This window comes from Mustelus asterias, chromosome 10 (assembly GCF_964213995.1).
Source record: "Mustelus asterias chromosome 10, sMusAst1.hap1.1, whole genome shotgun sequence".
Classification (NCBI taxonomy): domain Eukaryota; kingdom Metazoa; phylum Chordata; class Chondrichthyes; order Carcharhiniformes; family Triakidae; genus Mustelus; species Mustelus asterias.
This window is the reverse complement of record NC_135810.1, coordinates 17,976,625-18,048,713: the sequence shown is the minus strand read 5'-3', so window position 1 is coordinate 18,048,713 and position 72,089 is coordinate 17,976,625.

The following is a 72,089-nucleotide window of genomic DNA, read 5'->3' as shown; positions in this document are numbered from 1 at the left end:
CCTTGTCAAATATACTAAGGAATAAGATTTTTTTTAACATTCCGCACACTGGAAACTTTAACTCAAGATCATTTAACTTACGGTGCTTCATTCAAAACAAAAAAACGACTTGAAACTCTAGAAATTCTTGGTAGTCTCACTTGTTGTTTGGACTAGTCCTTTTTAATGAGGAAGTCAATACAATATTGAACACAAGCAAAGTCTTTAATCCACCTATGCCTGTACAGGGAAAAAAAAATCCGGGTGAGATTCTCTGGCCTCCCTGCCACGTGTTTCCTGCCGGCGGGAGGTGGCGCGTTGTCTGTAGCGGTAGGATTCTCTGGTCCCACTGCTGTCAATGGGAATTCTCATTGATGTCATCCCATGCAGGCGGGAAACCCACGGGTGGGGGTGCACTGACTGCGAGACTGGAGAATCCAGCCAGCATGAACAGCTGGAGAATTCCCGCCTCTTTATGTTTATATACAAGGCCATTCAGGAAACCTCATTGTTAGTTCAGGACTAAGCATAAGCAAGCCTCAGTCTAGCTTCTGCTGGTTCCAGTGGATATAGGTTGGTTAGAATAGCCAGAGCTTTTCCCCCTGTTTTTTCCCCCAGTGAGAAATAACCAGTTCAACCTTGTTAAATAGTATAGCTAAAGAAAAATATATGATATTGGGCAGGATTTGCCCGCCCTTCCTGCTGGCCTGATTTTCCAGTCCCGCCGACAGCGACCCCCTGCCATGGGCTGCCTGGTGGTGGAGGTTGCGAACAATGGGAAACCCGGTTGACAATGGTAGGGCCAGAAGATCCTGCCGCTAGCCAATGGCAGGCCACCTCTGCCGCTGCGAAATATGGGTGGTGGTGGGCTGGAAAATCCTGCCCATTGAATTCTTATAATATTTATCAGAGCAGGCTGATCACCAATATAACATAGGGCAAAAATGGCAAATATCTGTTTTGTTTTAATTCCTCTAAGTAGAGAAGTTATTAGTTAATCATACTTTTATCCATCACAGGCTTCAAAACCATACAGATTCCTGCAATTTAATTACTCAAAATAAATTATTCTGTTTTTCATTAAAAATTGAATTTGATGTCCATATGGAGAAGTTAGGCAAAAGGAGCAGTATTTACTATTTTAAATTGAACTGTTAGTTTTTGGTGTACTCGTACCATGTATCACATATGCGGGTTTTGGTTTTAAATCTGTGCCAAGGAATTGATTGTACATTTTGTGTAGACTTTCCTCTCTGTGCAGCTGATGTATACCAATCTGGTGCAGCTTATCTCAGAGGCCGATTTCCCTGAATGATTCAAACAATCCAAAGCAATGTTTGCAAAAAAATAATTTTTATCTTTCCTCTGAAATCTTCCATCTGCCTTTAGCACCCTTCCGGTCAAGAGAAACCCCAGAGCTAACGGGGGAAGGGGGGGTGAGTGAACTTAAGGGAGGAAGTGGGTAAGAAGGAATAAGGGGTTTTGACCTTTTTTGGGCCAACCCGTGATCGGCAAGGAGCAGCCCCAGTAGAGAGTGACCCTGCACCCCATCCCCTTCCTTCCCAAACTTTGAGCATTCAATTTTTAAAAATGGGTGCCCACATCAAACATTTTATGGCATGGGTGGCATATTATCAGGACTCGCTAAGAAGCCATGTTGTGGAGATGCCGGCGTTGGACTGGGGTGGGCACAGTAAGAAGTCTCACAACACCAGGTTAAAGCCCAACAGGTTTATTTGGAATCACGAGCTTTCAGAGCGCTGCTCCTTCATCAGGTGAGTGGAGAGGTAGGTTTCACAAACACGGCAGAAAAAACAAAAACACAATTGCAAGATAATGGTTGGAATGCGAGTCTTTTCAGGTACAGACAGTGTGAGTGGAGCGAGGGATAATCACAAGTTAAAGAGGTATGAATTGTCTCAATCCTGCTAACTGTCCTGGCTTGAGGCAATTCACACCTCTTTATCCTGTGATTATCCCTCTCTCCACTCGCACTGTCTGTTCCTGTAAAGAATTGATTACCTGAAAAGACTCGCATTCCAACCATTATCTTGCAATTGTGCCTTTGTCTATATATGCCGAGTTTGTGAGACCTATCTCTCCACTCACCTGATGAAGGAGCAGCGCTTGGAAAGCTCGTGATTCCAAATAAACCTGTTGGACCTTAACTTGATAAGATGCCTAATTGATTCTTGATTCTTGATTTAAATATGGTGGACAGTCTGCTAATTTTAATACCCACCTACCCTCGCCACATCTCGCCCCACACCGCCCCCCCACCCCCCGCACTCCGCCCCCCCCCCCCCCCCCTCCGCCCCACCCCCATTATTAAGGGAATGAACTTAGGACGAGAAGAAGGTGGGACGTCCATCCTATTTTGTGTGCCATCTTCATGGGAAACATGCCCACCAGTGGAAAGTAAAAGTCCGCCATTGGTCTCCAATCCATTCCACTTCCTCCTTGTGCTCCTGAGTTCCTACATCCTCTATTTATTTCTAAAATCTAGCACTATTTGTCCTTACTCTTTGAAACATTTCAAGAGTGTTTGAGCCTCCTATTCTTTAACCCAGTTTATTATTGACTACCAGGACCACAAGGCAAGGTGGAGATGGTGGCTAAAGAGAGGAGGGTGGACTGCGAAGATCTTAAGGTAGAATTAAGATGCTGAGATATTGAGAAAAAGCGTAACAATGGAAGTTTGTGTTAAGTAAAGGAAACGGAAGTTGGGGCATGGGTACAAGAAGCTGACATAACCAATCTGAAATGCAGTTTTATCAGACAAATGTCCCTGGTGCTCCATAAGGTTATAAACATTACTGGTAAACCTGGGAAATATAGGGACTTGCAAATGTCATGTCAAAATCAAACACTCCTCGGTAAAGTGTGGCACAACTTAATTGTTATGCAAAATTCTCATTCGGTTTTCCCATCGATAAGCATCAATCACAATGTCTGAAAATAATCCCTTTTGATGGCGATATGACATTTCAATTTCACACGTTCAATGTAACCTGCACAAAATCAATTTAACTTTCTGATTTGTGAAATGGACAGCCAAAACCTTTGAACTAAGTTACTAACTTCTCACCTTATCCAAAATATTCAGCTTTTGCATTCTTCCAATCAATCTGGAGATGATCCTGCACTTCCCCACACTGTATTCTATCTGCCAGACCATTGCCCATTCAACTTGTTCAGATGCCTTTGCAGCCTTGAGTCCTCCTCAGAGTTTACTTTACAACTACCTTTGTTCTGTTAGCAAATGTGGATGTATTAAACGCATTCCTTTTTATCCAAATAATTAGTAGAGATTGTAAATCAGGACTTGCATTCCACAAGTTACACTCCGCCGTCTCAAAATTGACCCATCTATTCCTGCTTTCTTTTCTGTCCATTAACAAATTCCCAGTCCATTCTAATATGTTACCCACCTTTCTCTTGAACTCTTATTTCCTATCGCAACCTCATATATGACACTTTGCTGAGGCCTCCTGAAAATCCAAATATACTATATTAATTGGCTCCTCATCTACCATGTTAGTGACACTTTCAAAAATCTCTTAATGGATTTGTCAAACGGGATTTTCCAGTCAGAAAAGTGAGTTGACTAACTATGTTGCAATTTTTCAATGCCTTTGCTACGAGTTCCACAGAAATTCATTAAAGAAAATAGCTAAATTTACCGAACTACTCCTAAACCAGTATTCTACTTTAACACAAATAAGAACATAAATTAAAGGTAAATTAACCAACCAATGATATTGCATTCTAAAAGATGAAACTCACTTAAAAAAAATGATGCACAAAACTATGTGTCATGAAATTATAAGCACTTGTAAATTCCCTGCAGAAATATGGCAATATGTGCATTCCCATAGACTTTGCAACTTCTCTGGCACGTAGGATCTCTCACTTTTTCCACTCAATGGACTTGGCCATTGAGTCACCTGCATCAGCACATCCACTCCATCCAAGTTCCTCCGAGAGCCATCAGCCAAATGACAGACTCCGGGAGCACCTAGTTTAGCTAGGTTCACAACAATCCTGATGACACAGATTCTTCAGACACTCCTTTATCCTATCCTTTAACGAACACCATTAAATGGTCTGGCTGGCTCTGGCAAAAGCAAAGCAGTTAACAGTACAATTGTCCAATTCACAATTCCTTCCTTAACCTTGCCTTCAGCATTTTTGTAACACACATAGAGTAATTTATAGTAATTACAAATTTTCCATACTGTTACTACTTCTGGGTCAAAGGTGATCACTCATTATTACCATGGGTAGAATTTGAAGGATAGCAAGCAGTAGGCACTTGTCATTCCAACAGTTGGCACATAATGCGTTACCACCAACTCTCAGAAGTCCAGTCATTTAACTGGGCTTACTTGAGGCTTGATGGGCAGGACTTCCATCCACCCTTGAAAGGAAGACTCATGCGTGAGAGCTGTCAGACAATTTGATTGGCCAACAGCTCTGCAACAAGACCAGGCACAACATTGCAGAGGCCAGAGGTGGTACTGCATTGCTGTTCCTGACACTAAGTCCCAACACCATTGGAAAGTTAAGTCACGGGGCTCGAGAGTAGGGAACACCGTTGGGGTTGGGGGGTGGGGGGGGGGGGGGGTTGGGGGGGGGTGCGGGGTGGGGGGGGCTGCGCGCGTTGGTGGTAGCAATCGCTATGCCAGGTGGGCAAGGAGGCTTGGAGCTCAAAGGTCCCAGAAGGGACAGCACCCCAGCTCTGAAGATAAAGAGGCCCTGTTATTTGATCTGACATTTTTCGACTAGCACTTCAGACACCAGCACTACACATACCTTGTAAGTTACTATAGAGTTGGGAACAGTACCTGGTGAGTAATCACATTCACCAAAAGGTAAGGCCACAGACGACTTCTGCTAAATGGTACTCAGAAGAGGACATTAATGGAGTGACATAGAGGAAAACACTGATCAGGCTGCACAATCACATGGTGGGTGCTTTTGCTGTTATGCTAGACAGCTTTCTGTCATTTTCAATGATCATAGAAGGTGTCATGGCTTCAGTGAGGCCCATAAGGTTGGCCTCTTGGAGTATGAGCTCCCTGATTGAGGCCCCAAGGCGTTCCATCAACAGGTCCAGGCAGCGGGTGATCGAGGAGGTCGTCCACCCTGACTGTCTGCCCCTCTACTGCGGCTACATTCGTGGCCAGGTGTCCCTGGAAAGGGAGCATGTGGTGTCCAAGGGCACAGTTGATGCCTTCCATGCCCGTTGGGCACCGCAGGGGCTGGGGGGTATTATTGACCTCTCTAATCACATTTTAATTTGGTGTTTTAAGTTTCCTTTCTGCTTTGTTTTCTGTTTCGGGCAGTTTTCCTCCTTTTAGGGAGCTACCCTTTTTGAGTTGTCCCTAAGTTAATTTGATTTTGTTTATTTGGTTGGGACACTAAAAGAGGTCCCTGATTGAGGCCATAACTGCCTGCCCAATCAGGGAGCCTCATCTGTATATAAATATGAGATAGTCAGGTCTTCTGGCATTCTGGATTCTAACTTTGTATCTGAAGCACTGTTCGGAGTGGAATTGAGTTTCTAAATAAAGGGAATCTGGTGAAGGGACACCAGCCTCTGTAGAGTTATTTCAGAGGAGTCTTGCTCCTACTGGGCAGAGGGCATCATGCAGAGTTTCCCCCATCCCCTGTCTCTGCTCCACCTGCCTGTTGCGTCCATACCCTGCTCCACAACAACTGCAGTCCGAGTACCGAGTGCCAGCTTTGTGAGTACAGGTCACCAAATCCTCTGCCCTCCCTTTGAGGATGCAGCACCGCTGCCTGCCAAATTGAGGAACTCATCCCAACATCTCCAGAAACGCTCCATGAGTACTTTCAGAGATTTTGCAATAGCAGATGGTAATCGAAATGACCTTACCTGCAAGTTGGCTCTTTAAATAAGGTGAGTGCTGGCTGCCTCTGGCCACTGAATACAAGTTCTTTGATGGTTCTTGGTAGTCTAAGTCTATAAATATTATACCAAGTTAGCTGGTACCTTTATCCAACTGCTTAACAGAATGAGTTGGGAGTCTCCCTGTGCCTGTGTCCCTCCCAATGTGTTACACATAGTACATTATAAACAGTTGAAGGCACTCTGAGGTCCATTTAATGCGCCTTTGGCTTCTGTCGCACCATCTCCCTCAGCTTTAAAAAATCAGAATTCAACCCTCCAAATGTCTGCTGAACTCTTCTATCTGACCTCAGCCATCATCTCTAATTCCATCTGTTAGCCTGGAATTGTTCCATTTGTTTTTGAACTGATCCGTAATTTAAACAAATACTCTCCCATTGCCAGGCCACATTCAACAGTGTTTTTTTAAAGATTTATTTCAGCAAGTTTACTTCAGTTAATATTAACTGCATTTTAGTCCGTATCCTCTCCAAGAGAGCATTACTTATGTTGTAGACCTTTGTCTTCAACTCTGTCAATCAGGTCACCATGGAAATCAGTGAAGGGGAAGTTAAGTGGCCTTTCCAAGTCCTCGTGAAACCATAGTGACTTTCTCTGATCAAACTCCTTTCCTGCTCCTGATAATCTATGTCTTTGCAAGCTTTCAGTGCCCCATATCCTTCGGGTTGTAATAACTTTCACCCATTTCTCTCTCTCTCTCTCTGTCTGCTATTTTGCTGTCATTAGATTTCTCTTCATTTCCATCAGCCAAATCTTTTTTTTTCAACAAGTGTCATCAGCATATAATTATCCGTATAATTGTTACGACCCCATCAATTAAATCTTCGAATGAAGTGGGCACAATCACCAAGGTGCTTTCCCACCTCTGAAGTCATCTCATATCATTGGCTCATTAGCCAGCACAAACTCGATGGTAATAGCCCATCATTTGCTGTCAAAATAACAGTGAGGTTAATGGCGCTCGCCTTTATTTATGCGGAAATGTCACAGCAACTTCAGGCAGATGTGGAAATAAACTCGAATGCCCAAAAGCTGCTCTTCAAGTTGTACCACTCTTGCCAAAATGGTGCGTTGTTGTCCACCATATCATGAAAGTCGAATGAATGGTGTGAAGTTGCGTAAATTAAACTTTCCACAGATGTTTAAATCATGTCAATAACAGTCTACATGTCGGTTTAGCAATATGTCGTGGAATCCATAGAATTCCTACAGTGCAGAAGGAGGCCATTCAGCATATCTCGTCTACAACAACTCTCTTACAGAGTATTTTACCAAGGCACTCTTCCCTGCCCTATCCCTGGCCATACATTTACCATGGCTAATACATCTAACCTGTACATCTTGGGCCACTAAGGGGCAATATTATTATATGATAGATATTCATAATTGGCAGTTAATTTCTTTGAGGCTGGAAACTATTAGAAATGTGGAGTCACATTCCTTCAGGTTTTATTTTACACTGGAAGTTTTAAAAATGTAAAATTTTAACTTCTTAACTTTCCCTATCCTGTTTTTACAGTCTCATCCTCCAATCTTTCTTTCTCCCTCTTTATTTCTGTATTTGATTTTAACAGTGAGATTATCCAATCGACTTGACACTCCCTTTGTTGTCCCTGCACTGTTGCTTTCACAGCTTGTGGTGATGGAACTTCACCATTACTTTTTCAGGACGCAGGTGCTCTGCTCCCTTCACTATGGTATTATCGACTTGCACTCTCAGCATCTTGCCATGCACAAAATGTAAAAACACACACATACAACAATGGGCTGGATTCTCCAACCTCGCCCGCAGCTGGGATTCTCCAGTCCCGCTGCAGTAAACGGAGATTTGGCTAAACGCCAAATTCTCTGTTCTCACTGTCAGCGGTGGCAGGTGTGAATGGCTGGAGAATCCGACCTGATAAGTGAAATAACTCCTCAGAGGCCTGTGTCCCTTCACCAAATTCCCTTTGCTTACAAACTCAATTCCACTACTAAGAGTTCTTCAGGTACAAAGTCAGAATCTGGACTGTCAGTAGCCCTGACACTCCTCAATATTACACAGGTGAGACTCCCTGATTGGGCAGTCAATCATTACCTTAATCAGGGAGCTCTTACTCCAAGAGGCCAACCTCATAGCCTCGTTAAGTCTAACTCCTGGCGGACTGCGCTAAATACCTTGTAACAGTGTATGATGGCTTATTATTGCCTCAGTTCTAGTTCTCATGTAATGAATTAGGAAGCAATCATCCTTGAGGCCTCATAATTCTTGTGCCTATTCCTCATTTGTCATTTCATCGGCCAATTTACAGAGTTGCAGATTCATCTTTCTCTCTTTGCTCAGTGGTCTATGACACAGACCTAGGGGAAGCAGTGGCATTGTGGTATTGTCACTGGACTAATAATCCAGAAACCCAGGGTACTGCTCTGGGGATCTTGGTTTGATTCCCCCACCTTGACAGATGCTGGACATTTGAATTCAATAAAAATAGATAGAGGTCTACAAAATTATGAGAGGGATAGACAGAGTAGATAGGCAGAGGCTTTGTCCAAGAATGGAAGTGTCAATTACAAGAGGGCACAGGTTCAAGGTGAGAGCGGGAAAGTTTAAGGGAGATGTGCGAGGGAGTATTTTTTACATAGAAAGCGGTGGGTGCCTGGAACGCGCTGCCATAGGAGGTGGTGGAAGCAGGCATATTAACAACATTTAAGAGGCATCTGGATGGGTACGTGAATAGGGAGGGAATAAAGGGATACGGACCGAGAAAGAGCAGAAAGTTTTTTGTTTAGTTTAGTTGGGGCGTCATGATCGGCACAGGCTTGGAGAGCCAAAGGGCCTGTTCCGGTGCTGTATTTTTTCTTTGTTCTTTGTTGTTTAAAGAGTCTAATGATGACCATGAAACCATTATTGATTGTTGTAAAAACCCATCTGATTCACTAATGTTCTTTTGGGTAAGAAACCTGGTCTGGCCTTCATGTGACTCCAGTCCCACAACAAGATGGATGATTCTTAAATTAGAGATGGATAATAAATGCCAGAAATAGATGCACACTTCTCAAGAGTGAATAAAAATGTCTGATCTGTTATTAGAAGGGGATTATTTTTCTATTATTATCTCCATTTGCAACATCCCTTCTCCACACTACTTTTATTTCTTTCCGAATAAATAATGGTTACTCTATTCCTCCTGAGCCCATTATTCCTGAACAATGTACATTGTCCATTGAGGACTAGCAGCTCTGAGTTTCCAGTTATGTCATTCATTGATGCTCATGTTGGTTTATTCCTAATAATTCTAACATTTATATCAAAGCACTTAGTAAAATCCCCAGACACTTCAGTGTAATTTTTTATCTGGTTCCGTTCTTTTGTAGTTTGTCCAACTGATTCGTGAATTACTACTTCGTGTCTAAAATGAATCCGCGTTTGAACTCATGCCGTTACTTTCTAGGCTGCGCATTTTGTCTGGTGGACTGGCGAGTTTAAAAAGATCCTAAGTGCTTCTTGCTTCTCTGCCTTGCTCACCGGAATTTCCTCCTTGTTGCATCATCGAGGTCATGAATGTAGCCCAATCCATCACACAAACCAGCCTCCCATCCATTGGATCTGTCTACACTTCCCACTGCCTCGGCAAAGCAGCCAGCATAATTGAGGACCCCACGCACCCTGGATATTCTCTCTTCCACCTTCTTCCGTCGGGAAAAAGATACAAAAGTCTGAGCTCAAGTACCAACCGACACAAGAACAGCTTCTTCCCTGCTACCATCAGACTTTTGAATAGACCTACCTTGCATTAAGTTGATCTTTCTCTACGCCCTAGCTACGACTGTAACACTACATTCTGCACTCTCTCCTTCCTTCTCTATGAACGGTCTGCTTTGTCTGTATAGTGCGTAAGAAACAATACTTTTCACTGTCTGCTAATACATGTGACAATAATAAATCAAATAAAATCTCAATCTTCTCACCAACTCGTTGAATAGACAATAAAGTTCTCTTAAAGCCCACTCTTTCGCTGTTGCAGTCAGCATCACTCTCAATGATCGATAACAGACCTGAAACACATTGCTGTTTGATTTTATATTGCTTTGCCTCACATTCACAGACCTTTTTTTCATTATATAATTCATTCCTATATGAATAGCAAATCAAAATCTCCATGAAGCACTCCCCTAATGTCAAATCTGCTGACTATCTCAGTTAACCTAGCCCCTGGCAAATACAGCATAATAGCATTGAAGATTGTAAAAAGTCTTTATTTCCAACGTGTTCGCTATCAGAAAGCCTAACTATGAAGTTCCCTGCAAATAAGATGGTTCATTCACCTTCTGGGACAGCTTGTTCAGCTATATCTACTCCACATCTGACTCTTGAGTGATACGAATAAAGACAGACAAGAGCTTGTACCTCCTCGAGCTCCTCCACCATTCAATAAGGTTACGGCTGATCTTCCTTCAACTCCATTCTACGCCCTATCTCCATATAACTTGATTCCTTTGGCTGATAATGGAGTTTGGTTTCTTTGATGCCTAGCACGTTCTTCACCTCCTTCGTGTTGGCTATATTGTGCTGAATGCAATATTCCTTGGGTGGATTCCTCGTCACCTGCACTTGGAGGGAACATCCATCTCAGCATATAATTGGTTAATGATGCAAACAATACTATAAGCATCTTTGAGGATAAGAATACATGAAAGGGTAGCAATCTACAGAAAAAAAAACTCCCATTCTGTCAAACACATTACCTTAGGACTGGATTATTTTCCTGCTATTGATGTAGTATGAAGCCACATTAATGTCTGTTCATCTGACTCTGCAGCCGATTTGCTGCAATTTTCCATCAAGCTCTCATTATATATTTAGGGTGGGTTTGGAGTAGTTGTATTGCATTTCAAAGCTTTATGACCAAAGAGATAATGGAAGGGAAATATAGAGCTTCAGGATTTTAAACACTGCAGCCATTTAAATCAGTGCATGTGCAGAACAGCGGAACACAAAATATCTGACATTGCAGGCAACTCATCATTGTGAATATCTGTAAGGATCTGAAGCTCAACATTTGTACAGGGACAAGGAGTGGGAAACTTCAAAAGAAGGGGTACGTATGGAGAGAAATAACAGAGGCAATTGGTATAACACCAAAAATTGTCACACAGTGTTAGAAGAGGTTCAGTGGGCTAACATGGGGTAACTAATGGTAAGTGAAAGTCGATACACATCTTTATGTCACTCGCATAGCACTCCTACTGCTCTTTGTAACAGCTAATTACCAATTTGCACATTCCAGTTACTTACCTGACAGTTCCAAGGGAGTTCCCCTCTCCCCTGCGAATCTACCTGGGTGAAACCCAAAAGTGGACAGGGTGAAGTTGGGATCCAGTCTCTCCTCGGCATTTAAGATTCTGCCCATAGATCTTACTTCAACTCAGTGTTGGCTTTTACTGCCTCCTCTCTGATCCCCTTCTCCCATCCCTGCCAGGTGAGTCACCGACTGCCCCTGTGTGTCATCTGGTGCGACAGTGGTGATTTGTAGATCTAATTTTGTAAATGGAAGGAAATTACTCCCCTCCCTTCAAATGGGCCGTTGACCTTTGTAACTCTAGGTTTCTGAGTCCCACAAACATTTGCTTCGGGGTTCACCACCTCTTTAAGTTTCCTGCCTTTCCTAGCGTTGCAGTGATGGATAAACTTCATTTTCCTTTCACGCACTTGTGGCTCCCTCTGGGCTGCAGAAATCACACCACCAGCTCGATCTACAAATGATTCCTGACCCACATAAAGGAACCATGTTCAGTGTGAATCAAAGAAGTGCCATGACTCTAATGTGATGGTGGCAGACGCAATTGAAATGTTCAAGATGGAATTTAGATGTGGATTTGAAGAGGAAATGTTTGTAATATTGTGAGGAAAAATAGAGCAGTGCGAATATTTAGCATAGGTATGATGGGCGAGTGAAATAGTTGTGGGACTTCATCTTTTTAACCCAAATTCCAAAAGTAGATTACCTCTATTTTGAAATGAAGAACAATACTAGATTTGATCACCACTGCAAACCCTGTCTCGGCTATACCACAAGATTCACCTCAAGAATCTTCCTGTTGAGTACGTGTGAATAGAAGCAAAATTTGATTCAAGTTGTCTAATTTCTAGATGCCTGGGTGGCACAGTGGTTAGCACTGCTGCTTCACAGCGCCAGGGACCCGGATTCAATTCCTGTCTTGGGTCACCGTCTGCACGTTCTCCCCGTGTCTGCGTGGGTTTCCTCCGGGTGCTTCGGTTTCCTCCCACAGTCCAAAGATGTGCTGGTTAGGTGCATTGGCCATGCTAAATTCTCCCTCAGCACCAGAGCACCAGAGTGTGGCCGCTAGGGGATTTTCACAGTAACTTCATTGCAGTGTTAATGTAAGCCTACTTGTGACAATAAAAAATAAATAAATGAAAATTGATGGAAAAACACAGGCGCTGGAATTCCTACCGGAGTGAGCGAGGGGTAGACAATGGAAATGTCCGTTAACCTCGGGTGGGAATTTCTGGCCTCGCTTGGAGCGAGGCTGTGAAATCCTGCCCAGAGTATTTCTTCATTACAGTGAATTAGATAAAAGGCCTGATTTCGAATCTCGCGGCAGTAGTGGAAGGGGGGGCATTTTCTAGCATGCTACACAGCTTCGAGAGCAAGTACCCCATCAGATCTGATTTTCACTCCAGCAGGGGCAAGTGTGGGATAGGGTCGGATCCCTTCTGCCGGATACAGATACCACTGCTAAGTGATCACGGGGAAATAAGGCATAGGAGCATGAGTAGGCTATATGGCCAGTCCAGCCTGATCTGCCATTCATCATGATCATTGCTCACCTTGGGATTCAACCCCACTTTCCTATCCACACTCCATACCTTTTGATTCACCGAGCGACCAATAATCTATCCAACCCAGTCTTACACATATTCAAAAATAGAACATTCACAACCTTTGCTTTCGCTTTGTGGTTTATCGCCTCTTTAAATTCCCTTGCTGCCTTTTCTAATGATGCAGCGATGGATGAACTTAATTTTCCTCTTAGGCACTTGCGGCTCCTCCCAGGTGACTCAATCTACAAATGATTCCTGACCCATGTAAAGGAGCCGTGTTCAGTGTAGAATCAAAGGAGTGCCATGACTCCAGTGTGGTGGTGGCAGATTGCAATCGAAATGTTTAAGAAGGAATTTGGGTGTGGGCTTGGAAAGGAAATATTTGTAATATTATGGTGGAAGAGAAGAGAAGTGTGAATAGTTGGCACAGGTATGATGGGCTACTATAATAATTCACTAAGTCATAGGATTTCATCTTTTTAACCCAAATTCCAAAAGTAGATGACATCTGTGGGCAGCACGGTGGCACAGTGATTATCACTTCTGCCTCACAGCGCCAGAGACCAGGTTCGATTCCCAGCTTGGGTCACTGTGTGCAGTTTGCACATTCTCCCTGTGTCTGCGTGGGTTTCCTCCGGGTGCTCCGGATTCCTCCCTCACTCCAAAGATGTGCAGGTTAGGTTGATTGGCCATGCTAAATTGCCCCTTAGTGTCAGGGGGTTAGTAGGGTAAATAAGTAGGGTTATGGGTATAGGACTTGGGTGGGATTGTGGTCGGTGCAGATTCAATGGCCCGAGTGGCCTCCTTCTGTCATTGTAGGGATTCTATGATTCTATGATGCTAAAATAAGACTAATTCTAGATTTGATTACCACTGCAAGTCCTGCCTCAGCTGTGCCACAATATTTATTTCAAGAATCTTTCTGTTGAGTGTGTATGAATAGAAGCAAAATTTGCTTCAAGTTGTCTAATTTTTAGATGCATTGATGTACTGAAAAATACAGAGTATTTCTTCATTACATAGGGCTGGATTTTCATTCTCAAGGCAGGTAGGGCAAGTGGGGACATTTCCCAGCATGCTACATTGCTTTGAGAGCCCCCATCTGACCTGATTTTCACTCCAGCAGGGGCAAGTGTGGGATGGGGCCAGACCGCCTCTGCCGGATACAATTTGGAGAAAATCACAGGGGCTGCCAACTAATCACAAGAAAATAAGGAATAGGAGCAGGGGTAGACTATATGGCCAGTCATCTTAGGTTCCAACCCCACTTTCCGATCCACTCTCCATACATTTTGATTATCTGAGAGACTGATAATCTATCCAACCCAATCATGTTCAACAATAGTGCATTCACAGCCCTCTGGGGTAGAGAATTCCAAATATTCACAACCCTTTGAGTGAAGCAACTTTTCCTCATCTCAGTCTAAACTGATTACCCCCCTCCCAACTCCCAACCTTATCCCGATATTACCCCAATATTTTTAATTGCCCAACCATCAGAAAAGGTAAAAGCGGTCTGCCTGGAATTCATCCCAGTTAGATTTTCCTTAGATTTCAGTCCTACTAGCCCTCTCCCCCTCATACCCCATTGTCCCCCTTGCCCCACCCATTCCTCATGTCAGCTCCATGCTTCCATGCCAATGCATGCCAAGCTATGCTCCCCAGCAAACCCAGAGCCTCTTATAGACCTCATGCCAACACCATGCCCACATCCACCACTTTTGCCCTTACACTCTCCATGCCAACTTACTCAGTGTCCACTATGGACAAACCTCAGAAATCATGCTGAGGTGAAATAAAATAAAGGTTAACTGTCTATTACAACAGTCAATATAAATAAAATCATTCCCATTCATGAAATCCTATTCAAAACTTTAAATCCCCTCAAGTGCTTAATCACCTCTCAAAACAAACAAATTCTGATTCACAACCCACATAAATATCAGCTAATCATTTAATAACCTTTTTAACCTGTCAGCTATCAACTTTGGATCCAATACTGATTGGATGGGAAATGCAGCCAAGTGTTCATGATGACACAATGAAATCCTTTGGGTTAATGTTAACACACAGCTATTGTAACGACAAGAACAGATTATTTTCCACCTCCGACACGGGGGGGGGGATTTTACGGCCTCGCTCAAGTGAGACCGGAAAATCCCGCCCGAGGTCAACAGACATTTCCGAAATCCGCCCCTCGCCCATTCCATTTCCGTGGCGGGTGGTATTCTGGTGAGGCAGGCTTTTTATATGCATTCCTAAAGGTCTGGACATTTAATTATCTTCACAGCTTGTGTTTTTTTAACCTCTTACTGACAGAGGATGGGTGTTTTTGTTTTAATGGTTAACAGGCTTGTGATGCAAGTAACTTCACAACTTGACAATTCGGCAGACCTTATCCATCCTCCACAAGCATTCTCATCTACTCTAAAAGAAAATGATCACTGCGGGTTAAGGCCTTTGCTCCAGCAAAATGGGATCTGATAACTTGGCACCAAGTTCAAATAACCCTGCTGAGTTCAGGTTTCCTTATGTGTGAGTCACACTCCTTGCCTCCTTTCCCCTATTTAGCAGAAATGGGCTTTGTTAAAAATAGAGGTGCAATTTCCAAATCCACTCACGCCCACCAATTTAAAAAATCTGCGGCGTCTCTGCAATTCCACGGAAATGTCTAAAAAAAAACCTCAATTTACCTTGTAAACAAATCGACTCTCTCAAATGATGCAACTGAGATACCAGTGACATACAAAATTAATTACAACAGCTGGAAGGACTGAGGTGTGCAACTATAATTTTTCCTTCAAAATAAGTTATCTTCCATTTATTCATTTTGAAGTATTGGAATATTCTGTTGGTCCCAGGGAGTAAGTAAGTCTTCCAGATATGATTGCGATGGCTAACCTTTGAGTCTCTAAATGATTCAGATATCCAGTATTTGACACGTTCACTAGACATGATGCTCTGCTTACATTTCTCAACTTACAGTGACTAATCAAAAAGAAAAAAGAGGCATACATGAGGTCCAGGCAGCTAAAAACAGATGGAGCACTGGAGGAATACAGAGGAAGTAGAAAAGAACTCAAACAGGAACTTAGAAGGGCAAAAAGGGGTCATGAAATGTCCTTGGCAGACAGGATTAAGGAGACTCCTAAGGCATTTTATACATACGTTAGGAACAAGAGGGTTGTTAGGGAAAGAATCGGACCTCTCAGGGACAAAGGAGGGGAATTATGCTTAGAACCAAAGTAAGTAGGTGAGATCCTAAACGAATACTTTGCATCAGTATTCACAAAGGAGACGGACATGTTGACTGGTAGTGTCTCAGAGAGATGTGTTGACCCGTTAGAAAAAATCTCAATTACAAGGGAGGAAGTGTTAGGTTTTTTAGGAAACATTAAGACAGGCAAATCCCCAGGGCCAGATGGCATCTATCCTAGACTCCTCAGGGAGGCGAGAGATGCAATTGCTGGGCCTCTAACAGAAATCTTTGTCTCTTCACTGGACACAGGTGAGGTCCCAGAGGATTGGAGGATAGCAAATGTGGTCCCATTATTTAAGAAGGGTAGCAAGGATAACCCGGGTAATTATAGGCCGGTGAGCTTGACGTCCGTGGTAGGGAAGTTGTTGGAGAAGATTCTTAGAGATAGGATATATGCGCGTTTAGAACTGAATAATTTCATTAGCGATAGACAGCATGGTTTTGTGTGAGGGAGGTCATGCCTCACAAATTTGGTTGAGTTTTTGGAGGAGGTGACAAAAACGATTGACGAGGGAAGGGTTGTGGATGTCGTCTATATGGATTTTAGTAAAGCGTTTGACAAGGTCCCTCATGGCAGGCTGGTGCAAAAGGTTAAATCTCATGGGATAAAAGGTGAGCGAGCTTGATGGGTGGAGAACTGGCTTAGCCATAGAAGACAGAGGGTAGCAGTGGAGGGGTCTTTTTCCGGTTGGAAGTCTGTGACTAGTGGTGTTCCACAGGGCTCTGTACTGGGACCTCTGCTGTTTGTGATATATATAAATGATTTGGAGGAAGATGTAGCTGGTGTGATCAGTAAGTTTGTGGACGACATGAAGATTGCTGGAGTTGCGGATACTGATGAACATTGTCAGAGAATACAGGAGGATATAGATAGGCTGGAACATTGGGCGGAGAAATGGCAGATGGAATTTAATCCAGATAAATGCGAAGTGATGCATTTTGGTAGATCTAATGTAAGGGGGAGCTATACAATAAATGGCAGAACCATCAGAAGTATAGACACACAGAGGGACCTGGGTGTACAAGTGTGGTGAACCATAGATGGTTACCACTATGGGTACTTGTATATGTGTTACTCTCGTTGCTGTTGGGGTTAGGGTTGTTGGGTGTTCCACCTGTTATTACTGTTTATGTGGTACACTCCGTTCGGCTCCGCCCAGGACTCCGCCTTCTTACAGGAGTATAAAGGTCACTGCTACTTGATAGTAGTCTTTAGTCTGGGATAATATTGTTGAGTAGTGTGCTCCTATTTGTAGTGAATAAAAGCCTTTATTCCCGGGTACGTTCTAGCCTCCCGTGTGAATCAATCGCGCATCAACAAGTCCACAGATCCTTAAAGGTGGCAGCACAGGTGGAGAGGGTGGTGAAGAAGGCATATGGCATGCTTGCCTTTATTGGATGGGGCATAGAATATAAAAGTTGGCATATGATGTTGCAGCTGTATAGAACGATGGTTAGGCCACATTTGGAATACTGCGTCCAGTTCTGGTCGCCACACTACCAGAAGGACGTGGGGGCTTTGGAGAGAGTACAGAAAAGGTTTACCAGGATGTTGCTTGGTATGGAGGGTCTCAGCTATGAGGAGAGATTGGGTAAACTGGGGTTGTTCTCCCTGAAAAGATGGAGGATGAGGGGTGACCTAATAGAGGTGTATAACATTATGAAGGGCATAGGTAGAGTGAACAGTGGGAAACTTTTTCCCAGGTCGGAGGTGACGAACACAAGGGGTCACGGGTTCAAGGTGAGGGGGGCAAGGTTCAACACAGATGTCAGGGGGACGTATTTTACACAGGGGGTGGTGGGGAATGCACTGCCAAGCAAGGTGATTGAGGCAGACACGCTGGGATCGTTTAAGACTTATCTAGATAACCACACGAACAGACTGGGAATAGAGGGATACAAAAGAATGGTCTAGTGGGCACATGAGCAGCGCAGGCTTGGAGGGCTGAACGGCCTGTTCCTGTGCTGTATTGTTCTTTGTTCGTTCTTTGTTCTAATGGTGACCATTGAATACTAATTATTTGTGCAATTATATTGGTTGCAGGAGGTATAGGATAGACATGATGGGAAACAATTAAATAGAAAATGAGTTTCAAAAGTGAAGAATATTTCATAGTCCATGAGTGATGCAAGGTAATAGAATAGAATCCCTACAGTGCAGAAGGAGGCCTTTCGGCCCATCGAGCCTGCACCCACAACAATTTCACCCAGGTCCTATTGTCGTAACCCCACATATTTACCCTGCTGGTCCCCCTGACACTCGGAGCAATTTAGCATGGCCAACCAACCTAACCTGCACATCTTTGGACTGAGGGAAGAAACCGGAGCACCCGGAGGAAACCCACGCAGATACGGGGAGAACATGCAAATTCCACACAAACAGTGACCGGAATTGAACCTGAATCCTTGGTGCTGTGAGGCAGCAGTGTTAACCACTGTGCACCATGCCGCCCAATTGTGACAGATTATTCTATTTCGATTACTAAAGTAGAATTAAAGTTTTGAAATTGGTGTAATTTTAAGTTATATATTGATGTTATTTGACTGAGGACTGCCACAGGTATGGAGCGGTGGTAAGAGACCAGAATTAATTTACTTTGCATAAATCATGATGAGGTACAAATGTTTACTCTTTACCATGTTTTCAATAATGGAATAAAATACTAAACCCAAATGAGGTAAGCAGTGAGCATCTCTTGAATTTATCCATCCATTTGGCATTTTGTTAGCGTAAGTTACCTGCCATTTGACTCTTCCCTCGGGAAAGCAGCCAGCATAATCAAGGACCCCACACACCCCATACATACTCTCTCCCACCTTCTTTCACTGGGAAAAAGATATGGAAGTCCGAGATCACATACCAACTGACTATTCTTTTGCTCTCTCCTCCACCTCCACCTTCATAGTATAAATCTCTGCTGATTCTCTTTGCTCTCAGCTCTGACTAAGGGTCACCTAGGCTCAGAACATTGGCTCTATTCTCTCCCCACAGATGCTGTCAGACCTGCTGAGGTTTTCCAGCATTTTCTGTTTTTGCAACAGCTTCTTCCCTGCTGCCATCAGACTCTTGAATGGACTTATCCCTTTTATTATATAGATAGATTTTTGATCAGAAAGAGAATCAAGGGGTACAGGGAAAGGGCAGAAAAGTGGACATGAATGTCAGATTGGCCATGATCCTATTGAATGGTGGAGCAGGCTCGAGGAACTGAACGGCCTGTTCCTGTTTCTATTGAATATGCTATAGCTTGTTACCTTACTTTGAGGATCTCACTGGGTCATTCAACACTATAGCAGAGCAGGAACTCAGCAAGATTTCTGGGAAAACTGGCTGTCCACAAATTCTCCTCAGTCACATCCGCTCCTTCTCATGATAACATGGCTCCAATTCTGACAGTTCCAAAGTGAAGAATGGAGTGAAACAGGGCTGTGTCCTACAGCCCCCATTCTGTTTGACCTCCTCTTCTCCATGCCTACATTTACCTTCCCTGCAGCTGTGGAAGGAGTCTATGTTGGATTGGACGTCAGTGATGGTCAGTAACTGATCTCTTTTCTGTTGCAGGGCTCCCAGCACCAGCTGCAGCCTCAATGGACCTCTCCTTCAACAGGGGTAAACTAGTCTTAGGCAGCGCAGGCTGAGAATACAAGTTATGATCGATGTGCCACCTTCTGGGGGCGAACAGGACTCCAGGATGGTAGTCTGCCTACCTGGTGCTGGGGTCACGGATGTCTCCGAGCGGATAGGAGGCATATTAAAAGGGGAAGATAAAGAAACGGATGTCATTATACACATTGGTGGAAATGACGTAGATAGGAAGAGTAGGGGGATCCTAAGAGAGCAATTCAGGGAGTTGGGAAATAGGTTAAAAAGTAGGGTCACTAGGGTGGCCATCTCTGGGCTGCTCCCAATGCCTCGTGCCAGTGAGGCTAAGAATAGGGAGTTGGTACAAATGAATGCCTGGCTAAAGGACTGGTCCAGAAGGGAGGGCTTCATTTTCATAGATCAATGGGAGGTTTTCAGGAGAGGATGGCACCTGTACAAGAGGGAGGTGTCACAACTAAGTTGGAAGGGCACAAATATCCTGGCTGGGAGCTTTGCTAGTGCAGTTCGGGGGGGTTTAAACTAGTATGGCAGGGGGGTGGGGATCAAACTATTAGGTCCATAAGTGTGGAGGCTGGGGACGAGCTTGGGGCTGGGACAAGGCTGGCAAAGAAGAAGAGCACTCTGGGGGAGGACGACCTCACTGAGCCTGGAGGTCTGGAGTGCTTATACTTCAATGCAAGGAGCGTCGCAGGTAAGACAGACGAACTTGGGGCCTTAATGCGCACAAGGAATTTGGATGTGGTTGCGGTGACAGAGACTTGGTTGAAAGAGGGACAGGACTGGCAGCTGAATATTCCAGGGTACAAGTGTTTTAGGCGAGACAGAGGAGGGGCCAAAAGAGGTGGGGGAGTAGCGGTATTAGTTGGAGAGCATATTACAGCGGTGCAGAGGGAGGACAATTCAGAGGGGTCGTGTAACGAGTCACTCTGGGTGGAGCTTAGAAACAGGAAAGGTGCAGTCACTATGTTGGGGGTGTACTACAGCCCAAGGGAAGTGGAAGAATGGATATGTCAGGAGATACTGGAGAGGTGCATGAAAAATAGGGTTGTTATAGTGGGAGACTTCAATTTCCCTGGTATAGACTGGAAATCGCTGAGGGCAGGGACTCTGGATGGGGAGGAATTTGTAAAATGTGTACAGGAGGGTTCGTTGGAACAATATGTAGACAGCCCGACTAGAGAGGGGGCTATACTGGACCTGGTACTGGGGAATGAGCCCGGTCAGGTCTTCAAAGTTTTGGTAGGGGAACATGTGGCAAATAGTGACCACAATTCTGTTAGCTTTAGGATAGTGATGGAAAAGGATGAGTGGTGTCCCAAGGGTAAGGTGTTGGATTGGGGGAAGGCTAACTTTATTGGGATCAGGCAGAAATTGGCAGCTCTTGATTGGGAGAGGCTGTTTGAGGGTAAATCCACATCTGGTATGTGGCAGTCTTTTAAGGAACGGTTGTTAGGGCTACAGGACAAGCATGTGCCTGTAAAAAAGAAGGCTAGGAAGGGTAGGATTAGAGAACCGTGGATAACCAGGGAAATTGAGGGACTGGTCAAAAAGAAAAGAGAGGCGTATGTTAGGTCGAGGCAGCTAAAAACGGAGGGAGCTCTGGAGGAGTACATAGAAAGTAGGAAAGTACTCAAACGGGGAATTAGAAGAGCAAAAAGGGGTCACGAAATGTTCTTGGCAGACAGGATTAAGGAGAATCCCAAGGCATTTTATTCATACGTTAGGAACAAAAGGGTTGTTAGGGAAAAAATCGGACCTCTCAGGGACAAAAGTGGGGACTTATGCTTGGAGCACAAAGAAGTAGGGGAGATCCTAAATGAATACTTTGCGTCGGTATTCACAAAGGAGAGGGATGTGTTGACTGGGAGTGTCTCTGAGGGGAGTGTTGAACCGTTGGAGAAAATCTCCATTACAAAGGAGGAAGTGTTAGGTTTGTTAGAGAATATAAAGACTGACAAATCCCCAGGGCCTGATGGAATCTATCGAAGGCTGCTCAGGGAGACGAGAGGTGAAATCGTTGGGCCTCTGACACAAATCTTTGTCTCGTCACTGGACGCAGGTGAGGTCCCAGAGGATTGGAGGATAGCCAATGTGGTCCCGTTATTTAAGAAGGGTAGGAAGGATAACCCGGGTAATTATAGGCCGGTGAGCTTGACGTCCGTGGTGGGGAAGTTGTTGGAGAAGATTCTTAGAGATAGGATGTATGCACATTTAGAAAGGAATAAACTCATTAACGATAGTCAGCATGGTTTTGTGAGAGGGAGGTCATGCCTCACTAACCTGGTGGTGTGTTTTGAAGAAGTGACCAAAATGGTTGACGAAGGAAGGGCCGTGGATGTTGTCTATATGGACTTTAGTAAAGCGTTTGACAAAGTCCCTCATGGTAGGCTAGTGAAAAAGGTTGGATCTCATGGGATAAAGAGGGAGGTGGCTAGATGGGTGGAGAACTGGCTTGGTCATAGAAGACAGAGGGTGGTAGTGGAAGGGTCTTTTTCCGGCTGGAGGCCTGTGACTAGTGGTGTACCGCAGGGCTCTGTATTGGGACCTCTGCTGTTTGTGATTTATATAAATGATCTGGAAGAAGGAGTAACTGGGGTGACCAGTAAGTTTGCGGACGACACAAAACTGGCAGGACTTGCAGATAGTGAGGAACATTGTCAGAGGCTACAGAAGGATATAGATAGGCTGGAAATTTGGGCAAGGAAATGGCAGATGGAGTTCAATCCTGATAAATGCGAAGTGATGCATTTTGGTGGGAATAATGTAGGGAGGAGCGACACGATAAATGGAAGAACCATAAAGGGTGTAGAGACGCAGAGGGACCTGGGTGTGCAAGTCCACAGATCTTTGAAGGTGACGTCACAGGTGGAGAAGGTGGTGAAGAAGGCATATGGCATGCTTGCCTTTATAGGACGGGGCATAGAGTATAAAAGTTGGGGCCTGATGTTGCAGATGTATAGAACGTTGGTTCGGCCGCATTTGGAATACTGCGTCCAGTTCTGGTCGCCACACTACCAGAAGGACGTGGAGGCTTTGGAGAGAGTACAGAGGAGGTTTACCAGGATGTTGCCTGGTATGGAGGGGCTTGGTTATGAGGAGAGATTGGGGAAACTGGGGTTGTTCTCCTTGGAAAGACGGAGGATGAGGGGAGACTTAATAGAGGTGTATAAAATTATGAAAGGCATAGATAGGGTGAACGGTGGGAAGCTTTTCCCCGGGTCGGTGGTGACGTTCACGAGGGGTCATAGGTTCAAGGTGAAGGGGGGGAGGTTTAACACAGATATCAGAAGGACATATTTTACACAGAGGGTCGTGGGGGCCTGGAATGTGTTGCCGGGCAAGGTGGTGGAGGCGGACACACTGGGAACGTTTAAGACTTATCTAGACAGCTATATGAACGGAGTAGGAATGGAGGGATACAAAAGAGTGGTTTAGTTTGGACCAGGGAGCGGCGCGGGCTAATTGTTCTTTGTTTCTCGTTTCAAGGCTTCATTCTATGATCAACTTGCTGGTGCCAGTACAGAGCGAGACTGCGGATAGTTGGGAACCTGTCTCGGGGGCAGGGAATTCATATGGTGTTCGTGGAAGTGGAAACGAATAGGGTTGGGAAGCATTTTCCGATCAGGGCCAGTGTGATCTCCTGGACTCGTTTCGATCGCCTCAGGGGGTCGGAGAGGAATTTCCCAGATTTTTTTTCCCCATATTGGCCCTGGGGTTTTCACTCTGGGTTTTCACCTCTCCCTGGAGATCACATGGTCTGGAATGGGGGGTGGGGGTGAGCTAATAGGTTGTGATGAACAAAGCATCGTAGCTGTGAGGGACAGCTCGGTGGATAGGATATTAGTATGTAGATAGGCTGGAAAATTGGGCGGGGATCCTGGATTCAGGATTCAATCCTGGACCGGGGAGCGGCATGGGCTTGGAGGGCCGAAGGGCCTGTTCCTGTGCTGTATTGTTCTTTGTTCTTTGTTCTGATGAGTGCAGACCATGACCAATGTGGGTGGTAGTTGTTGCCCACAGAGATCATAGTGAGAAGTCATCATGAAGATTGTGTGCCTCCTAAAAGGGCAAGGGTTAATCAAGCATCGTGATCCCCATGCCCATTTTCAGCAGAAAACCAATTTGTCTCCTGAGATAAAAGCAAAATACTGCAGATGCTGGAATCTGAAACAAAATCAGAAAATGCTGGAAAATCTCAGAAGGTCTGACAGCATCTGTGGACAGAGAATAGAGCCAATGTTTCGAGTTTAGATGACCCTTTGTCAGAGCTAAGAGCACAGAAAATCAGAAGAGATTTACATTATGAGGGTGGGGGGGGGGAGCTGTAATTGGACAAAGGAAATATAAATGATGATGAAGAAGGCTGAGAAAGGTGCTAAGAGATCAGAATATGTGAATGGCAGAACAAAGGAACAGAGTTGCCTCCTGAGATGTTTAGATTCCGTAATTGGAATAGCCCACAAGGAATAAACAGTTCAGACCAGTATTCTTATTTCCCTGTTTTACTGTTTTCCTTTCCCCTTCTGGGAGTATTATTGCTGGAGTGCCATAAGACAGAAACGTAATGTGAGTCTTCTGAAAACCAAAACAGTAAATGTTCCATATTTAAATGTCTAATGTACTTGCACTAAATGTGCTATTAGGGCGGCACGGTGGCACAGTGGTCAGCACAGCTGCTTCACAGCGCCAGCGATGCGGGTTCGATTCTTGGCTTGGGCCACTGTCTGTGTGGAGTCTGCACTTTCTCCCTGTGTCTGTGTGGGTTTCCTCCGGGTGCTCTGGTTTCCTCCCACAGTCTGAAAGACGTGCTGGTTAGGTGCATTGGCCATGCTAAATTCTGCCTCAGTGTACCCGAACAGGCGCCGGAGTGTGGCAACTAGGGGATTTTCACAGTAACTTCATTGCAGTGTTAATGTAAGCCTACTTGTGACACTAATAAATAAACTTTAAACTTAACCAATTTAAAGTATAAAGTCACGCACATTCCTTAAAATGTAGAACACTGCGTAAGTTATTCAACAACTTAAAACTTAAAATTTGACTTTCAATTAAAAAAAAGAATCACAGTTCACTAAAGTTGACACTTATTATAAAGCATCTTCATTAGTATTCCACCAAGTCCCTATTGTTTTGGAACAGTTTGCAATGGGTGACCTTTCTTATTTTTAACTTACTGTAAGCAACTTGGCTGTTCTGGCAGTCGTTCAAACTGAGTTCAAAAATCCGTTCATCTGATAATTTATAACAGAGTCTTCTTTCCTTTAAAGGACAACAGCAAACTCAGATTTCTGTCTTTCAGAAACTTTTAGTATTCAATCCAGTGAACTGCTGGTTAACTTCCAGCTTCTAATTAATTCTCGTCTAAAATTATTTCGCTATTTTTCACAGAGTACGGCTCCAAAATTATTCATGATTTTTAGACAAGCAGTGGGAGCCTTGACTTCATTGATGGCAGCATATTTTTGATTTGATTTTGATTTGGTTTATTATTGTCACATGTATTAGTATATTGCTTCTTGAGTGCTATACAGACAGAGCATACCATATATAGAGAAGGAAAGGAGAGAGCACAGAGTGTAGTGTTAGGCATAGCTTTTGTGTAGAGAATGATCAGCTTAATATGAGGTAGGCTCATTTAAAATTCAAAAGCAGGGAAGAAGCTGTTTTTGAGTTGGTTGGTATGTGATCTCAGATATTTGTATCTTTTTTCTGAGGGAAGAAGGTGGAAGAGGGTATGTCCAGGGTGCGTGGGGGTTCTTGATTATGCTGGCTGCTTTTCTGAGGCAGTGGGAAGTGTAGACATGGATGGGAGGCTGGTTTGCGTGATGGATTGGGCTACATTCATGACCTTTTGTAGTTTCTTGCGGTCTTCGGCAAAGCAGGAGCCATACCAAGCTGTGATACAACCAGAAAGAATGCTTTCTATGGTGCATTTGTAAAAGTTAGTGAGAGTTGAGTGGACATGCCAAACTTACTTAGCCTCCTGAGAAAGTAGAGGAGGCATATATTCGATTATGTTAATCCACAAATGAAAGATCAATCCTTCTAATTCCCACACCTTTCATTGTCTCGATCTGGAAGCCCAGGTAAATCTCTCATTGACACAAGCCATTTGTTCATTTCTGCCACCAATCAATGGATTCCAATCTGATGGACCAAGACTGATTGGCATAGTTTTATATTCTCGTTGCTAGGGAAATTGGCCCATGCCATGCCCAAATTTGGTTGAAGAATTAGCACTGTGAAAGCCAATTTTGGAGTTTCCCATGCACTATACGCCCTGGGAAGTATGCAAGCTAATTTAGTAGAGGGAAATTACTGTGGATGCTGGAATCTTAAACAAAAACAGAAAATGCTGGAAAATCTCAGCAGGTCTGACAGCACCTGTGGAGAGAGAGAATAGAGCAAACATTTCAAGTCTGGATGGCCCTTCATCGATCAAAGAACAAAGAACAATACAGCACAGGAACAGGCCCCTCGGCCTTCCAAGCCCGCGCCGCTCCCCGGTCCAGGATTGAATCCTGAATCCAGGATCCCCGCCCAATGTTGGCTCAATTCTCTTTCCACTGATGCTGTCAGACCTGCTGAGATTTTCCAGCATTATCTGTTTTTACTTTAGTCGAGGTCAGCCATTTCTAATTGTCCAATGTGCCCACCTACAATAGACCGACTATAACCTCTCCGGTTCAGAATTCCAAAACCTGGAGACACCAAAGGCCTGGAATTCTTTCAGTAGGAATCGGTAGGACAAACCTGATGGCCACCTGGCCAATAGGTCAGTCTGCCAACCGTAAACATGGACAGAAACATAAAGTCACTCACAATTTTCTCCTTAATGGGCATAATTGCCTGCTTAACTCTCAGCGGGTGCGCTTCCAACTCCCGTGCATGTCCACTGACCTTAATGTTGCATGCAAGTGCCATGACGTTGGAATGTTCACTCCTCTTGCGTGATTTCATGCAATCCTGGATCGGGCATGCGCCCGCACATTCAATGTAAAAATCTGGGCCAAGTTACCGGGTGGCACAGTGGTTAACAGTGCTGCTGCCTCACAGCGCCAGGGACCCAGGTTTGATTCCCAGTTTTAGTCATTGTCTGTGTGGAGTTTGCATGTTCTCCCTGTGTCTGCGTGGGTTTCCTCCAAGTGCTCAGGTTTCCTCCCACAATCCAAAAGACATACTGGTTAGATACATTGGCCATGCTAAATTCCCCCTCAGTGTACCCGACAGTATGGCGACTAAGGGATTTTCACAGTAACTTCATTGCAGTGTTAATGTAAGCCTACTTGTGACACTAATAAATCAAACAAAAACACTCTTAAATGTGTCAAGCAATTTTGTGTAATGCAATTTTTGTTTTGGAAGAATTATTTTCAAACACTGCCCCCAATTATCTTTGTTCATGGCATATTTTGTATTTGGTGATATGCAAATAATTTTGCCTGGAAACTCAACCATAATGGATGTGATTTGCGTGCGATCTGGTGTTAGAATTGCCATTTGCTCCCAAAGTAAAAGCAATATCCCACAATTGGAATGTGCACACGAAAACATTGACTCGAGGTTTCCTTGACATTGGGGCCTTGGACCTTATTGCATAAGACTGACAAGAAGCAGATTACAACTAGCAGTCCATTTGGCTGTTTTATTGCCTTGCTGAAAATTTGACTTCAATTGGATGGAATACATGCAGCACAAGTTTTACTCAGCTCTGCTGAGTCATCAGTGGATGGTTGATGGTTATATCACACCTCACATGGACTGCTGGAGACCGGGCACTAAAAGCAAAGTACCTTTCCTATACTTAGGCCTCTCTGGAGTCACTGAAGAAGGACTGTCCCACAAAAATTACTGTGGGCCTGGATTCATTTCCTGCTTTTGGTTCACTTCCCTCCAGGAATCGAGCCCATTGGCTGATTCACCTACAGAGGGGGCCAAATTGTTCTTCAGACATCAAGAGAGGAGCTGCACTGGGACAACTTCGTCAAAGACATGAAGATGATTGTGATTTGCAGAAATTTGTCAGAGGTGATTATTTCAACCTGGAAGGGGGTGTTGGTCCAGCTTTATGGTTGGGAGTCTGCTCCCAGTGGGATGCCTTTAAATTAGTGCAAAGAATCGCAGACACCCTAGTTGTGCTAAATATAATTAGTGATTAATATTCTGCAATCTTTTGCACTGGTTCTGTCTAGTTTGGGGTGAATTGGACAAAAAACAACTGAGTGGAAACTCCAGGTTGTGATGAAAAATGTGCTCCATTTCTCGCTGTATTCATGATTCCCCATTTAGCTTTCTGCTTTATATATAAACCTTGTCACAAATGGCTGTCTTTTTTGAGCATAGTTGCAGCAAAGTCCTTCATCAGGTCTTGCTCATGTTGTCACGATATAGCTTATGCAATTCTCCCCTCTAATACTAAGATTAGTTCTATGTTTCTTTGAAAGGCATAGTTTTATCTTCTCTGTTCTCATTGGGAGGGACACTGGCCCTTGTTGCCAGCCCACAGATACACAATCCATCGGTTTTTCTGGTCTGTTCCTGAAATGTATTTATATTATACATAATATAAATACATCTTTTAAGAGACTTTTGGATAAGTTCATGGAAGTTAGTAAGATAGAGGGTTATAGGTAAGCCTAGTAGGTAGGGACATGTTCGGCGTAACTTGTGGGCCGAAGGGCCTGTTTGTGCTGTAGCTTTTCTATGTTCTATGTTCTATTATCTTGGTTTTTTTTCCTCCCCTGGCTTTCACTGTTTGCTTTCACCAATTTAGTGAAGACGCAAAAGTTGCTCCCTTCAAGCATGTTTTTCTTTCTTACAGATTCATGAAATGGATTCTTGGCTCTGCTGTCCATTATTGGTTTGTGTGGTATGTACGTGGGAAGACAATGGCCCAGCAATATTATCGCTAGATGATTAATCCAGAAACTCAGCGAATGTTCCAGGGACCCGGGTTCAAATCCTGCCACGGTAGATGGTGGAATTTGGATTCAGTACTGATGGACCATAAAACTCCTGTCGATTGTCGGAAAAACCCATCTGGTTCACTAATGTCCTTTGGGGAAGGAAATCTGCCGCCGTTACCTGGTCTGGCCGACACATGACTCCAGAACCACAGCAATCTGGCTTACTCTAAACTCTCCTCAGGCAACTAGGGATGGGCAATAAATGCTGGCCAGCTCACTGATGCACATGTCCCATGACTGAATAAAAAAAAGTAAGTTGGGGTTTGGAGTGTGGACTGCTCCTTTAAGAGTATGGGTCAGATGATCCCTGGGCTGTTAGCTCCACCCAGTGTGGGATCCTGTTGGGCAGTCTTCGACCTGACTGAATGAGTGCACACCTTCAATAAGCAGCTCCCAGTATTGATGTATTCAAGCCTACCTTGTGATTCTTTATGCCCTTAGTCCATAGGGGCATAAAGTAACTGAGGGAGTAGCCAATCTACAAGTGTGTCAAACAACTAAGAACACCATATCTGGTCTTGATGTGCACTTTCTAGGTAAACAGACCCATGCCGGTTGGTGAAGTTAAAATTAAAGCATGTTCTTTGCTGGAGAGAGTTTATTGACTGAGTTCAATCAACACTGCTCCTGTCCCCCACTCCCGCCCCAGTGTCCCAACTATCCCCATTCATTGGTGTATAAATATCCATCATCTGTTTAACAATGTAATTGCCATCAAATCTTAACAATATAATTAACATGGCATTGATAATTCCGTGACATTGAACCAGTCATGTAAATTATTGCCATCATGGTATGCGACTTTGTGCTTGGTATTCTCCTTCTGTGAGTTTGATTCAAGAAAGAGAAACCACACTTGCTCTGTGGATTTTACTGGTAGTTTCACTTCTCGGTAAAATCAATGGCAATTTCAGCTTCAAAACTTCCCAAATGCTTTTCCTTCTATTCTAACATTTGCAAATCCCTGTAGGTCTATTAACCAGGCTTATGTGTGCCAGACTGGAAACATTTCAGTTACTTGGGCACATGTACCAACACATGTCCTTCACATGCATGGCTAATTTAAATGGTCGACTTGGACTATGAAGACTCCACACTCGAACTAATTAGACTCCTGTGGAACATAAACATGGGCATGTGCCAGTAGGGCCAAATGACTTGTATCGGTACTGTACATTCTAAGTTTAATATTTACGTCTTACGTTAGGCTTAATAGGCTTACATTAACACTGCAATGAAGTTACTGTGAAAATCCCCTGGTCACCACACTCCGGCCCCTGTTCAGGTACACTGAGGGAGAATTTAGCATGGCCAATGCACCAAACCAGCATGTCTTTCGAACTGTGGGAGAAAACTGGAGCACCTGGAGGAAACTCACACAGATACGGGGAGAACATGCAGATTCTACACAGTCACCCAAGGCCGGAATTGAACTCTGGTGCTTGGCGTTGTGAGGCAGCAGTGCTAACCACTGTGCCACCATGCCGCCTCTTCCAGGCAATGTAGTTGTCACATCCTTAAGAAAATAACACATTTTATCAGAACAGCTATTCAAACTTTTTAACTAAAATAAAAAGCATTAATGTTAACACTAGATTAATAACTAACAATTTGCAGTAGATGTCGGCATATAAGTTGACCTCTGAAACCTTGAAAAATCCCTTCAAGTGGCAGTTCTCATAATACTTATGGACATCAACAAATGTATGGAAATTATGGGCAGCATTTGGATTCCCCTAGCAGCCATGGCTCAAAGTCTGAGACACAATATAGTACCCAAGCCAAGCCAAACAAGCTGCTATGCACACCAAGTATAAATATGAAACGCGAGTGGGGGTGGTCGCGATTTTAAAATATCATCTGCTTCTGATGTAAAATGGATGAGTCTTAAAGTCCCATATACCTTTGCAACACAGCCCATATTATCTGCTTGATCTCTTGTGCCCAGTTAGGAGGTACCAGTAAATTAAACGTGCTGTTACGGGAAGAAAGATTAGGCTGACTATTAATGCTAGTATAGCATGTCGTGACTGAAAAGAGGGTTGGGGATGGGGGAGGTCAGTGTATATGCCATACATGTACAAAAACATGATTATAGGGGCTAGAAAAATGGAGTAGTCTTATATGATGGGTCAACCTATGTGTCATAATTTGCAGTATTCAATAAAAAGCCATTATGGACCCTTTTCCCCATGGTCTTCTGCTGTCCCATTTTGAATTTGTATGATCTCCTGCTCTTATCTAAAGCTAGAGTGCTTTTTTCAGTCAATGTTTATGACATTTTAAACCTCATTGTAATACCTCAATACGGGGTGAAATTATCCCGTTCCGCCCGCCATGGGAATTGTTGTGGGGGGACAGGACCATGCAAAAGTCCATTGACACTGGGGCGTGATTTTCCGGTCTTGAGGCCAGCATGGCTGGAAAATCCCACATTCCATCAGTTCCTGTTTCTTGACACCATGCGAGTCACGGAGAAAATGGCTTTGTGGGCAGCCTTAACAATGATCGCTGGTACAAACACAGACTTTTGTCTCTTTTTCATGCACTGCTGCTGTTTATTTTTAGAGAATGGAGGGGACATGTCCCATCTGAGTACAGTCCTGACAGAGAATTGAATGTGAGAGGCTGAAGGCGAACGTTCTATTAACCTTTCCCCATTCAATGCACCCTGTAAATTCCCATAGTGGCCACATTCACACCATTATTTGCACGCTTTGTCATTGCATTCTCCCAGAATTTGAACTGTAAAACTCTGTTGTCATGGGCACAAAACCATACTCTGTAGGCTGGCAATCCAATCACAATGACTTTGGAAGCAAGCTGACAAATTAAAGGGTAACTTGAAGAAAAAAGTTGGAACTTCTGCTTGCTGATGTTCATATAAAATACTCAGTGTGCCTGCAATATATGTTGCATGCTAATCTTTTATAGGCGTTATTTTATGAACATCTGCCAAAAGATGATACAAACAAGAATGCAGCATGAGCGTACTAAGTGTTGAACTTTAACCAGAGGCTGGTCAATATTGAGCATATTAAACAAAATGGGTGATTCAATGTCCTCACCTGGGAGTGATACTTATAGGAAACACACCCACAGGTACCTTGGGTGCATAAGCTCAATGTCATAGAATCCCTGCAGTGCAGAAGGAGGCCATTTAGCCCATCGAGTCTGCACCAACCACAATCCCACCCAGACCCTACTCCCGTAACCGCAATTTTACCCCGCTAATCCCCCTGACACTAAGGGGCAATTTAGCATGGCCAATCAACCTAACCCACACATCTTTGGACTGTGGGAGGAGACTGAAGTATTCGGAGGTAACCCACGCAGACAATGTATAAATTCCACACAGGAGTGACCCAAGGCCGGAATTGAACCTGGGTCCCTGACGCTCTGAGGCAGCAATGCTAACCACTGTGCCACCTCACAAAAATGGCCTTTTAATTCCAGACTTTTATCTGGGATTCAAACCCAGGTCTCCAGAGCATTACCCTGGGCCTCTGGAGTACTAGGCCAGGGACAATACCACTATGTCACTACCTCCCCTGTGATGTATAGCTTGTGACTTATTCCCTACAAGGTTCCATCTTCCATTCACAGCATCAGATCATGGAATTATCTTTTATAAAGTTATCCATCAAATGCATTTTTAGATTTGATTGAGTCTTTCCTTGCTTTAAAGAGACCCACTCACCCCGATTGAGACAGAGATGTTTACATCCAGAGAGGAGTGTGGGGCAGGGGTAGAGTTTCAATCAGGATGTTCGGCTGATTGACAGGTTTAACTAGTTGGCTGGGGAACACTCTGGTCCAGGCCACAGCCATGATAAGGAGTTTTAAAGTTTATTTATTAGTGTCACAAGTAGGCTTACATCAACGCTGCAATGAAGTTACTGTGAAAATTCCCTAGTTGCCACACTCTGGCACTTGTTCGGGTACACTAAGGGAAAATTTAGCATGGCCAATGCAGCTAACCAGCATGTCTTTCGGACCGCGGGAGGAAACTGGAGCACCCAGAGGAAACCCACGGAGAGAACGTGCAAACTCCACACAGACAGCGACCCAAGCCAGGAACTGAACCCGGGTGCTTGGAGCTGTGAGGCAGTAGTGCTAAGCCACTGTTCCACCGTGCCACTCTTCTGTATCATGACAAGGAAGCCCTGAATTATAATGGTGATTTATTGAAGGAAAGCTAAAACTATATACAAACAAGATTAATGCAGGTACAGGTCAAGTTCCACCAATTCCTGGCCTCATACTAAAGGTTCCCTGCTATCAGGACCCATGCCCTAACACCTGATAGGTACCAGCCTGTGCACTTCCTCCACATAAACCCCAGGCGGATCATGTAATTCACGAACCCGCCCCTTAAAAGGGTTAAGCTACCGCATTCCTCCCCTTTAACTTCTTTTACAATAATACAAATGAAAACTCTTATGTACAGATATATACAAATGAAATATAATTTGCAAGAGGGACCTTTCAGCAATGCTCACAAAGTCAGTCACTCTGGGGTCTTCTGGACTCCTGTGACGCGCCGCAACTCTGCAACCAGGTTCGCTGAGCTGGGATTAACACGGTCTTCAATAGTGGAAGTTGGGTCAGGAGATTCTGACATTGAACTAGGCCCTGCACCCTTTTCCTTTGCTCCCACTGACAGCCGTGATTCTTCCTGGGGAACACTAGGTCCAGCGAGCATTGACTCAGCTGCTGATACATTGGACAATGTAATGGAGTCCTGAAGGCTGGCGACGGGGGATGCGGCTTCCTTCTTCCTGGTGTGATCGACCTGCACTTCATGGCCCTGCAGGTCGATGATATAAGATCTTGGGCCAGTCTTTCAAATTATCTTCCTGGGTATCCAAACTGCACGCCCCCCCCCCCCCCCCCCCCCCACCCCCCCCCCCCCCCCCCCTCAAAGTTCCAGACAGAAAACCAAATAATTCCAGTTCAATTATCTGTCTCCCCGAACTGAGTAAGAAGTCTCACAACACCAGGTTAAAGTCCAACAGGTTTATTTGGTAGAAAATACCATAAGCTTTCGGAGCGCTGCCCCTTCGTCAGATGGAGTGAAAATCTGTTCTCCAACAGTGCACAGAGACACAACATCAAGTTACAGAATACTAATTAGAATGCAAATCTCTACAGCCAGCCAGGTCTAAAAGGTACAGATAATGTGGGTGGAGGAAACATTAAACACAGGTTAAAGAGATGTGTATTGTCTCCAGACAGAACAGCTAGTAAGATTCTGCAAGATCAGGAGGCATCCCCTAACTGAACCATGATAGTCCTTCAGTGGGACTTGTTTAGCCTCCACCCTCACCGTCAAATTTGGAAAATGAGGTCAAGGTGAGTTTCCAAGCATTGACCCATCAAAAAAATCGGCCAACTTAACACCTGTAGTAACGTGGGGGTTGGTATTGTAGGAAATTAGGGTCAATCAAAGGAGCAATGGTCAGTTGGAAATTTCTTCATCAATGCTTTGAAAGTCTACACTGCCCTTTCTGCCAAACCATTGGAAGCATTGTGGTGTGGGGCCATGCGTATATGTTGGATACCATTCACTCTAACAAAATGCTGAAAGTCTTCAGCTGTCAAAGCGTTGCCATTCCCTGAAAGGATAACTTTGGCATGGGGCAACACAGTGGCACAGTGGTTAGCACTGCTGCCTCACAGCACCAGGGACCCGGGTTCAATTCCAGCCTTGGGTCACTGTCCTGTAGGATATCGTGTGTGGGTTTTCCTCCGGGTGCTCCGGTTTCCTCCACAGTCCAAAGATGTGCGGGTTAGGTTGATTGGCCATGTTAAATTGACCCTAATATCGGAGGATTAGCGGGGTAAATATGTGGGGTTACGGGAACATGGCCTGAGTGGGATTGTGGTCAGTGCAGACTCGATGGACCGAATGGCCTCCTTCTGCACTGTAGGGATTCTATGATTCTGGAATACCCTGAATTGCGAAGACTTGTTGTAGCTTGTTGACATTGGCTGATGAAGATGTGGAGCATGTGATTTACGCACTAAGCCACTTTGAGTGGGCATCCACTCGGATCATAAAATCATCCCCATGAAATGGCCAATGAAATCAATGTGGAGCCTGGATCAAGGGCGGCCGGGCTACTCCCAGGATTGCAGGCTCATTGCAGGTGGAAAGGTCAACTGTGATTGCCAATGTTGGCAAGAGTTGACCACACCCTCTATCTCAATATCAATTCCTGGCCACTAAATGTAGCTCCTGGCCAACATTTTCATCTTGGTTTGCCCAGGATGTGTGCTGTCATCCAGGGGGTGGTACTATCACTCTGATTTCATCCTTGGGTTGCAAAATGGCCAGACTTGCTTAGTGTTCTCATTTCACCAGCTGTTTTAAATCATTCTTTTAACTTTCAGAAGGACTGGGTTCCTCTGGGTCCGCATATTGATGTGGGCTGATGGAAATGGGTAGAGTGTCCAGAAAATTCAAGGCAAAGATTATCTCCTGTGGAACGGGAGGTGAAGATCCCATCTGAGGAAGTGGGAGCCGACTTAGAGCATCAGTGTTTAAAATTAGTGTGCCTGGCCTGTGCTGAAATGTGTAGCTGTGCACAGCTAACAGTAAGGCCCATCTTTGAATTCAAGCTGATGTGATTGGCGGGACTGGTTTATCTTTGCAGAATAGCCCGAGCATTATGATCTGACATGACTGTGAAAAGGTGACCATACACATACTGATGAAACTTTTTGACAGAAAATACAACAGCTAAGGTCTCTGAATCAATCTGCGAATACTTCCTTTCAACATCTGCTGAGAGCAAAAGCGAGGGGAGCTCTATACCATCTTCCATCTTATGTGAAATTCCAGCTCCTATACCATAACGTGATGTTTCACACGTCACTGGCATCTGCTTGCCCGGTCAAAATGATCAAGTAAGATGGAGGATTGCAGGGCCTGTTTTATTTGGTGAAAGACTTTATTCTGGGGATCTTCCTATTGCCAACATTGATGTTTTTGGAAGTTATTTTTATTAGTATGAATGTAAACTTACATCAACACTGCAATGAAGTTACTGTGAAAAAAGATGGTGCATGGGTGCCAAAATAGGCAAGTTGGTAAAATAATAGCCACAATAGTTAGAGTCATCGAGGTTTAAAGCATGGAAACTGGCCCTTCAGCCCAACGTGTCCATGCCACCCCTTTTTTTAACCCCTAAGCTAATCCCAATTGCCCGCGTTTGGCCCATATCCCTTTATCTTAGCCATGTAACTGTCTAAACGCTTTTTAAAAGACAAAATTGTACCCGCCTCTACTACTACCTCTGGCAGCTTATTCCAGACACTCACCACCCACTGTGTGAAAAAATTGCCCTTCTGGATCCTTTTGTATCTCTCCCCTCTCACTTTAAACCTATGCCCTCCAGTTTTAGACTCCCCTACCTTTGGGAAAAGATATTGACTATCTACCTTGTCTATGCCTCTCATTATTTTATAGACCTCTATAAGATCACCCCCAAAGCCTCCTATGCTTCAAAGAAAAAAGTCCCAGTCTATCCAGCCTCTCCTCATAACTAAAACCATCAAGTCCCAGTAGCATCCTAGTAAATCTTTTCTGCACTCTTTCTAATTTAATAATATTCTTTCTATGATAGGGTGACCAGAATTATACACAGTATTCCAAGTGTGGCCTTACCAATGTCTCGTACAACTTCAGCAAGATGTCCCAACTCCTGTATTCAATGTTCTGACCAATGAAAACAAGCATGCCGAATGCCTTCTTCACCACTCTGTCCACCTGTGATTCCACTTTCAAGGAGCTATGAACCTGGACCCCAAGATCTCTTTGTTCTATAACTCTCCCAAACACGCTACATTAACTGAGTAAGTCCTGCCCTGGTTCAATCGACCAAAATGCATCACCTCACATTTATCTAAATTAAACTCCATCTACCATTCATCAGCCCTCTGGCCCAATTGATCAAGATCCCATTGCAATCCTAGATAACCTTCTTCACTGTCCACTATGCCACCAATCTTGGTGTCATCTGCAAACTAACTAACCATGCCTATTAAATTCTCATCCAAATCATTAATATGAACGACAAATAACAGTGGACCCAGCACCAATCCCTGAGGCACACCATGGTCACAGGTTATCAGTTTGAACAACAACCCTCTTCAACCACCCTCTGTCTTCCGTCATCAAGCCAATTTTGTGTCCATTTGGCTACCTCACCCTGGATCTCGTGAGATTTAACCTTATGCAACAATTTACCATGTGGTATCTTGTCAAAGGCATTGCTAAAGTCCATGTAGACAACATCAACAGCACTGTCCTCATCTACCTTCTTGGTTACCCCTTCAAAAAATTCAATCAAATTTGTGAGACATGATTTTCCAATCACAAAGCCATGCTGACTGTCCCTAATCAGTCCTTGCGTCTTGAAATGCCTGTAGATCCTGTCTCTCAAAATACCTTATAATAACTTACTCACTACAAATGTGAGTCTCACTGGCCAGTGGCTCCCAGGCCTTTGCCTGCTGCCCTTCTTAAACAAAGGCACAACATTTACCACCCTCCACTCTTCAGACACCTCACCTGTGACTATCAATGATTCAAATATCTCCACTAGGGGACCCGCAATTTCCTCCCTAGCCTCCCACAGTGTCCTGGGATACACTTCATCAAGTCCCGGGAATTTATCTAACTTTAAGACTTCCAGCACCTCCTTCTCTGTTATATGTGCACTCCTCAAGCCATCACTACTTATCTCCCCAAGTTCCCTAACATCCATGCTTTTCTCAACAGTAAATACTGATGAGAAATATTCATTTACGATCTCACTCATCTCTTGTGGATCGCACATAGATGACCTTGGTGATCCTTAAGAGGTCCCACTCTCTCCCTAGTTACCCTTTTGCCGTTTATGTATTTGTGGAAGCTCTTTGGATTCTCCTTTGCCTTATCTGCCAAAACAATCTCATGTCCCTTTTTTGCCCTCCTGATTTCTCTCTTAACTCTACTCCTACACCCTCTATACTCTTTAAGGGATCCACTTGATCCCAGCTGCCTATGCATGTCATGTGCCTCCTTCTTCTTCTTGACCAGGGCCTCAATATCCTGAGTCAGCCAGGGCCCTTACTTCTACCAGCCTTGCCCTTCACTCTAAGAGGAATGTGCTTACGTTGAACTCTGGTTAACACACTTTTGAAAGCCTCCCACTTACCAGACATGCCTTTGCCTTCCCACAGACTCCCCCAATTAACTGTTGAAGTTCCTGCCGGATACCATGACTATCCTTAAGAAGGGCTTCAAATCTGTTACATTCTTTGGTGAAGGATTGCCTTTTATTGCCTCTTATTGCCTTTACTTTCTCTTCAAGTGGGTGCAATCCTTTGGCATTAACTTGGAATCCTAAATACATAATCGCATCAGCCTGAAAAGCACACTTTTCTCTTTACAAGCAGACACCAGCTTCTTTGAATCTTTTGAGAACTTCCTCTAAATTGGCCATATGCACCTCTGGCAATGCCTCTGTGATTAAAATATCATCCAGATACATAAGAACATAATAACTAGGAGCAGGAGTAGGCCATCTGGCCCCTCGAACCTTCTCCGCCATTCAATAACATCATGACTGATCTTTTTGTGGATTCAGCTCCACTTACCCACCCGCTCACCATAACCCTTAATTCCTTTACTGTTCAAAACTTTATCTTTCCTTGCATTAAAAGCATTCAATGAGGTAGCCTCAACTGCTTCACTGGGCAGGGAATTCCACAGATTCACAACCCTTTGTGTGAAGAAGTTCCTCCTCAACTCAGTCCTAAATCTGCTCCCCTTATTTTGAGGCTATGCCCCCGAGTTCTAGTTTCACCCGCCGGTGGAAACAACTTCCCTGCTTCTATCTTACCTATTCCCTTCATAATCTTATATGTTTCTATAAGATCTCCCCTCATTCTTCTGAATTCCAATGAGTATAGCCCCAGTCTACTCAGTCTCTCCTCATAAGCCAACCCTCTCAACTCCGGAATCAACTGAGTGAATCTCCTCTGCACCCCCTCCAGTGCCAGTATATCCTTTCTCAAGTAAGGAGACCAAAACTGTACACAGTACTCCAGGTGTGGCCTCACCAGCACCTTATACAGCTGCAACATAATGTCCCTGTTTTTAAACTCCGTCCCTCTAGCAATGGAGGACAAAATTCCATTTGCCTTCTTAATTACCTGCTGCACCTGCAAACCAACTCCTTGAGATTTCTGCACAAGGACATCCAGATCCCTCTGCACAGCAGCATGCTGCAATATTTTACCATTTAAATAATAGTCCATTTTGCTGTTATTCCTACCAAAATGGATGACCTCACATTTACCAACATTGTACTCCATCTGCCAGACCCTCGCCCACTCACTTAGCCTATCTAGATCCCTTTGCAGACTTTCAGTGTCCTCTGCACACTTTGCTCTTCCACCCATCTTAGTGTCATCTGCGAATTTTGACACACTACACTTGGTCCCCAACTCCAAATCATCTATGTCAATCGTAAACAATTGCGGTCCCAACACTGATCCCTGAGGCACACCACTAGTCACTGATCGCCAACCAGAAAAACACCCATTTACCCCCACTTTTTGCTTTCTGTTAGTTAACCAATCCTCTATCCATACTAATACATTACCCATAACACTGTGCACCTTTATCTTATGTAGCAGTCTTTGGTGCGGAATCTTGTCAAATGCCTTCTGGAAATTCAGATACACCACATCCACAGGCTCCCCATTGTCCACTGCACATGTAATGTTCTCAAAGAATTCCACCAAATTAGTCAAACATGACCTGCCCTTCATGAACCCATGTTGCGTCTTACCAATGGGACAATTTATATCCACAACCATTCTGGGATCACTTGCAGGATGATTTCCATGATGCGCTGAAATATAATGCATGCAGATGAAATGCCGAAGAGTATTCTCGTATATTGAAATAAGCCTTCATGAGTATTAATGATGACAAATTTCCTCAAGCCTTCTTCCAGTTCAAGCTGTTGGCACGCATGACTTAAGTCAAATTTTGTCTACTTGATGTCTCCTGCAAGTTTAACATAAAGGTCTTCTATTCCAGGGCTAGGATATCTGTGTATTTGAACAGCTCTGCTTACGGCTAGCTTGTTATCATCGCTAATCCTCACTGTTGGGTCTGGTTTTAGCACTGAGGCTATTGGCAGAGCCCACTTGAGAATTTTACCAGTTTAATTCTCCTTAAATTTTCCAACCTCTTCAAGGTGCACCAGGGATGAGCTGAGCTCTAAAGAATCTTGGCTTTGACTCTGGGTTTACATAAATTTAGCTTTTACTCCCCGTGTGCGCCCCAGCTCTCTTTGAGAAATCGCTCGATACATACAGAAGAGCTCTTGGAAAATCCCACCTGCGATGTTGAATATTTCCAACCAATTCAACTCAATTTACTTCAGCCAGTCTCGCCCCATAAGACAAGTCCTTTCACTACCATCAGGGGTAGCTGAACAGACTGGTGCTGGTAAGACTCCTGGGTTGACGTCATGCCCAATAACTTTAGTGCCTCCTCCATATAGGGAGTCAACTTTGCTGAGGTATTGCTGAGCCTCATCAGTTGCAGACCTCCTTGCAAATATTTATAGGTTTATTCACCTATTACCTTGGCCGATGCACTATATCGACCTCCATAGTTAATGGATGCCCATTGATCAAAAGGGAGATTTGGATGGGGAGGTGTCTTCTTTAGCTTTACAATGTAGAGCTTATAAACATCAGACTTCTCTTCTGAATCTTCCTCAATCTTGTTCACTGGAATCCTCTTTTTTTTCCTGGAAACTATGTACGGACGGTCTGACTCTGCATCGGGCTTGTATGTGGCCCTTCCGATTTCACCTGAAACAAGTGAACGATTTACATTTGCATCTGTCTTGGGGTTGGTCTCCCTCACAGCGGTAACACTCATCAAACCTTTGTGGCTGACGATTTCTCTTCCCTCTCTCAGGCTCTGTTGGACCTTTGCTACTAGTATTCTGAGAGGCCGCCATTTCCCAACAAATCTTGTTCACCTTGCCCTGAACACCATGAAGTTCAAAAATGCTTTGTTCAGTTCTCTCAGTCGCTTGTGCCAATTCAACCATTCCATCCAGGGAAATTTTAGTTTCTGTAAACAGCTTCTTTTGAATGTTCAAACTGTTAATACCACACACTAGACAATCACGTAACATATCGTTTAAGGATGGGCCAAACTCACAATGCTGAGCAATTTAGCGAAGTCTCGCAAGAAAGGAACAACAGAAACTGTCTCCCCTGGGTTCCTAACAGCAGAGTGGAATTTATATCACTGCAAATAATGGAGGGTCATGGATTATAGTGGTCCCTTTTGAGACTGAGTAGCTGTCAAAGGATTTTTGTATCCGATTCCTCCGGAGCAGTGAAGCTTCTTCAAGGTCTGAGGGCCACAAACCATGAGTAAAATAACTTACTGATTTCTTCGGAAGTTATTTTACAAACTGTGAAATAGTATTGAAGGCTTTCGATATACTGACCCCAATTTTCAATCTCCCGATCAAATGGATCGATTTTCCTGAACAGTAGCTTGGCTACTCAACTCAGGTTGGTGCAATGACCTCCCTTACAGGTTTTTCTTTCAGGGACTCACTCTTCCCCCTCCAGATATTGATGTCTTAGCAACTTAGGCTAATTTATTCTCGTCAATATTGTAGCGTGAGGTATCACAACAAGGAAGCCTTGAATCACAGTAGTTATTTACAGAAGGAAAGATATACAAGGATATAGAAGGAAACTATATACAAACAAGCTCAGTACAGACACTGGTCTAGTTCCACCAACTCCTGGGCTCATGCTAAAGGTTTCCTCCCACCAGGATCTACGCTCTATCACCCGATGGGTCATGTGAACCTGGAACACCCGCCCCCCTTAAAGGAGCCACGCTAGCACAATGTATGAGTAATGAAAGGTGTAAGAGATCCAGAATGAACCATCAGGGAACCACCAGTGACTGTTTCCAGGGAGGGATTTGCCCATTAATCATCACCTTCCGCTTTTTGTCGCAAAGCCAATTTTCAATTTAGCAAGCTAATTCATCATTGCTTCAGTAAGCCTGAACCTTCTTGAAAAATCTTGTGTAGAATGTTATCAAATACCTTCAAAACTCAAGTAAATCATGCCCATAGACTATTAGTTTTCTAACCTCCTTGAAGCATTCTAAAGAATATAGACCTGTGACTTATCACATCCTTCAAAAACAACCCACTTGAAATGCAATAAATTAATTTGGCTTTACATATGCATTAGTTTGAGTGAATGTTTTCATATTGGCAAAGAGTACAGCTATTGTGTATGCACAATTCCACTAAAAGAGGGAGATGAATGATTGTGAAATTTATTTTTGGTACTGTTGGCTAAGATGGAGTGTTGCAGAACCCCTTGTTCTTCTTTGAATAATTGCACAGAATCTTTAATACTGCCTTGAGCCATCACAACACAGAGGGATATTATTCAAAGAGAATAGAAACTACATTTACATAGTGTCTTTCATAACCCGAGGATATCCAAAACCACTTCACGAATAATGAAGTACCTTTGAAGCAAAGTCTATGTTGAAATACTGCCAAATACGGCAGCCAATTTGTGCACAGTAGGGACCCAAAACAACATTGAGATATTTAACTGGATAATTATGAAGGATAAGCCTTGCCAGAAGACCAGGAGAATTTCCTTGCATTCATTGAAAAGTCCCACAGGATCCTTTCTATCCTCTTCTTCAGGCAGTTGAGGGGCGGAGATTTCCCATCCTGCCCGCCATGGGAATCGTAGCGGAAGGGGGCGGACCATGCAAAGGTCCGTTGACCTCGGGTGAGAATTTCCAGCCTTGGCCCAAAAATCCCGCCCAAGGTCTCGGTTAAGGACTCATTCAGAGGACAGCTCTGTTGGCAGTGCTGCAATTCAGAGCTACATTGAAGAGTCAATCTCAACTCTGGTGTAGATTTTCATCTTCATGATCTGATGGATTAGATCGAACTCCCTTTTATCGAAGGAATGAAAATCAGAAGGGTTCCAAAGCATGGGTACCCATCCATAAAAAAAGGCTCAACCAGAATGGTTGAAACAGTTGCTGGCCAATATCTGTGACCAGTTGGCAACAGTGGATCCCAGTAATTGGGCAACTGGCTTTTCTCAGTTGGAAACAGCTGACAGTGGTCACTGACCAGTTGGAGATGGTCATCATCGGGTAGTTTTACTCAACTGGGGAAGCAGATGTCACCTTTTGTTTTCACTTATCTTGGTTGAACCCAACTTATAAAAGGAAATTATGTAGCACGCCCACCCCGAATGAATTAAAGCCTTGCGCACACCGTGATAATGTGTGTAATTGTGAAATGCAACTGGAAGAGACACAGTTTACAGTAAGATTACACTTATATTGGAAAACACAAATTAAATTGAATGTTACATCAATCATATAAATAAACCCTTCAGAAAATTTGTACATTTTCCACCTAATTCTTCTCCAGAAATTGTTGTTCTGTGTTGTTTTTTTATGTGAGATATAGGGCAGCACGGTGGCACAGTGGTTAGCACTGCTGCCCGGGTTCGATTACTGGCTTGGGACACTGTCTGTGCGGAGTCTGCATATTCTACCCGTGTCTGCATGGGTTTCCTCTGGGTGCTCTGGTTTCCTCTCACAGTCTGAAAGACATGCAGGTTAGGCGGATTGGCCATGTTAAATTCTCCCTCAGTGTACCCCAACAGGCGCTAGAATGTAGTGACTAGTGGATTTTCACAGTAACTTCACTGCAGTGTTAATGTAAGCCTACTTGTGACACTAATAAATAAACTTTAGGTATTCATCCTGTTCATTTCTTTTGTCCCATTCTCCGCACTGGAGGGGGTGGGTGAAGTATGCTGGTGGGTAGAAAAGGAAAAAGGATTAAGCCAAGATTTTTAAAGTCTTCAGTCAAAGCACAAAATTGACATCCAGGCAATAAGAGAGATGAAAATAAATAGATCAGAGACACAGGACAAAGGAGGTGTCAACAATTTCCGAGATTTTTTTATGGTCATCATCGGGTAGCTTTACTCAACTGGGGAAGCTGATGTCACCTCAACTCTTTTATGGGATGTGGGCATTGCTGGCTGGGCCTTATTGCCCATCCCTAATTGCCCTTGAAGGTCAACTACATTGCTGTCAATCTGGAGTCTGTAGGTCGGACCAGGTAAAGGGGGCAGATTTACTTCCGAAAAGGACATGAATGAACCAGATGGGTTTTTACAACAATTAACAATTGTTTCATGGTAATCGTTAGACTTTTAATTCCAGATTTTTATTCAATTCAAATTTCACCATCTGCTGTGGTGGGATTCAAACCAGGGACCCCAGAGCATTACCCTGGGTCTCTGGGATATTAGTCCAATGACAATACAATTACTCCACTATCTCCCCTATTGTGATTACATACAGTGCATGCTGGTTATTCCGGTTAGAAGACAGTTAGATACAACCGCACCTTTCAACTGGTTTCAACTGATTTTTCCCTTGATGCGCGATATAACACACGAGAGGCGTGATGTACTCGGGAAATAAAGGCTTTTATTGACAACAATAACAGAGCTACCATATACAGTACACGATCCCAGACTAAAGGGTCACCAGGCAGAGCAGTGACCTTTATACCTCTCCCAGGAGGCGGAGCCGACTAGGGTGTACCATAACAACTATATTAACAGGTAGAACAGCCCAACCCTAACCCCAACAGTAACATATATACAGACTCATAGTACTGGCCAGACCATGGCTCAGCAGTACCTAGTGGAAACCAACAATGGTTCACCACATTCACCCCTCCTTTGAAAACAAAGGCCGGCGGGATACAAAACACAGAATAATTGTTCGTTTGTCTATAAGTTCAAGCGGTCTGGGGGACCGCACCGTCGTTGTGACCTCCTCAACACCGGCGATGGCACCGGTTCAGGCAATCGCGGTGACGTTCTCTCCAAGGCGATGTCCAGCGACTCCTCCAGTGCCTCACGGGCCGGTAGACCCTGAGGTGGTGACAATCCGCTGAACTCGGGCACGCCTTGAAGTGGCGACCATCTCCTGGACTCAGGCAAGCTGTACACGGGAGTAAGAGGGTTAAGTGATGGTCCCGATACTGCCCGCGCCGTGTCAGGAGGGGAAAAAATGTTTGGGGGGTCCCTAACAGTAGGTGTGGGAGCGACAGGGGTTTCCAAGTCCCCTGCTGGCACAAGATCTCGAATCAAGACCGTGTCCTCTCGCCCGTCAGGATATGCCACGTAGGCATACTGAGGGTTGGCGTGGAGGAGATGGACCTGTTCAACAAGAGGGTCGGACTTGCGGGTCCTAACATGTCGCCGCAGGAGGACAGGTCCTGAGTACGTCAAACAAGACGGTAATGAGGTCCCAGAGGAAGACTTCCTAGGGAATGAAAACATTCTCTCATGAGGAGTAGCGTTGGTTGCCGTACACAGGAGTGAGCGTATGGAGTGGAGCGCATCAGTGAGTACCTCTTGCCAACGGGAGACTGGAAGACCTTTAGACTTCAACGCCAGTAAGACAGCCTTCCAGACTGTAGCATTCTCTCGTTCGACCTGTCCGTTACCCCGAGGGTTGTAGCTCGTGGTTCTACTAGAGGCAATCCCGTATGAGAGCCTCAAGTCATCGCTCATGAACGACGAGCCCCTATCGCTGTGGATGTAACAGGGGTAACCGAACAAGGTGAAAAGATCACGAAATGCCTTGATAACCGTGGCGGCGGTCATATCAGAACAGGAAATGACAAAAGGGAATCGTGAGTACTCATCAACCACATTGAGGAAGTACACGTTCCGATCTGTCGAGGGAAGGGGGCCCTTAAAGTCCACACTCAGTCTTTCGAAGGGACGAGTGGCCTTAACGAGTTGTGCCCTGTCAGGTCGGTAAAAGTGCGGTTTGCATTCCGCGCATACCCGGCAGCTTCTGGTTATGGACCTGACATCCTCCACCGAGTAGGGTAGATTCCGGGCTTTTATGAAGTGGTAGAGCCGAGTGACCCCCGGATGGCAGAGGTCATTGTGGAGAGCCTGCAATCGATTCTCCTGCATACTAGCACATGTTCCACGCGACAGGGCATCCGAGGGCTCGTTGAGCTTCCCTGGACGATACATGATATCGTAATTGTAGGTGGAGAGTTCGATTCTCCACCTCAAGACCTTATCATTCTTGATCTTACCCCGTAACGTGTTGTTGAACATGAACGCCACGGTCCGCTGGTCCGTGAGCAGAGTGAACCGTTTGCCCGCCAAGTAATGGCGCCAATGCCGAACGGCCTCCACAATGGCCTGGGCCTCCTTTACCACCGCCGAGTGTCGAATTTCAGGGACTTGGAGGGTGCGAGAGAAAAAGGCGACGGGCCTGCCCGCCTGGTTAAGTGTGGTGGCCAGGGCGAAATCAGATGCATCACTCTCCACCTGGAAGGGGATGGACTCGTCGATCGCGTGCATCGTGGCTTTCGCGATGTCGGCTTTTATTCTTGCAAAGGCTAAGCGTGCCTCTGTTGCTAGGGGAAAAGAGGTAGACTTGATGAGCGGACGGGCTTTGTCCGCGTAATTGGGAACCCACTGTGCGTAGTATGAGAAGAAGCCTAAGCATCTTCTCAGTGCTTTGACGCTAGTGGGTAGGGGAAGTTCGAGGAGAGGACGCATACGGTCTGGATCAGGGCCAAGGACCCCGTTTTCCACCACGTATCCGAGGATAGCTAGGCGGCGCATGCGAAATACACACTTCTCCCTGTTGTAAGTCAGATTCAGGCGAGATGCAGTGCGTAAGAATCTAAGAAGGTTGGCATCGTGGACCTGCTGGTCATGGCCGCAGATGGTGACGTTATCCAGGTACGGGAAGGTAGCCCGCAGCCCGTTCTGGTCCACCATTCGGTCCATAGCACGCTGGAAGACCGAGACCCCATTCGTGACACCAAAAGGAACCCTTAAAAAATGGTACAGGCGACCATCCGCCTCAAAGGCCGTGTATTGTCGGTCCTCTGGGCAAATGGGGAGTTGGTGGTAAGCAGATTTTAAGTCGATGGTGGAGAACACCCAATACTGCGCAATCTGATTGACCATGTCAGATATGCGCGGGAGGGGATACGCATCCAGCTGCGTGTATCTGTTAATGGTCTGACTATAGTCTATGACCATCCGGGGTTTGTTCCCATTCTTAACCACCACGACTTGCGCTCTCCAAGGACTAGCGCTAGGTTGGATGATCCCTTCCTTGAGGAGCCGCTGAACTTCAGATCGAATGAAGATCCGATCTTCAGTGCTGTAACGCCTGCTCTTTGTTACGATGGGCTTGCAGCCTGGCACGAGATCCTGGAATAGGGAGGGTGTGGTAATCCTAAGCGTTGAGAGGCTACATGTGGAGCGCGTTGGGCAATTTAGAGGCTGCGGATCTCCCACTGAAAGCGGAGGGAGTGGCGCACCGTACTGCAGGGTTACACTCTTCAAGTGGACCATAAAATCTAGTCCTAGGAGTATTGGCGCGCAAAGGTGCGGTAACACAAGGAGCTTGAAGTTCTCGTAGACTGTGTCCTGCACCGTCAGATTGACCACGCAACTCCCTAGCACGGTGACAGACCGGGACCTTGACGCCATCGAAATTGTCTGCTTGACAGTCCGAATCTGGAGACCACACTGCTTCACGGTGTCTGGATGAATGAAGCTCTCCGTGCTCCCGCTGTCAAACAGACAATAAATCGGGCGTTTGTTTACCTGTATGTCCATCATGGACTTGTCGAGTCTGTGATGCTTGGCCTGGTCCAGGACGATCGACGCCACCGTTGGTTCGTGGGCGCAACTGCAGGCAGCTGAGATGGTTGATGAGGACCCCTGCTGGTCATTCGCGGACGGTGCCGACCAACATGGCTGCCCCCATAGGTCGTACATGGACGATGGCGCCAAAACCTGCGGCCCCTGCAGGTCGCACCTGTCTTGCGACTCCGTCGTTCGGAATGGCGACGTCCTGGAATCGCACGTGGCCGAAGACCTTGAAGATGCAGAAGACAAGGAGGCCGGCTCCGGGGAGTCACACGCCGCACTGCTGGTCTTGGATGAAAGTTTGGACTGGCATACCTTGGAATAGTGCCCCTTCTTGCCGCAGGCGGAGCACAACACCGCTTTAGCTGGACATCGCTGCCGAGGGTGTTTCACCCCCCCACAGAATTAACACCGCGGGCCACCTGGAGCTGCTGCCGTCGTCAGGTCCGAGGCTGGGAACGCAATCGCGCAGTTTTTCGGTCCCGCTGAATGAAGTGGGGTCTGTGACTGCCCCTGCCACACTGTCTCCACGTGGTCGTCGGGGTACATCGCCAGACTTTTGGAGGCCGTTTCTAGAGCGTCAGCTAACTCTATGGATTTATTGAGGTCGAGGTTACCTTGCTCCAACAGCCGAAGGCGGATGTACGACGAGCCGATTCCCGCCACGACCGCGTCTCGAGCGAGGTCGCTCATGTACTGGTCTGCCGACACTGGCCTGCTGTTCCGTCGTTTCGCCGGGCTGCCGCCGTCGAGTGGCTAGAAGATATCGAGCATGCATCTCATTCGGCGGTTTGGTGTATCACTTCTTGAGAAGCTCGAGGGCCCCTTTGTAGTCGGTGGCCGCACGGATCGCTAGGTATACAGCGTCGCTTACCCTCGCGTGGAGGACCCGGAGTCTGTCGGCATCGTTGTTGACCGCTGTGGAGGCGTCGAGGTAATCCTGGAAACACTTCAACCAGTGGTCGAAAGTGTTCGATGCGCCCGCCGCTCGTGGGTCCAACGTAAGCCGTTCGGGTTTAAGCATTTGCTCCATGTTTTCTTTGTCGTTTTTTTTCACAAAAAAAAGAATTTATTTGTTGTCAATAAAATTGATGCGCAATATAACACACGAGAGGTGTGATGTACTCGGGAAATAAAGGCTTCTATTGACAACAATAACAGAGCTACCATATACAGTACACGATCCCAGACTAAAGGGTCACCAGGCAGAGCAGTGACCTTTATACCTCTCCCAGGAGGCGGAGCCGACTGGGGTGTACCATAACAACTATATTAGCAGGTAGAACAGCCCAACCCTAACCCCAACAGTAACATATATACAGACTCATAGTACTGGCCAGACCATGGCTCAGCACTACCTAGTGGGAACCAACAATGGTTCACCACATCCCTCTCTGGGTTATCAGGGTAAAAATGTATCACTATGTGTCTGAGTCTCTAGTCTAGAGTATGACATGAGCTCATGACCAACTGATCAGAGGTTATGTGCTTCCATTGAACGCAACATTAAGCTTTCTTAATTAAAAGCAAAACTTTCTTAGTCCCGTATTGAAATATCAGTAGGGGAGATGGTAGAGTAATGGTTTTGTCACTGGATTAGTAATCCACAGATCCTGGTTAAGACCTGGACACCCAGGTTTAAACCCCACCATGGCAGATGGCGATATTTGACTTCAATTAAAAAATCTGGAATCAAAAGTCTAATGATGACCATAGTCAATTGTTGTAAAAACCCATCTGGTTCACTAATGTCCTTTAGGGAAGGAAACCTGCTGTCCCTATCTGGTCTGGCCTACATATGACACCACATTCACAACAGTGGGGTTGACTCTCAAATGCACTCTGAAGTGGAGGGCAGTTAGGTGTGGGCAATAAATGCTGGTCCAACTCGTGATGCCCTCATGAATGCCGACATGCCCACAAATTAATATTTTTTAAAAATCAGTTTAAGTGATTAGTTCTATGCTCCTCTGATATTGACGGAAGACTGGTACCAATGTAACCATGACCGATGGAGCATTTTATTGGGTCTGTGAGAAATGAACCTTACTGACAGCTCTTTGTGGCTGTAGGGGAGAAGAGTATACTGTCCATTCCACAATTAATTCACATTTTAATCCTGCATACTGCAATGTGTTATCCTCAAGTGAATCTCTGAAGCTCCTAAACCATTAATCAGCCTGCACCTTGCTGCCACTCTTTTCCCTGAAGATTCTGAGGTGATTCTTATCATTCTCATGTGCCATGTCGATATTAAAAAGTAGATTTCCTCTATAATTCATTTTTGATAAGGAAAGTCATGTACATAAAGTACCTTAAACACAGAGATGAATAATGAGTTGCGTTCCTATTTAATACAGACACTGCTTTTTTAATTAATCACTTTCTACAGAACTATAGCTGGTACAACTCGATGACTAGAACATAGACAAGGGTATACAAACTCTGCCCAAGCTGTTAACATGCAAAAATGGATCTGATATGAGAATGCGGACCATAATTTTCTTACACCCTTTAATTGTTTGAGTTTCTTCGTAACAGTTAACTCTAATGATATTTTAATCATAGAATCCTACAGTGCAGAAGGAAACCATTCGGTCCATCGAGTCTGCACCGACACAATCCCACCTAGGTCCTATCCCCATAACGCCATGCATTTACCCTAGCTAGTCCCCCTGAAATTAAGGGGCAATTTTAGCATGGCCAATCCACCTAACCTGCACATCTTTGGACTGTGGGGCTGTGGAGCACCTGGAGGAAATCCACGCAGACATGGGGAGAATGTGCAGACTCCACACAGACAATGACCCAAGCCGGGAATCGAACCCGGGTGTTGGCACTGTGGAGGCAGCAGTGCTAACCACTGCGCCACCATGCCGCCCAATATTTTGTGTCAAAATCAATGGCGGGGAGAAACTGCAGCCAGCAAACTTTAAGTTTAAGTTTATTCATTATTGTCACAAGTAGGTTTACATTAACACAGCAATGAAGTTACTGTGAAAATTCCCTAGTCGCCACATTCCGGCGCCTGTTCGGGTACACTGAGGCAGAATTTAGCATGGCCAATGCACCTAACTAGCATGGCTTTCGGACTGTGGGAGGAAACTGGAGCACCCGGAGGAAACCCATGCTGACACGGGGAGAACCTGTAGGTTCTGCACAGACAGTGACTCAAGCCGGGAATCAAACCCGGATCCCTGACGCTATGAGGCAGCAGTGCTAACTACTGTGCCACACTTACAAACGTTTTATCTATTTTTATGCAGTCTTTAAAATAACACTCAGGAATTCCTTAAACACACCTGCCAGCTCAGGGAAATGTTTTAAACTTGACTCAACTTAATAATTGCAACTGAAAATTGTCCTCCAACCAGTCTCAAGGATTTCTTTTTGTTGCTAGGTCTCTGTGAATTATCTCTTTACCAAGATGTGCATTTTTTGTGATTTCTGTTACTGCCCCCCTCAGTTACCTGCTGCTTCTCTCCTCCTAATAATGAAAAAGCAGGATGAGGCCTTTAGCCCCATTAGTTTGCCCAACACTACCTCTTTTATGATAATGATAGTTTCTATGTCCTCACCTGCCATAGCCTTCCTGTCATCAATTTTTGGCATGTTATTTGTGTCTTCCACTGTGAAGACCGACCCCCCACAAAATATCTGTTCAATGCCTCAGCCATTTTCCCATTTCCAGTTATTACATCTCCCTTCTCATCCTCATGACCTTCTGACTCAAGAGGCTGCTGGTGAGCCACAGCCAACAGTGAACAGTTTTGGTGTTAATAAAAGTTTTCCACAACTAGTTACATGTTTTAATCAGATTAACTCTCATTCTATATGGAGAACAGATCGGTTAACGTTTTGGGTTGTGGGCCGGAGTATTAACCGTCCAGCCCGCCACGGGGATCGGAACGGGCGAGGAGCGGATCGTGGAAAGGTCCGTTGATCTCGGACGGGATTTTACAGCTTCAGGACAAGCGAGGCTGTAAAATCCTGCCCCCTGTCTTTCACCAAATCCTACCACGCGTTCGCAGCGCTTTTCATTTGGTTTTGACTTTCCAGCATCTGCAGTGCAATGCTTTTGGTTATGTGGTACTCATTTGAACTGACTGAAGCCCGCTTGGTCACAACAAGGTGTCTACAAGGTCCCACTAATATCAAGATTATAGTTTTCTGTAATGTTCAGCGTTCCTGACAATGCAGTGAAAACTGACTGTGGAAATCTGACTCAATCTGGAAATCCTATCATAAAGAATTTATTTATTTTATGTCGGGCTTAAAGTACCTCAGGCATTACCTTCCTGCCAGAGTTAAGCATTTATGTGGACATTATACATTTTTTGTAGGCTTCAGCTTTCCATATTTTTATTATCTTGTTCTGCAGTTTAATTTGTTCTCATATATGGCTCTGTGTGCATTTTCTACAGTGTTCCCACATTATGGTCTGTTTGTTTTTGCTCTAGAAACCAGTACTACTTAATGCTGCAATGGATCATTTTAAATTGGCACACAAACGTATTTCCTTCAATTCCATCCTCAGTTATGATCCCTATGGTCTACTAGATTCACTACTTAAAACATTGCCATCAGTGTGTGGCATTAAGTGGAAACTTGAAACCGTCAGCGAGCAAATATGTATTTATCACGAATACAAAGCTTACCGCCACTATTTAATCCACACAATTGCCAGCGCAAACCTCGGAAAATGCTATGTAATGAATGTGTCAGTATTCGAAAATGGTACCTACAATCTTTTCACCTTGGGGGCAAAACCTATCACAATAGTGTTATCACTAAATATCGCTTTACCATTCCCACTATGGCAGTGCTCCCTAATTACAGAAGGGGAATTTAAATATAACCAGCTACACTTGCAGCATTTATAATGGAGTCACATTCAAATTGAGAGAAGGGTTGAAGGTAAAAGTAAAGTTAAAGTTTATTTATTAGTCACAAGTAAGGCTTACATTAACACTGCAATTAAGTTATTGTGAAATTCCCCTAGTCGCCACAGTCTGGCACCTGTTCGGGCCAATGCAGCTAACCAGCACGTCTTTCAGAATGTGGGAGTGATGCACTATCAATAAGGCGAAAGACTACCGATGTGCCAATACAAGTGTAGGGCTTTTATTCACAACAGAATCTGGAGCAGATCCCAACAAATAACCAACCTGGACTGAACAAGGGGGAGGAGACAGCCACCTTTATACTAGGTGCCGAGGGGAGGAACCAAACTGGAAGGGGATGTGTCCAGGTATGACAAGCACACACAACGGTGGTCCATATAGGACAAAGGCACAACTGAGGTCCACCACAGGGAGGAAATCGGAGCACCTGGAGGAAACCCACGCAGACATGGGGAGAACATGCAAACTCCACACAGATAGTGACCCAAGCCGGGAATCGAACCCGGGTCCCTGGCGCTGTGAAGCAGCAGTGCTAACCACTATACGACCATGCCGCCCTTAAGGTGGGTTTAATCTGGCTACTTCCCTAGTAGTTTTAGTTCCTAGTGGAATGCTCAGGTGATCCATGCTGTGTCCCTTCATGTTTATCCCTGAAAAATTATTAGATCATTACCATATTATATTATTGGTGTGGCACAGTCTCATAGTGCTTGGCACTGCTGCCTCACAGCGCCAGGTACCCAGGTTCGATTCCAAGCTTGGGTCACTGAATGTGCAGAATCTGCACGCTCCCCCCCGTGTCTGCGTAGGTTTCCTCCGGGTGCTCCGGTTTCCTCCCATAGTCTGAAAGATGCGCTGGTTAGTTGCATTGGCCATGCTAAATTCTCCCTCAGTGTACCCTAACAGGCCCCAGAGTGTGGCGACTGGGGGATTTTAAAAATATCTTCATTGCAGTAAGCCTACTTGTGACACAAATAAATAAACGACTTCAAACTTTAGATCACTGCGGATGGATGGTAAAATTCTGAGTAATAACCAACAAGTCAAGGCCCTCCTAAGGTTTGTCTCATCTTCAAGGGTCAGCGAGAAATATTTCATGGGATTTCGGAATTTTGTATTGGCTGTGATCGGAGGGAGGGAGGTTGAAGATGTGTGGATGAGTCCAGTAAGAATAAGGCAAAAGAAAATCCAAAGTGCTTCTACAAACACACAAAGGGCAAAGGAGTAACTAGGGAGAGAGTAGGGCCTCTTAAGAATCAGCAAGGTCATCTATGTACGGATCCACAAGATATGGGTGAGATCCTAAATGAATATTTCTCATCTGTATTTACTGTTGAGAAAGGCATGGATGTTAGGGAGGAAATAAACAGTAATATCTTGAGAAATGTACATATTACAGAGAAAGAGGTGCTGGAAGTCTTAAAGTGCATCAAGGTAGATAAACCCCCTGATGAAATGTATCCCTCCTTATGGGAGGCTGGGGAGAAAATTGTGGGTCCCTTAGCAGAGATATTTAAATCATCGACAGCCACAGGTGAGGTGCCTGAAGATTGGACGATGGCAAATGTTGTGCCTTTGTTTAAGAAGGGTGCAAAGAAAAGCCTGGGAACTACAGGCCGGTGAGCCGAACATCTGTAGTGGGTAAGTTTTTAGAAAGTATTCTGAGAGACGGGATTTACAGGCATTTAGAGAGGCAAGGACTGATTAGGAACAGTCAGCATGGCATTGTGAGTGGAAAATCATGTCTGACAAATTTGATTGAGTTTTTTGAAGGGGTAACCAAGAAGGTAGATGAGGGCAGTGCAGTTGACGTTGTCTACATGGACTTTAGCAAGGCCTTTGACAAGGTACCGCCTGGTAGATTGTTGCATGAGGTTAAATCTTACGGATCCAGGGTGAGGTAGCCAAATGGATACAAAATTGGCTTGACCAAAGAAGAAAGAGGGTGGTTGTAGAGGGTTATTTTTCAAATTGGAGGCCTGTGACCATGGGTGTGCCTCAGGGATCGGTGCTGGGTCCACTGTAATTTGTCACTTATATTAATGATTTGAATGAGAATTTAGGAGGCATGATTGGTAAGTTTGCAGATGACACCAAGATTGGTAGCATAGTGGACAGTGAAGAAGGTTATCTAGGATTGCAACAGGATCTTGATCAATTGGGCCAGGTGGGCCGATGAATGGCAGATGGAGTTTAATTTAGATAAATGCGAGGTGATGCATTTTGGTAGCTCGAACCATGGCAGGACTTACTCAGCTAATGATAGGGTGTTGGGGAGAGCTATAGAACAAAGAGATCTCAGGGTATAGGTTCATAGCTCTTTGAAAATTGAGTCACAGGTGGACAGAATGGTGAAGAAGGCATTCGGCATTCTTGGTTTCATTGGTCAGAACATTGAACATAGGAGTTGGGACGTCTTGTTGAAGTTGCACAAGACATTGGTAAGGTTACACTTGGAATACTGTGTACAGTTCTGGTCACCCTATTATAGAAAGGATATTATTAAACTAGAAAGAATTCATAAAATATTTACGAGGTTGCTACCGGGACTTGATGGTTTGAGTTATAAGGAGAGGTTGGATAGACTGAGACTTTTTTTCCTGGAGCGTAGGAGGCTGAGGGGTGATCTTTTAGAGGTTTATAAAATAATGAAGGGCATAGATCAGCTCGATAGCCAATATCTTTTCCCAAAGATAGGGGAGTCTAAAACTAGAGGGCATAGGTTTAAGGCGAGAGGGGAGAGATACAAAAGGGATCAGAGGGGCATTTTTTTTCACACAGAGGGTTGTGAGTGTCTGGAACAAGTTGCCAGAGGTAGTAGTAGAGGCGGGTGTAATTTTGTCTTTTAAAAAGCATTTAGGCAGTTATATGGGTAAGATGGGTACAGAGGGATATGGGCCAAATGCGGGCAATTGGGACGAGCTTAGTTGTTAAAAAAAAAGGTGGCATGGACAAGTTGGGCTGAAGGGCCTGTTTCCATGCTGTAAACCTCTATGACTCTATAAGAAATAGGAAAATCTTACCTGGAGTTGGAATTCCCTCCTAAATCTCTCGACCCCTCTGTCCTTGTAACACACCCCTTAAAACCTACTGAATTATCCAAGCTTAGCTGTTCTATAACACCTCTTTATGTAACTGCTGTCAAATTTTGTTCCAAATGCTCTGATGGAGCATCTTAGGACATTTCACTGTGTTAAATGCGAGAGATGAATGTAGGTTGTTGATGCCGATGTTGGCCTTTAAAACAGCATCAAGGGGACTGTGCCTCAGCAGAAGAATAGGCTTTGAGCTGTGTCAGCTCCTGAATTCAAATCCATTACAAAGGAGCAATATCCTGGAGGGCATGCTTAGTACGAGATAAATTGACCACTGCAGTCAAATTCTGCACTGTCGGTTCTCAGACTGGGTCCATTGAAGGGTCCCAGTGGCCCGAGCATAGCCATCAGCTTTCTGTGCATCTGAGACAGGCAAACAGTGAACCATAAGCTGAATGTCTCAAGGGTCAAATATTCTTGTGTTTCTTTTCCCTTGTATTTGTTGACTGGCCAAGCTGTTCTTTCTGTCGACAGCAGAAAAACACTGACTACAATCATAAGTCTGTTTCCTTTGAGAGCTGGTGGCAACGGGAGAGCAGCCAGCCTATGTTTGCACCTCTTGACGTGTGTGGAGACAGTAGCCTCGTGGTAATGTGACTGAACCAATGATCCGGAGGTCCAGGCTAATGTGTCCAAGTCCCACCACAGCTGGTGGAATTTAAATTCAGTTACTAAATGTAAAACTTGCTGGTCTCAGTAACGGTGGCCATGTAACTATCACTGATTGTTATTAAAAAATCCATCTTGTTCACTAATATCTTTTCGGGAAGGAAATCTCTGTTCTTACTCATTCTGGCCCACATGTGACTCCAGATCTACAGCAATGGATTCATAACCATCCTCCCAAATGTCCTAGCAAGCCACTCAGTTCAAGGGCAATTAGGAATAGGGAGCACATGGTGATTTCGCCAGTGAAACCCATCCTGAGGAGCCTACATAAAGGATGTCAGTAGAGTCATAGACTAATAGAATTATGGTCACTGGTCTATGACTCTACTGACATCCTATTGGAGGCAAACACCTGATAGTGAATAAAAGTTTCCATCTCTCAGTCTCTCTTTTATGCAACTATCCAATAATTTAGAAATATATATTTTTTTGTATTCATTCATGGGAGTCATGGGTGTTGCTGGCTGGCCAGCATTTATTACCCAACCCTAGAAACCCGAGGGCATTTCAGAGTCAACCACAATGCTGTGGCTCTGGAGTCACATGTCAGCCAGACCAAGTAAAGATGACAGATTTCCTTCCCTAAAGGACAGTAATGAACCAGATGGATTTTTTCTGATAATCGACAATGGTTTCATGGTCATCAGTAGATTCGTAATTCCAGATATATATATTGAATTCAAACTCTACCATCTGCTGTGGCGGGATTTGAATCCGGGTCCCCAGAGTTTCTGGATTAGTAGTCTGGCGACAATGCCACTAGGCCATCGTCTCCCTGATCACATATTTTGACCCCAGTATCTTAGTGGGGACAACAGCAACAATAAATTGTGTTTATATATCACCTTTAATATGATAAAATATTGCAAGGCCCACCGCAGAACCACCAAAAAGAGACACTGCACCCCATAAGAAGATATTCGAGCAGATGATTAACTGTTCAGTCAAAGAAATAGGTCTAAAGGAGCATGTTAAAGAATGGTTTAAGGAGGGAATTTAAGAGGTTAGAGCCTTGGAAACTGAAAGCTGTTGTCAATTTTGTTGCTTGATATCGTGCTTGCAGACACCATTCGGGTTGTTTGTCACTCAAAGGCAGTCTGTGTAGCAGGCCGTACACACTGTACAATTCTTGAGTGCCTGCACAATCCTCCACTTTATCCAGAAAATGAGAATAAAATTAACAGACATTGAGCGAGATTAAAGGTTATTTTTTCCTCCTCAGAGTTCTGGATGTGTGGAATATATTCACAGATAAATTAGCAACTTCTTTCTCCAAGAGACGGAAGAATATCTGAAGTATTTAAATATAAAGTGAGATGGAGATGATCAAATGCTGTAACTATGGAAATATCATCCCAAGGAAGGCAATTAGTTGAGGTTGTAAGATCCAGACCATTATTTTTTTTTAACATGAGATGATTGACCTTTAATCCTGGTCGATCATTGCCTGAGGCTCTTCAATGTTCGGTGGAAGCTATGATAGAACTGATCAGACACAGATTGTCAAAGAGCTGGATAATATTTTTCTTACTCATTGCGATTGAATCTTCTCATGCAACCAGAGGATGAATATGGAAAGTTCTGGCAAGACCAGTGATGGACAGGTAAACGGTAGAAAGAAGTACATTTTGCATGAAGCCTCATTCAGCAATGCTACATATCTGGAAAGTTTGATTTGATTTATTATTGTTCCATGCATTAGTATACAGTGAAAAGTATTGCTTCTTGTGCGTTATACAGACAAGGCATACTGTTCATAGAGAAGGAAAGGAGAGAGTGCAGAATGTAGTGTTACAGTCATAGCTAGGGTGCAGAGAAAGATCAAGTTAATATAAGATAGGTCCATTCAAAAGTCTGATGGCAGCAAGGAAGAAGCTGGTTTTGAGTCGGTTTGTACATATCCTCAGGCTTTTGCATCTTTTTCCTGACAGAGGAAGGTGGAAGAGAGTATGTCCGGGGTGAATAGGGTCCTTGATTATGCTGGCTGCTTTTCTGAGGCAGCAGGGAGTGTAGACAGTGTCAATGGATGGGAGGCTGGTTTGAATGATGGACTGGGCTTCGTTCACGATCCAGGGACCCTGTAGGGATCCTGCCTCACACATACTAGAAAATTGAAGGCAGTGCCCCACATTTCCCGTTCAAGTTAGTGGAATATGGTAGAAGGTGCACCCAAAATGTCATGATATTTTCACACGGTGTTATATGTGGAAAAGGCACCCAATGAAAATCAAAGTTATTTGAAATACAATTTTTACACCAGCTAATAAAAGATTTTGGGTGGAATTTTCTCAATCACTTGCAGATGGTGGAAGCGGGTGGGAAAAGAGGCTTGGAAATCCAGCCCCAACAGCAGCTTTTCTGCTGGATTGTTCGGGACTCAGTACAAAAAGAATCAAAGGAGTGGATCCCACAATGTCAGGCTGGTGAGGTGAGGTCCCATGCAAAAATAAATACGCCCCCAATGCCCCCCACCCCCCCCTCCCTACCCAACAATATCCTTCCAAACACACCCCAGGCACTCACCGTGCTTCAACATCCCCCCAGCTATCCCCACCAGACAACCCCAGACAACAACCTCCCCCTCCTTCCCCCCCCCCCGCCCCGAGCCCCCACACTCCACATTCCCCCCCATCCCTCAACACTTTGCCAACACCAACAAATGTAATTTTGGTGTTGTTGGATGTGAAACACTACCCTGAGGAACTCCTGCAGTGCTATCCTGGACAACTGGATATTGTCCAGTTCTTGTTGCATTTGGATCTGGACTACTTCAATATCTGAGGAGTCGTGAATGGTGCTGAACATTGTGCAATCATCAGCGAACATCCCCACTTTTGACCTTATGATAGAATGAAGGTCATTGATGAAGCAGTTGAATATGGTTGGTCTTAAGACACTATCCTGAGGAACTCCAGCATTGCTATCCTGGAGTTAGGGCCAAAGTTGCCTTTATGTAAGGCAACATAAACTTCTTAGATCGAGAAAAAAAAATCCTGATTAAAAAACTATGCAAATTATCTTGCTAAAATAAACCAATTGAGGTGGAACTATACAGAAATTAGTAAAACATATTTCCATAAAAGGTCAAAGGAGTTCATTTATCCCAATTCTATGCGCAAATGTTTTCCTTCCTGTCCAGTTTAGCACGAAAGCTGTGACTTTAATCTAGAAAAGGAAGATACAAGAGAAGAAAGCCCATGTAAAGCATGGTGGCATGATGGCAGAGTGGTTGGCACTGTTGCCTCACAGCATCAGGTTCAATTCCGGCCATGGGTGATTGTGTTGAGTTTGTACATTCTCCTCATGTCTGCATGGTTTTCCTTCGGGTGCTCCGGTTTCTTCCCACACTCCAAAGATGTGCAGGGTAGGTGTATTGTCCATGCTAAATTGCTCCTTAGTGTCAAGGCGATTAGCAGGGTAAATACATGGGGTTATGGGGATAGGACCTGGGTGGGATTGCTGTTGGTGCAGGCTTGATGGGTCAAATGGCCTGTGGGGATTCTTTGATTCTATCTAAGCTTGTAAAGGTAGATGGTTTTGATAATAACTGTCCCCTCCTGCAACACATGCAGTTTCTTAATGGTACAACAGGTCTAAACACCTGAATAAGGCAGTTACAGTAACAGTATTCTACAATAAACATGTTCCTCAGTAACAACCACGGTGCCCTCATTATATGGTACATCTTATGGAACTACCACAACATGGAAGATGATCCACATTAGTTTTCACATGATGTTACTTCACTGAATGGTTTACTTAATTCACAACTAAAGGAAGCAGGAAAGGTCAGATATGCAGTAAGTATTTAGCGGTCAGTACCTACTTTCAACACAATTGAGAAATATCTTCTGACACATGAGCCAGGATTCAATGTGGAGGAGGTGGCCTACTGTGGCAGGGAGCCTTCCATGGGACAACATTGCACCCAATTCCCTTAATTTGCTGACTGATGGAATTGGTTAAGATTGTTCCTGTTGGGCGGGATATAAAATCAGTATTCCACTGATCCCATGAGTTTCCGATTGGGTGAATTAGTTTAAATTATCCCCCAACAATCAAGCGCTGCAGTTAAGGGGAATCCTGTTCACCATGCCTAGATAATCCAGAGCACCGAGAGAGATTCATAACCAAATAGTAACCAATTGTCCGAAATTCTTTGAAAGTGGAAACTATCAGAGCGTAGCAAATGTTTAACCCATTCAACTGAGAGGAAATGATAAGTTAAGTATGTACGCATCATTGATATGATGTCTGTAAGCAGGAAGTCATCTAAAGACCATAATAAAGGGTCAGAAACTGATCAACCTAAGCCAACACAGTCTCTATAAATAATATGACATGTTTGGCTAATTTAGTTCCAGTTTCAAAGGAAATTATCAAATATAGCGACAAAGGAAATGGTGTGGATATGTCGGGCCATAACCTCTGAGCTCCAGATGTCTTGGGGAGCCCCTACTCCTTGGAAGTTCCCAGATAAGGCTTGCTCGGCATTTGGCCAGGAAACACAAACTTCCCCTGGGCAATTGCCGTGGAATCATCTGAAAATGTGATTGTAAACTTCCAATGGTTCCAACTATGTTACATCAATAGTTACCCAGGAATAGTCAGAAGGATTAAAATTGCTTCTAACTTCTGGGTAACTATTTGACAGATATACACTGAACCCTAAAGGGACATCTCCCAAAGCCCCAAACCCCCAGGAGACTCTATCCATGGGAACTTTGCCCCCACCCTCGAGATTCCCCACCACAGGATTGCCCCCAATAAGAACTCTCATCTTGTGGCTCTTCTGCCTGCACTCCCACAATCAGTCTTCCCCCACATGGCCCAGCCCAACTTTCACCAGTTCCTGCCCACCCTTCTCTGGCAAAGGCTCAATCCCTCCCTCCACTCTAAGGGCTGACCATTCCACAGAGTCCTGATATTCCCCCAGAGCCCCATCCCTTCCACCAAGGCTAGAACCCGCCCAATCCCTGAGGCTTAACACCCCCACCCCAAAGGCCTGACCCCAACCCCTCTGAGGGCTGAACATTGCCTCCAAAGCCCAACCCTGCCCCAGACCCCACCCCTGAGGATTAGCCCCCCTCCCCACCATGAGGTATGACCCAATCCAGCCACCCCCCCCCCCCCAAAAAACCTGATCTAACACCTACCCCTCCTCACCTGAGGCCTGACCTGACCAACCAAACCCCTGAGGCCCGATTTAACAAGGCCCAGCTTCCTCCAAAGCTTAACCCAATTTGCCCCCTGAGGCATGACCTAATGCTCAAACCCTTCCCAGACTCCAAAACTCTGTGGAGAAAGCAAACAATGAGCTTTATAAAATACGTTTATAAAGTAATTTAATAATTTGGAAATATCAACATATATGTTTTAAATCATCGTTACTTGTTTAAATTCCTTACTGCATTTCATATGTGTGCAGGCTGCTCCCTTGTTAGTTTATGGCTGGAATTTTACTGGTACGCCCACCCTGATCCAGGGGTGGGCGAAGCTCGGAGAACGGCATTCTCCGTTGGCCTCGGGTGGGATCGTATGAACCTTGGGTGGACGTGTCAGTAAAATTCCACCCTATAAGTCTAATTTAAGATCATTTATCTTGATGCTGGTAGTTCTGTTAGTTTTAAGCACCTAATGATTTAAAATCTTCACTAACCTATTAGGATTTTATCCCCAACATCATGTAATAGACAAGAGTGGCCTTCGCAAAGAACTTAAGAAAATGACAGCGATCATCGATATAGTTTTTAAGTTTATTTATTTGTGTGACAATTAGGCTTACATTAACACTGCAATGAAGTTACTGTGAAAATCCCCTAGTCGCCACACTCCGGCGCCTGTTCGGATACACTGAGGGAGAATTTGGCATGGCCAATGCACTTAACCAGCACGTCTTTTGGACTGTGGGAGGAAACCGGAGCACCTGGAGGAAACCCGCGCAGACCTGGGGAGAATGAGCAGACTCCGCACAGACAGTGACCCAAGCCGGGAATCGAACCCAGGTCCCTGACGCTGTGAAGCAGCAGTGCGAACCACTGTGCCACCGTAGAGAAACTACTCTATCAGTAAAAAGTGGGTACCTGCAACTATTCTAGTCAAGACAGGCCCAATTTCTTATACAGTGCAGCGTGATGATGAGAGAATATGGTAGAGATGTGAGAATCAAATCCTTGCTTCAAAAAATGAATGGGTGGCGGCAGTATCAGAAAGGCTTACATCAGGCAACCAAGGTTGTTAAATCCCTGAGCCAGGGATAACTACAGAACCAAGTTCAGTTTCTATTCCAGTAGAACAACCAACCACTCTGGAAGCTGACAATGAAGCAACTTCACAAGATAAAGTACCTGGTATTCGTGAGGAACGGGCTACTGAGTATGTCAAAGATCATACTCTGGAATGCTGTACCTTACAAAATAAAATTGATGTACACCAAAAGGACTCTCATATTAATTGTACATATGTAGGTAATAATACTTGGTAATATAACTGCAATCATTAATCTTTAGAGGTTTGCTGTTGTATTACTGAAGTAAAGGGGTAGGGGTGTTAAATAGTTATATAGTGTAAAGCAATGCATCTCCATGCAATTAGTCACATTATGTGCTGTGATGTCACCTGAGGCATTCACGGGTTTTTAACCACTCTTCCAAAGGCAACTGCACTTAAATAAATCTGAGTTGAGTTGGTTCAAAACCCACAGTGTGGCACCTTACCATCTTTTATCTTGTCAGTACTACTGATCAAAACATCTAATATATAACAGATACCAAATTGACTGTGATAGAAAGTAATAAGGAATAGTGAATGAAGATATAGATATGTTTCAGGGGTCAGGTAGCTTAGATGGCTTGGGTGTGGTGTTGAATTAAGTCAACAACGTGAGCTCAATCCTCGTCCTGGCTTTATGGTTTGGGGGAAAAGGAAAGCAATAGCTGAAAATAATAATCATCTCAATGAAGAAATGATATACCCATTGGAATAAATGCACAGATTTTTAAAAACATGTTTACCAATGGTAAAGGTCATCTAATGAGAAAATGGGACACTGACATGAGTTCACTTAGGATTAGCACAGGCTGAATGGGCCAAATGATCTCATCCTTTGATAATTCTCTGATCAAAATTCCAAATGAAATGTACAGTAACGTTGGCTTATATTAGCATGTTGTAGTTGGAACACCAATAAAAACATGCAGCCTACTGCTGGATGTTTTAACGCGTGTTTACATTTATTTCAGATCAGTCAGCCTCCTACAGATCATAATGTATATCAGGATTTGGCATAGTAACACCAGGCATAAAGGAAAGGGAGTAGAGTGTCTAAGAAGCACAGTAAAATGTTACCTTCCACCTATCCTCAAGATATTTTTCATTGAGCTAAAAGTAAGGTTGGGGAATTAAAAATATTGAACTATGAAAAGTGGTTAGTAGTTTCTAAAAGCATTAAATTCACAATAACCATTCCATTTTGCAACATTGAAGGACATGTTCAAAAGAAACACAATTGAAGAAGTACCTCAACATTATCAATTTTCAACAGAACGTCCTAGAAGTACTTACCTTAGTTATAAACAATGGCTTACCTTGAACTGTACAACCTTTATTTATAATGCTAATCCTCACTCCACCTCCAAATTATTGTCAAAGTGAACTCATGTCACTGGCGACATTCAGTGGAATTGTATTTCAATTGCATTAGCATCAGCCACTATCTACAATTCAGTGCCGGAAAATATTTGCTTTATCATCAGTGACAACAGCGTCATTTTTTTTTTGTCCTGTGGCTAGATTAAATCTCTACCCTTATAAATCATTTCCTCTCTTAAATGTTGAGAAAGTTTCTGCAAATATGCTGTCAATTTTCTTTACTCTTGACTCTTGGCCCACTCCTGTGAAGGTCACTCCATGCGAATTGGAAAGTACAGTACAGATGTACCCAGCAACCCGCACTCAGTTGCCAAGATACAAATCAGCAATTGGCACCATTTGAGATTGCACATTCCACTATCTCTAACACTTCTCACATTGAGAGAGAAAAAAATTGTCACCCAGTAAGTTCTTTAGTTTCAGATTTAGTTTGTTCCATGATGTAGAGTACAATGACAATTGGGAATGATTACACCACAATCTTAGGATGTTTAAGTTTTGCAAATTATGAAATAAATAATATCATTAAAGTAGAGTTGAAATTAGTTCATAAATGGACGAAATATTAAGATGTATTTGATCTCCATTTATCCTTGTTTTTGTAACCAAACTTCCAATTAACACCATGGATGGAATTTTCCCATCCCGCCTGCCATGTTTACCTTGGATGGGATTTTCTGGCCATGGGATGAGCTCAGCTGGAAAATTCCGCTCCATGTGGTGATTGCCCCTTTAAGGGCAACACAGCAGAGAAAGAGTCATCTGGTATGGGTGAACATAGAAAATCATAGAAACCCCACAGTACAGAAAGAGGCCATTCGGCCCATCGAGTCTGCACCGACCACAATCCCACCCAGGCCCTACCCCCACATATTTACTCACTAATCCCTCTAACCTACGCATCTCAGGACACTAAGGGCAATTTTTAGCATGGCCAATCAACCTAACCCGCACATCTTTGGACTGTGGGAGGAAACCGGAGCACCCAGAGGAAACCCACGCAGACACGAGGAGATTGTGCAAACTCCACACAGACAGTGACCCAAGCCAGGAATCGAACCCAGGTCCCTGGAGCTGTGAAGCAGCAGTGCTAACCACTGTGCTACTGTGCCGCCCTGACCAATCAGAACTCAGTGTAGGGAATCACCCCAGGGGGTGGAGCTCTCCTTGTGTAGAACTATATTAGAATTAGCTGCAAAAATGCAGCTGCTCTACATGACTTGTTAATAAATCCCCGATTGTTCTTCTAATAAAGTGCATCATTACACATCAATTTTGAGACATAAAGGTAGGTGAAACAATAAAATAAACCTTAATTGAGTTATTGAATAAAGAATTACACACATAGTAATATATAGAAAACAGCTGAAACTGAAGTGCATTTTCATTGTTAGTTTTTTTTATTCATTCGTGGGGCAGGGAAGAGCTCCAAAGATCCGAGAAGAAACTGAGAAGCAACTGAAGGTTGGTAACTCCATGTTGTGTGCCCTTGGAGCAAGGATGCACCTTTAGAGGAGTAATAGTATTTGGCTTGGCATGGCCAAAGAGCTGAAATTGTGTTTGCAATTGATGCTTGAGGGCGTTTATTATGTAGTGTGGTGCGTTCAACTACAGTTTACCATGAATAGGTTCCTTGAAGAGAAGTGAAGAATCACACTCTGATTCCAATGTGGCTGAAAGAACGGAACATCAGAGAAAAAAGCAAGGTTCATGCACAGACAGGAGAGTGATGGCTATTTAGCCTTTGAATTTTCGTGGACTGTTGATGCCTCTTGCTCTGCCCCAGAATGCCTAATTTGCAGGGAGATGCACTCAAATGCTGCAATGCTACCAAGTGAGCTGAAACGCCATTCCAATATAAAACACCATCCACTATGCAGCAAGGTTGAACAGTACTTCAAGCACCTGAGAGAACAAAACTCAAAGCAAGATCAATGTATGATGGAATGTGCAAGGGTTTCAGATAATGCACAGGTCACTGAGTCCCGAGCAAAATCGGAGAAGCCACGTACCATTGCTGAAAGGTGTTGGCAGCCATAAAAGAGGATAATTCTCCAGATCCAGATGAATTGTGCCCTAGGCTGCTGTGAGAGGCAAGGGAGGAGATTGCAAGGGCTCTAACCCAACTTTTCAAGTCCTCTCTGGCCACAGGGGAGGTGCCGGATGATTGGAGAGTAGCTAACATGGTTTTGCTATTTAAGAAGGGTTATAGAGATTCCGACGCGCCACAGTTCTGACGCGCCACAGCGAAAAACCGCACCGACCTCCTCAGAAGACAAACACGGGACATGGCGGACAGAGTACCCTGGTAGAATTAGGCTTTTATAGAATCATAGAATCATACAGCGCAGTAGAGGCCTTTCAGCCCATTGAGTCCGCACCAACACATTAGAAACACCTGAACTCCCACACAATCCTATCTGTCAGCACTTGGCCCATAGCCCAATATTATGACATGCCAAGTGTTCATCAGGTACTTTTTAAAGGATGTGAGGCAACCCGCCTCTACCACTCTCCCAGGCAGTCGTGGCTTTCGCAATGTCGGCTTTTATTCTTGCAAAGGCTAAGCGAGCCTCTGTTGTTAGGGGAAAGGAGGTAGACTTGATGAGCGGACGGGCTTTGTCCGCGTAATTGGGAACCCACTGTGCATAGTATGAGAAGAAGCCTAAACATCTTCTCAGTGCTTTGATGCTAGTGGGCAGGGGGAGTTCGAGGAGGGGACGCATACGGTCTGGATCAGGGCCAAGGACCCCGTTTTCCACCACGTATCCGAGGATAGCTAGGTGGCACGTGCAAAATACACACTTCTCCCTGTTGTAGATCAGATTCAGGCGAGATGCAGTGCATAAGAATCTAAGAAGGTTGGCATCGTGGTCCTGCTGGTCATGGCCACAGATGGTGATGTTATCCAGGTACGGGAAGGTAGCCCGCAGCCCGTTCTGGTCCACCATTCGGTCCATAGCACGCTGGAAGACCGAGACCCCATTCGTGACACCAAAAGGAACCCTTAAAAAATGGTACAGGCGACTATCCGCCTCAAAGGACGTGTATTGTTGGTCCTCTGGGCGAATGGGGAGCTGGTGATAAGCAGATTTTAAGTCGATGGTGGAGAACACCCGGTACTGCGCAATCTGGTCGACCATGTCAGGTATGCGCGGGAGAGGATACGCATCCAGCTGCGTGTATCTGTTCATGGTCTGACTATAGTCTATGACCATCCGGGGTTTGTTCCCATTCTTAACCACCACGACTTGCACTCTCCAAGGACTAGCGCTAGGTTGGATGATCCCTTCCTTGAGTAGCCACTGAACTTCAGATCGAATGAAGATCCAATCCTCAGCGCTGTAACGCCTGCTCTTTGTTGCGATGGGCTTGCAGCCTGGCACGAGATTCTGGAATAGGGAGGGTGTGGTAATCCTGAGCGTTGAGAGACTACATGTGGAGCGCGTTGGGCAATTTAGAGGCTGCAGGTCTCCCACTGAAAGCGGAGGGAGTGGCCCATCGTACTGCAGGGTTACACTCTTCAGGTGGACCATAAAATCTAGTCCTAGGAGTATCGGCGCGCAAAGGTGCGGTAACACAAGGAGCCTGAAGTTCTCGTAAACCATGCCCTGCACCGTCAGATTGACCACGCAGCTCCCTAGCACGGTGACAGACCGGGACCTTGACGCCATCGAAATTGTCTGCTTGACAGTCCGAATCTGGAGACCATACCGCTTCACGGTGTCAGGGTGAATGAAGCTCTCCGAGCTCCCGCTGTCAAACAAACAATAAATCTGGCGTCTGTTTACCTGTATGTCCATCATGGACTTGTCGAGCCTGTGAGGCTTGGCCTGGTCCAGGATGATCGACGCCACCGTTGGTTCGTGGGTGCAACTGCAGGCAGCTGAGATGGTTGATGACGACCCCTGCTGGTCATTCGCGGTCGGTGCCGACCAAAATGGCTGCCCCCATACGTCGCACGTGGATGATGGCACCAAAACCTGCGGCCCCTGCAGGTCGCACCTGTCTTGCGACTCCGTCGTTCGGAATGGCGACGTCCTGGAATCGCACGTGGTAGAAGACCTTGAAGACGCAGAAGACAAGGAGGCCAGCTCCGGGGAGTCACACGCCGCACTGCTGTTTCTGGATGGAGGTTTGGTCCGGCATACTTTGGAATAATGTCCCTTCTTGCCGCAGGCGGAGCACAACGCCGCTTTAGCTGGACATCGCTGCCGAGGGTGTTTCACCCCCCCACAGAAGTAACACCACGGGCCACCTGGAGCTGCTGCCGTCGTCAGGTCCGAGGCTGGAAACGCAATCGCGCAGTTTTTCGGTCCCGCTGAATAAAGTGGAGTCTGCGGCTGCCCCTGCCACAATGTCTCCACACGGTCATCGGGGTACATCTCCAGACTTTTGGAGGCCGTTTCTAGAGCGTCAGCTAACTCTATGATTTTAGTGAGATCGAGGTTACCTTGCTCCAACAGCCGAAGGCGGATGTACGACGAGCCGATTCCCGCCACGAATCTCGAACTAGGTCGCTCATGTTATGGGCTGCTGACACTGACTTGCAGTTGCAGGCTCTGGCTAGCTGCTGAAGTTCGCACGCGTACTGTTCCGTCGTTTCGCCAGGCTGCCGCCGTCGAGTGGCTAGAAGGTGTCGAGCATGGATCTCATTCGGCGGTTTGTTGTATCGCTTTTTGAGAAGCTCGAGGGCCCCTTTGTAGTCGGTGGCCCCACGGATCGCTAAGTATACAGCGTCGCTTACCCTCGCGTGGAGGACCCGGAGTCTGTCGGTGTCGTCGGTGACCGCTGTGGAGGCGTCGAGGTAATCTTGGAAACACTTCAACCAGTGGTCGAAAGTGTTCGATGCTCCCGCCGCACGTGGGTCCAACGTAAGCCGTTCGGGTTTAAGCATTTGCTCCATGTTTTCTTTTGTTTTTGTTTTCAAAAAAAAAGAGAATTTACTTGTTGGCAATAAAATTGATGCGCGATAAATCACACGGGAGGCAGGATGTACTCGGGAAATAAAGGCTTTTATTGCCAACAATAACAGAGCTACTATATACAATATACAATCCCAGACTAAAGGGTCACCAGGCAGAGCAGTGACCTTTATACCTCTCCCAGGAGGCGGAGCCAACGGGGGTGTACCATAGGACTATATTAACAGGTAGAACAGCCCAACCCTAACCCCAACAGTAACATATCTACAGACTCATAGTACTGGCCAGACCATGGCTCAGCACTACCTGGTGGGAACCAACAATGGTTCACCACAAAGCCCTTGTTGCCAAAACAATGCCTTCTGAGTTAACCACGGTTGTGCCAAACAGTGAAATTTGTGAATTATGTGAAGCCCCTCCTTTGAAATTGAGCTTGTTAATTATTTGATGTGATGAGATGGGAGCTGGAGTTCCAGAGTTTACTCATGCACACAGAAGCGTGAAGGCTGTCTCGGGGAAAGGTCCTCTTTCATGTTTAGGAACTCCATAATGAGCTGAAAGTGGGTTCAGTTCTGCCTGAATTGTCACACAAAGATTTAACATAAGCTAGCAGATCATTCAGATATATTGAGCCATCTGTGAGAGCTGAATTTTAAAATGCAAGGGGAGAAACAAGAACATTCTGACTGCCACGAATAAACGTCAGGGCTTCAGATTGAAACTGGCCCTTTGTGACAGGAAAAGGTGGCAAGTAGATCAATTGAGATGTTCGAGCTCGCACCAGCAAATCCTGCCAGCAAAACTATTCTCAACCTCACCTCCATACACAGGAAGACATGTTTTGAATGCTACCTCCCCTACTGGAGTATGGAAAACTTTTACACGCCCCATTCAGTTCATTATCTCTCAAACCATCAAAGACAATTGTCATTAAAAGAACAAGAGGAATTTGCCAAGCCCGGGATGGATCGTGCACTGAAACTGATGTTTGCAGAGATCCCTCTGGATGCATTTTGGTTGTTAGTGAGGCAAGAAAGTCCATCTATTACAGATCACCTTCTCGTAGTACTCTTACCGTTTCCCACACCTATCTGTGCGAGTTGTAGTTCTCAGCACTGGCTTATATCAAAACCAGTGTTTTTATATAAAACACCTGTCAGTGGACCAAGACCGGCGAGTTATCCTGTCATCAGTTTTTTCCCGGATGTAGAGACTCTGCTCACAGAGGTAGGCACAGTAAGAGTTTTAACAACACCAGGTTAAAGTCCAACAGGCTTATTTGGTAGCAAATACCATTAGCTTTCGGAGGGCTGCTCCTTCGTCAGATGGAGTGGAAATGTCAGAGGTAGGCCCAGATGTCACATTGGCCTTTCAGGAAGATACTGCACACAGTGGGTGGGATTCTCCAGCTGTGCTCACCTCAAAACCAGAGAATCCCACCCGAGTTCAATGGACCTTTGCATGGTCCCCCACCTCCCCCCGCCCGCTACAATTCCCGAGGCGGGTGAGACGGGAAAATTCCGATCAGTATTTCCGACATTTATGGACGTTCACATTGAGAAATGCAGATTCAAAAACATCTGAAAACAATTGACATTGTTAATGGGAGACACTTTTAAATTGTGTACATTTTCAATAAATAACATTGGCCGGAATTCTCCGGCCGTTCACTCCAGCGGGATTCTCCAGTCCCACTGGCAGCGCACATGCTGGCGGGTTTTATGGCGGTGTGGACTGACATCAGTGGGAAAGTCCATTGACAGCGAATGAACCAGAGAATCCCGGCACCTTCCACTGTCGGGAAACACACGGCTGGGAGGTCGGAGAATCTCACTCATTGTATTTGCAACTGCTGATAAGGTTTTCATTGTAAGCTTCTTAAACTAATGAAAGTCATATTAAATGGTGGCCTGACGTGTTTCTAAGAGATTTTAGAGATAAAAGGCTTTTGCCAGAGGATAGTTCAGTTGGAGAAAATTTGATATGCGCCTCTAATGTTTTTTTGGAGTATAAAGATGCGTCATGACATTGAACAGGTTGGGAATCACTGGCTCAGACAGTTGAAGCTATGGGGTTGGATTTTAGATACCGAGGTGAGTTTAGCTGGAGTTGGGAAATTTCCAAGGTTGACACGGGCGGCACAGTAGCACAGTGGTTAGCACTACTGCTTCACAGCTCCAGGGACCTGAGTTCGATTCCCGGCTTGGGTCACTGTCTGTGTGGAGTTTGCACATTCTCCTCGTGTCTGCGTGGGTTTCCTCCGGGTGCTCTGGTTTCCTCCCACAGTCCAAAGATGTGCGGGTAAGGTTGATTGGCCATGCTAAAATTGCCCCTTAGTGTCCTGGGATGCGTAGATTAGAGGGATTAGCGGGTAAAATATGTAGGGATATGGGGGTGGGGCCTGGGTGGGATTGTGGTCGGTGCAGACTCAATGGGCCGAATGGCCTCTTTCTGTACTGTAGGGATTCTATGACACATAGGCTATGGTAGAAAAGGTCCCTGAAAGATGGGATCTTTGGGAATGATGTAGGCACAGGATAGATTCAAATCTGCCACCCCTGGAAGCAGATTAGAGATGATCTCAGGGGCTGCCAAGTGCTAAAGCGGGCTGATTAAAAGGCCTGCCTCAGTTCTCTGGGCTTTAATTCCAGTTGTTTAGTTACATTTTAGGCTCTCAAGCCCTCAAATCTCAACCCATCAACCCCACCCATTCCCCATGAAAACCCCATGCCACCACAGGCCGCCCCATCCACCCCCATGGTCCATTGTTTTCTCCATGCCAACTCAATGCCAACACATGCCTCCACTTCACTCAAATGGCCTCTTACATTCCCTGTGCCAACTCCAATAGTAACTCAGAATAAAATAGGTCATCCAGGCCATGATAACAAGAATGGATGAGATGAGGTCTTAGAAGATGGCCGGAATTTTCCCATTCTGCCCTCCACGGGAATCAGAAACTGTGAGGGGCGGACCATGGAACAATCCGTCGGGCAGGATTTTACAGTTTTGGGACCAGTGGCACTGTAAAATCCCACCCGATATGTGGGGGATTGGGGGAGGAACAGGAAAGGGAGATTCAAGGTTGGGGTAAGGGCAGGATGATCTGGGACTAGATCCTGGGGACGAGAGGGGACACTAAGGAGCCAGTTAAATGAACGTTCACTATTTTGGTACCACAAAAAGCCCATGGGTCAGAATGTGGCGGCCTCGCTTGTCCCGAAACCGTAAAATCCCATCGTGGCCGGCGGGACAGTAAAATTCCAGCCCATGAGTCCTCACACGTGTGAGAGGTGAAAATGGAGGGGACAAGGGACAAGGCATATTGGACCAAGGAGGCAGTTAGACATAGATATAAAGAATTAAAAACTATCTTGACTCTCCAGGATGATTCAAGAATCATGACCAATTATTGGTAAAGGAGAATGAGACCCAGTCAAGCTTTATATAGT